We start from the raw sequence: 51,371 nt of genomic DNA on the forward strand, positions 1-51,371 counted from the left end.
CAGTGGATCTGGCTCAGCAGCATAGGGTGGTGGGAAGTCCCAGAGAGCAAGAAGGCTGGCATCAGTGGCATGATCAGCACACCAGAGGACAACTCTAAGGAGACTTCTATAATTCAGCCTATCACAGTAACCCATCACAATGCCTAAAACAAAGTCCCAAATATCAGAGGTACCTGTATAAAATTGGGACATCTGGTCACTCTAACTGTAAAACATCAGCCGAAAAAAAGTATTAGGGAAGGTCAGGCAGTAGAGTAGACAAAGACTTATGTTTATTCGAATGTGGACTGTAGTGGACATTTTTTAGGATTGCTAGGTAATTTATTGTTGTTTTGCTTTGTGTGTGTATTGGCCTTCATGGATGATGTAAATCATGAAAGTTCTTTTCTTCTGCATCTGGTGTTTGTGATCCTTATACATGATAAAGTTTAAAGCTCAATGTTTGGATGGTTACCTTCAACTCCGGATGGTTTTGAAATCTTTTGGCCTTTGCTTAGATGAGAAGCAGGCTGGATGAACCGCTGTGAGGGTGGTATGAAGGGATGAGAGTTAGGAAGTTCCACATTTACTAACATTCAATACATTTTAGAACTAAGAAGACTTTCTCAGTTGTCAATTGAAGGAAATAAGCCAGATTTACCACTGACATGAGGAGCAACTCTTCTAAAATAGGCTGCTGGGCACTACAGAAATGCAAATTTCAGTTATGGATTAATTTGGGTCAGTGCTTTTCCTCTATCATCAAAAGCAGAATAATTTGCAGCACAGTAGAATTACTTTCTGCCCTTTCTTTGTAATTCAGATGTTATGCATCTGTAGTGTGACATGACATATATTGTAAATTTGTACAAATCAATACAATATGAGAAATCCCCAATCAATCCAAAACTAATAAATTTTGGTAGATAGGGTACACTGGACATAAACTTATTAATCTAATGACATGTTCTGTTTCAAACAGTCCCCGGCTTGTTAACTGAGCACAAGTATTCATAAAACACTTTCCATAGTAATTCATTAGTCTAATAAAACAATACATGAACACCTCAGGAAAGAGTATTGAATATTTATGCATTTTTAGAAAGTTCATAACTGCAGTTTGCTTGTTATCTGAGTAAGAAAGAGCAGGTTACTCAGAAAGAATTGAATTTGGCACTGCTTGCTTCTCTGTAAACTTACAAACAAACAGTACTAGAATCCACAAGGGAACCCATCACAAATGGCTACTAAGATTGTTTAACTCAGATGAGTTCCCTTGTGAATCCTGCACTCATACCCCCTCTCAGATCCTGCCTCAGGTAAGAGCCTTTTCCTTCATGCAAACACTCTGGCTACATCTAGACTGGCATGATTTTCCGGAAATGCTTTTAACGGAAAAGTTTTCCGTTAAAAGCATTTTCGGAAAAGAGCATCTAGATTGGCACGGACGCTTTTCCGCAAGAGCACTTTTTGCGGAAAAGTGTCCGTGTCAATCTAGATGCGCTTTTCCGCAAAAAAGCCCCGATCGCCATTTTCGCGATCAGGGCTTTTTTGCAGAAAACAAATCTCAGCTGTCTACACTGGCCCTTTTGCGCAAAACTTTTGCGCAAAAGGACTTTTGCCCAAACGGGAGCAGCATAGTATTTCCGCAAAAACACTGACAATCTTACATGAGATCGTCAGTGCTTTTGCGAAAATTCAAGCGGCCAGTGTAGACAGCTGGCAAGTTTTTCCGGAAAAGCGGCTGATTTTCCAAAAAAACTGGCCAGTCTAGACACAGCCTCTCAGACCCCACACCCTCTCCCACACCGCAGTCCCCTATCCCGAGCTCCCTTCTGCACCTAACCTCCATCCCATACCTCACACCCTTCCATAGAAAATGGCAGCTCTTCACTACATACTAAAATCTTGGAATGGTCCCCCATCAGAAATTATTGCCCACGCCTGCTCTAAGACACCCTTGCTCTAAGATACTAGCTAGCCAGTCCCACTATAGTACCCTCCATTGGTAGTACCTTTGCTTGCTTGCTTCTGTTTAGTCTTGTCAAGATGTCAGTCTTCAAACATAAATCATCTCCCGCCCAAAGAGGACTATAGTCAGACTGTAGCACTTGAGAACAGCTTTTCAGAAGGATGTGACTGCAATGCATTCGTGAATTAGACAGGCTGAAAGTGATAAAGGCAAGGCTCTGGGTAGTATTAGCGGAGTTGTAAATATAATTTGAATTACATTTTTATTACAGACAGGAACACTTGAGGTAGTTACTAGTGAGTGGCTGTAAATTGTACCAGATGCTAAGTATATTTTAACAGCTTTTTAGCTGCATTTCTTATACTCACAAAGGGGCTCCCATTTTAATTTTCAGGTAACTCCAGATTTTCTGCAGAGTACCTGGGAAGAGAGAAATTGTTTTGAATTGAAGCCCAGGGTATCAGTTGTTTGAAATTTCTTACCATATGCTTAACTTTATAAGGCACAAACTACACTTCCCTAGGATACACGCTGCTGAATGGTTATCTTCACTGAAGGAGTAGGAAACCTTCAGGACACCACCAGTGACGCTCATCACGAATGTCCAGATGGTCAAGAAGAAGTGAGAAACTTGGAAATAATCATTGTGCCCAAGGCTAAACAAATTAGCAGAATTAACAAACTTTGGAGACAAGCAGGCACTCCCAAATGTGAGAAAACAAACAAGAGATAACTATGGGAAGCCTGATAATAATCATCAAAGGATAACTGGAAAACTCTGAGATTAACACCATTTAAGGATTAACAATTGCAGCATGACATTGCAAAACCACACCACACCCCCTACGTCAACAGTAATTACCCCTAACACTAGGGCAGAGGTGGAAATACTCAGTCCAGCAGTATGTCCCCAGCAGCAAAGGTCCTTTTCCTTCCTAAGGCAACAGTAAGCGCCAAGCACAGGCAGCAGCACCAGTAGGCAATCTGGTAACCAGGTGATAGCAGCAACAGCAGGGGAAGGAGCCCTCCACTCCCCCTCTGGGGAGCAGACCAGCAAGACCTCCAAGGAGCAGCAGCAAACAGGGAGTCCACAAGCAGGCAAGGTAGCAGGAGAAGTGGGGGGCAGGAGAATGAGGCTCAGACAAGAAGCTGAAGCAAGAGCTTTGGGCCCAGCAGCGGCAGCTTCATACTGACAAGGGGTTCTGTAAAGCCACTGTATTGGCTTTAGAATGTTAAAGACCCTTTTTCCTACAAGCTGAGAAAGGGTTACCTCAGGTCAGCTATAGGGACACCTAAATCTAATTAAGGGTCGTGTGAGGCTTTTAGCCCCCCCCCCCCAGGAAAGACGGAGAGGAAGCTGCCACCATTGCCTCCAGACTAGTGGCAACAGGGAAATAAGCTGCTCCAGGTGTGAGAGGCTGTGCCCTTTCCCACAGGCAAATAGGCAAACCTGAGTGCCTGCTAGGAGAAGGTTTTTGATCTGAGGAAGTGGGTCTGGCCCACAAAAGCTCATCATCTAATAAACCATCTTGTTAGTCTTTAAAGTGCTACATTGTCCTGTATTTTGTTTTAGCTACACCAGACTAACACGGCTACATTTCTATCACTATGCTAGGAGAAGGACTGACATGCCAGAGCAACCCACAAGATGACACCTGCCCCAGTGATGGGACAGTGAAAGGTTCCCCCTAGATTTTTGTTTGAGACTTTCCTTTTTTTGTTTGATGAAAGATCCCTCAGGCTTACCGGAGCAATACAAGCAAGGGAGCAAAGAAGGGGGAAGGCCAACCCTGTCCGATTGGAGTTGATTATCACCGTCCCAGAGGGGATGGTATTAAGGCTGGTGAGAGAAAAGAGGTGCCTTGCCTCATGTAGTGTGGGGGTGGGATCTGACTTCATGGCGAACCATTCCAGGGAAAAGTAAATCACCCTCATCCCCAAAAAGGACAATGTAGTGAAAATGTTGATTCAGGCCATGGCAGCTTAACAATAGGCCACCAGGGGTCTAGATGGGTGCCCAACAGGAGTCAGTACAGCTACAGCAGGAAATAATCAACTGCTGAAGAGACAGCTACCTTGCAGTAGGTCACGAGGCAACTGTAGGCCCTGACCCATCTGGCACCCCTGGAGAAGCAGCACTATCCAGCCATAGAGGACATGCGCAGAACAGGAAGTCTGCCAGTCTTTGCTTCTTAGGGGCCCTTAGGGGCCCTTCTAAGTCCCTAAGCTGAGGCATCTATGGACCGAGGCTGCAGCTCATGTGGGGAGCTGTGAGGCATGGGGGAGCGGTGGTGGTGACAGTGCCTGCACCAGTGGGGGAGGAATGAGGGATGGGTGAGAACACCAGCCCCATCAGTGATCCTGGTGAGCTCAGGCAGCCGTGGCAACAAGCTGCTCTTCTGCTTCCCCTTCCAGTGGGGCTCGGAGCACCCGGCCGCCCAGGCTGGTAAGTGACAGTGTGGGGCCAGGTGCCATAGTTCCCTCTAAGCTGCGTGCTTGTGCATGCAAAGGAAATGTCTACCCTGCCCACCTCCTAAGCAGAGCTGTGTGGCAGGGGGCACACTCGGGCTGCCAGAGCTGGAGGAACCACATGGCTGGCAGGCGGGTGGAAGGGCTGGCAGCTGCTCCAGCTGGCCGGAGCCAGAGGAACCGCATGGCTGGTTGGCTGGTCAGCTGCTCCAGCTGGCCAGGGCTGGAGGTACCATGTGGCTTGTGGGCAGGAGGGGGGAGGGGGCAGTTACTCCCACTGCCTGGGACTGGAGGAACCGCATGGTTGGTGGGTGGGTGGCTGCTCTGGGCTGGAGGAACCACGGGGCAGGAAGCAGTGGCAGCTGCTCTGGCTGGCCAGGGCCAGAGGAACTGTGTGGCTGGCAGGTGGGAGGGAAAGCAGCTATTCTGGCTGGCCAGGTCTGGAGGAACTGCATGGCTGGCAGCTGGTTGGCAAAATTACACATGACAGCTTAAAATTAATTGCCATGGTGACTATGCAAATTAATTGTCATAATGAATATGCAAATGTGTTTGTTGGTCCACTAAAAGTTTAATGAGTTCGCCAGTCCGTGGTATAAGCAAGGTTGGGAACCGCTACCCTAGAAGACTAGGGTCTGCCTAGGTAGAGAAGGAATGCCTTGCAGCAAAGTGGGCCATGGAAGCCCTCCATTACTACAGGCTTGAGGGAGGTTTACCCTGTCACTGACCATGCCCCCATAAAATGGAAGCACTGGGACAAGGAAAGAAAGGCAAGATAACGAGATGGTTTCTCTCATTTCAACCCTTCCACTTCAGAGTGCAGTGCAGGTCAGGGACTAGGCATGGCAACACTGATGGCCTGTCTGGGGTGGCTGTTTCTCAACCCAAACAGCCCAACCCTATGGTGATGAGCAAGAGATGGGGATATATGACAGTCAGATGGTGGCCAGAGGGTCCTGGAGGCTGATACCTTAGCCCTACGATGTTAAAGGTCCTTTTCCCTACAAACTGAGAAGGGGTTAGCTCAGGTCATTTAGGAGCAACTGAATCCAACTGAGGCTTTAGACTAGTGGCAACAGGAAAATAAGCTGCTCCAGGTGTGCTCCTTCCCATAGCGGAGACCGCCAAACCTGAGTGCTTGCTAGAAAAAGGACTGACACCCCACAGCAACCAATAGGATAACACCTTGCCCCAGCAAGGGGGGAAGCAAAAGGTACCCCCGTTTTTTGGTTGTTTTTTTTAATGAGGCTGTTTTCTTTTTTTTGTTTGGGGGAGGATCACCCAGTAAGTCGACCCTCAGACTTACCCTGAAGATATGATCAAGGGAGCACAGAAGGAGGAAGACAAAACCTTGCCTGTATGGGGCTGATGACCCCACATCCACTGTGACCAGAAGAAGTGGTAAGGCTGGCAAGAAAAAAGAGCCCCACAGGATACACACTGCTTGTTCGTTCGTGTTTTATTTTTGGTTACAAAATCTTGCCTTCAAATCTTTTCCAGAAGACAGGCAGTGTCCATGAACAAAGCTATCCAATGCTAAGCTTTTTCAGTCAGTTCCAAGTATATATATCAATAGTTTCCTAATCCATGTCCAGCTGATGAGTCCTGGTCTTGTCATCATAAAATGAAGGGAGCAGCTGGTCTACCCATATTTAATTTTCTATTTAATTTCTCCCTGTGCTGCCACTTTATTATACAGATATTGACCATTTATCTAATACTTATCTAACACTATTAGACAAGACCATATTTAGAGCTATGTTATGATATAATTTGATACATAACCATCAATTCTGGGATTCAAAATTAACCATTTCAAGAAGATTCCAAGTCCCCACTTTTCTCTGACCTAATCTCTGATGGATATGGCAAAGATTATCATCAGATATTATAAAATTCTACATAGCTTTGCAGTTCAGCAGTAAAGCTGTGTTCGTGACTGTTTTTTTTAAAAAAAATGGCCTCCAACTGCATGAAAAGGCACAAAGTATTTCTTAAAAGTGAATTCAAACACTGAAATCTGACAGTCTGCTATTTCTGAGATGCTTCCTAAAGCTCAACGGGGAATGATGACAGCTGCGATTTGTTTGATTACTTCTTGTGATCATTTATTCATTGCTAGTTCTGGGTTTGATCATTCTGTATTATTGTCTTAGCAATGTTCATAGGACCATACAACTTTATCAAATATTGTAGATATCTTAAAATTAAAACTTTTGAAGTCTTTGAATCATTGTTTTGGAAGTCTGTCAGAATAACTCCTGCTGTCATCCTGCAATAATCTGAGTAAGATTATTGTTTCGTGGCAATGTGGAGTGTTACAAAATTAGGTCATTTAGTTGTAAATTACGTTCAGTCCTTATTATTTTCGCAAATATAATTCTCAGGTACATAATTGCAATGGTAATCTTTTAAAACCAAATTCATCAAGGATCAGATTCTTAGGCACAAATGACAGTATATGTTGGCTGTTCCATTCTTAAAGTTTTTCCAGGCCTCCCAAAAGTATCATACGATACTAAGGTGTGGAATCAGTTATCCAAATTCGTTCTTAAAAGAGGTTTCCACAGTTTGGCCCAAATTCAAACAGTCCTTTTTGGATCGAAGTCTGTGCCGCACACGCACACACATTTGTGTCACAAGGTGTCTGTCTGTCACACACGCACAGAGTCTCTCACTCACTCACTCACTCACTCACTCACTCACTCACATGCACTCTATCTCTAACCCCCAGCCAAGCTCCTTCTGTCTAAGGCCCCAGAGTGGCCCCGCTGAGAAAATTATTTTCCACCCCTGATATACAGTAAAAATTCTGTGGTCCTTATTTGAGCAAAAGGCTCACTATATTGGTTACGTTTGAATTCAGTGTTAATTTTGATTGTGTATGGGCCTCCAAATTTGACCGACAGTTTTTATCCTCATACCTGACACGGCAACCCTACATATTTGCTCACCTCTGTTGAAATCCTCATGGAACTATTTAGAATTCTTCAGTGCTGTTGATTCACTGAGAAATATATTAGTTATTTCAAATCTCCTGCATTCCCAAATTGACTCTCCAGTTTCTAAACTGGAAATGTAAATATGTTGATATTTTATAGTTACATAGTTAAAATCAGAACACAATACAGCAGCCAGAGAGTTCAATTCTGCCCTACGTGACGTCTCCAGCTGAAGCCCTAAAATGAATAGGACCGCTCCAACATAACTGAGGACAGAATGTAGCCCTTACATTCCATGTTTTGAACATTTGGGCTTAGCCCATCAAAAGCAATTGAAAGTCTCAGATACAAAGTTTAAATTACTACCGGTGAACACAATCAAATGAACCTATTGCGTGGTGAATTTAGTATGACATCTATCATCAGAATTGTGTGTGTTATGGGGCAAGTACTAATTTTCCTTTGCAAACACCTGTATGAAAACAGAGGGCACAGTTGGCCCTTTATTCATACAACTTTTGCCATTTGATTTTCTTTGTCCATATGCAGTATCCCAAGTGAAGTACTATATGAGCATTCAGACTATATCAAGGGTTTGGGCAAATTATTCATTGGCTGTGTCTACATTGGCAAGATTTTGTGCAAAAGCAGCTGCTTTTGCCCAAAAACTTGCTGCCTGTCTAAAGTGGCTGCGAGTTCTTGCGCAAGAACACTGATGTTCTAATGTAAGAAATCAGTGCTTCTTGCGCAAGAACTATGACGCTCCCACTCAGGCATAAGCCCTCTTGCGCAAGTGGCCAGTGTAGACAGGCAACATGAATTTCTTGCACAAGAAAGCCCGATGGTTAAAAAGGCCATCAGAGCTTTCTTGCACAAGAGAGCATCTACACTGGCACGGATGCTTTTGTGTAAAAGCACATGCCAGTGTAGACGCTCTCTTGTGCAAATACTCTAACACAAAAACTCTTGCGTTAAAGAGTATTTGTGCTAAATCATGCCAGTGTAGACGTAGCCCTAGACATTTAAAGATTCAGTGAACCATCCCAGTGTTCGCAGTAGGCTGAGTGCTTAAGTGGCCACGCAGGAGACATTCAGGTGCTACCAAGCTGATTAGCAGAGTACCCACTGCCAGCAGCATGTGTTTCTACTGGTGGTGCATATCTATGCATGCCTTGGTGCACATAACAAAATTTATTCCACCCATGGATTGAAGAAATTAGAGGGAGCACTAACCATTACATATATAATGATAAGCAATGATCTCCACCTTTCTGACTGAGGTATAGCATGCGTGTAGTGCCCCTGTGGTCTAGAGAGATACTATAGGCCCAATTATCATACAGCTTATGTAGCTAATTTATTCTCATATACATCCACTGATAGAAATGTAGCCGTGTTAGTCTGGTGTAGCTGAAACAAAATACAGGATATATCCACTGAATTGTTTTGAATAAAAAATCATGTAAACTGTTCACCAGTAATTCACAAATGGGAAAAAAAGAGAGCAAGATTCATCACATACATTCTCCACTATGAATAGCTCATCTAGTTTTAGTGGTGCTTGCCCTGAACCAGCTGTGAGATTCTCAAGCTCTGTTTCCACAGGTGTGCAACAAAATACACAGATTATAAACAGTGTATAGATAAAACAAGGACAGAAAAATAATTAATCAGCTAATGAAGGGCTGCTTAGCTGTGGAATTAGTAAAGAGCATGATAAACTGGATTATAAAAGCAACTGAGAATAACCACATGCCCTTTACTTCTAAGAAAATGTGGGCGGTATTGGTTCTTGTAGGTGCCGCAGCTGCTTCAGCTCCATTTCAGAGTCACCAATTTGAGGGGTAAGAATTTAAATTATGGTTAACCTGGCACTTTTTTGCTAAACAAAACTCTCTTAGCTGGTCTGCCTGTTTTAAATATGCCTTTGTCTCTCACTTCTTCCCCCACCAAGAGAGAAGGTGTTTCGTGTAACACCACGAAATGAAGACCAGGTAGAATTCATCAACAACTTGGCCAGCAACATGCAGGTAAACAAGATGGAGTTTGACAGAAGAATAAATTTCAAATTGAAGGCCTTGTGTTTTACCAGTACTGATCTCAGAAATATGTTGTCATATTGTTGAATTAGAGGCCTGATCCTGAGTCCATTCAAGTCAATGGGAATTTTCTTGTTGGAGCACGACTGGATCACAAGGCAGGAACTAAGCAAATACATTACTAAAAACATAGCTCATTAATCCAAGGAGAATATTAACAAAACTATTCCCCTACATAGGAAAGATTAAAAAGTATGGCAGGAAACCACCTTGGATCAACTGGGAGATCTTATATGATCTAAAAATCAAAATGGAGTTGTATAAAAAGTGGAAACTAGGTCAGATTACAAAGGATGAATATAAGCAAACAACACGGGTATGCAAGAGCAAGATTAGAAAGGCAAAGGCACAAAATGAGCTAAATCTAGCTAGAGGTATAAAGGGTAACAAGAAGACATTCCATAAGTATATTAGGAGCAAGAGAAAGACCAAGGACAGGATAGGCCCATTGCTCACTGAAGAATGAGAAACATAACAGGAAATTTGGAAATGGTAGAGCTGCTTAATGACTTCCTAGTTTCAGTATTTGTCAAGAAGATGGATGGTGACGGGATGCCTAACATAGAGAATGCTACTGAAAATGAGCTAGATTTAGAAGTTAAAATAAAAAATAACAAGTTAAAAATTACTTAGAAAAGTTAGATGTCTTCAAGTCACCAAGGTCTGATGAAATGCATCCTAGAATACTCAAGGAGCTGATAGAGGAGGCATCTGAGCCTTTGGCTATCATCTTTGAAAAGTCAGGGGAGATTCCAGAAGACTGGAAAAGGGCAAATCTAGTGCCCATCTATAAAAAGGGAAATAACAACCCAGGAAACTACAGATCAGTCAGTTTAACTTCTGTGCCAGGGAAGATAATGGAGCAAGTAATTAAGGATTCCATCTGCAAACATCTGGAAGATAATAAAGTGATAGGTAACAGCCAGCATGGATTTGTAAAGAAAAACTCACGTCAAACCAATCTGATAGCTTTCTTTGATAGGATTACGAATCTTGTGGATAAGGAAGAAGCAGTGGATGTGGTATATCTAGACTTTAGTAAGGCATTTGACACGGTCTTGCATGAGCTTCTTATCAATAAATGGGGGAAATACAACCTACATGGGGCTACTATAAGGTGGGTGCATAACTGACTGGATAACCATTATCAGAGAGTAGTTATTAACGGTTCACAGTCATGCTGAAAGGGCATAACACGTGGAATTCTGCAGGGGTTTGTTTTGGAACTGGTTCTGTTCAATATCTTCATCAACGATTTAGATATTGGCATAGAGAGTATGATTAGTAAGTTTACAGATGATACCAAGCTAGGAGGGGTTGAAAATGCTTTGGAGGATAGGGTCAAAATTCAAAATGATCTGGACTAACTAGAGATATGTTCTGAGGTAAATAGGTTGAAGTTTAATAAGGACAAATGTAAAGTACTCCATTTAGGAAGGAACAATCAATTACACACATACAGAATGGGAAGTGATTGTCTAGGAAGGAATACTTCTGAAAGAGATTTAGCGGTCATAGTAGACGTCAAGTTAAACATGAGTCGTCAGTGTGACACTTGCAAAAAAACCAGACATGTTTCTGGGATGCATTAACAGGAGTGTTGTGAGCAAGACACAAGGGTTACATCTACACTGGCATGATTTTCTGGAAATGCTTTTAACAGAAAAGTTTTCCGTTAAAAGCATTTTCGGAAAAGCGCGTCTAGATTGGCAGGATGCTTTTCCGGAAAAGCACTTTTTCTGGAAAAGTGTCCGTGGCCAATCTAGACGCGCTTTTCCGCAAAAAAGCCCCGATCATCATTTTCGCGATCGGGGCTTTTTTGCAGAAAACACTACTGTGCCGTCTACACTGGCCCTTTTCCGGAACAGTTTTCCGGAAAAAGACTTTTGCCCGAACGGGAGCAGCATAGTTTTTCCGGAAAAACACTGATGATTTTACATTAGAGCGTCAGTGCTTTTCCGGAAATTCAAGCGGCCAGTATAGACAGTTGGCAAGTTTTTCCGGAAAAGCGGCTGATTTTCTGGGATAACTTTCCAGTGTAGACACAGCCAACAAGTCATTCTTCTGCTCTACTCTGCACTGATTAGGCCTCAACTGGAGTATTGTGTCCCGTTCTGGGCACCACATTTCAAGAAAAATGTGGAAAAACTGGAAGGTCCAGAGAAGAACAACAAAAATGATTAAAGGTCTAGAGAACATGAACTCTGAGGGAAGACTGAAATAATTAGGCTTGTTTAGTTTAGAAAAGAGAAGACTGAGAGGGGACACGAGAGTGGTTTTTAAGTATCTAAAAGGGTACAAGGAGGAGGGAAAAAAATTGTTCTCTTTGGCCTCTGAGTATAGGACAAGAAGCAATGGGCTTAAATTGCAGCAAGGGAGGTTAGGTTGGACATTAGGAAAAACTTCTTTTCGGGGTGGTTAAACACTGGAATAAATTGCCTAGGGGAGCTGTGGAATCTCCATCCCTAGAAATATTTAAAACAAACAAAAGGACGTTTTTCTTCACTCAGTGCACAGTCAACCTTGCCAGAGGATGCGGTAAAGGCTAGGACTTTAACAGAGTTCAAAAAAGAGTTAGATAGATTCACTGAGATTAGGTCTATCAATGGCTATTAGCCAGGATGGGTAGACATGGTATCCCTAGCCTCTGTTTCTCTGGTGGTGGGTGACAGGGGAGGAATCACTTGAGGATTACCTGTTGTGATGTCTTCCTCTTGGGCATCTGGCATTGGCCACTGTTGGCAGACAGGATACTGGGCTGGATGGACCTTTGGTTTCACCCAGTATGACCATTCTTACGTTCTTGTGTTCTTATTTAAGAGCAGGTTAGTCAGACACCTGTCAAGGATTATCTAGACACATGGTCACCAACCCGTCGATCGTGAGGCCTCAACCAGTCGATCGTGAGGTGTTCAGGCACCCCCACCCCTCATTTTCCCTCCACCCCCGAGAAACCCCACTACCTACCTCTAGTGTAGTGCCGGCTTCCCGCAGGGTGGACGGAAGTCCTGAGTGAAGCCCGAGTCACTTCTTGGGGCTCTGGAAGTGCGCAGGTTGCTCCCCTCCCACAGCTCGGTCACGTGCTGGAGGAGGGGGCGTCGGCTCCAGAAGAGGAGTCTAGCGGCTTCCCTGGAAGGGGTGAGTTGAACGCAGGGATTTCCCTGTGCTGCGGGAACAGGGGTCGGCCTGGGGAGGCTCCCGCGGGAGGTTGTCTGCGTGGCGGGAGAGGCGGCTTGGCCCCAGGGTAGGCGCCCGTGGGGTTTGGCCCTGCCCCAGGAGAGGCAGCTTGGCCCTGGGGCAGGCACCCGCGGGGGTTGGCCACACTGCGGGAGGAGATGGGAGGGGGGGTTTGGCCCCAGGGCAGGCTCCCGTGGGGGTTTGGCCCCACCGCAGAAGGGCGGGGTTGGCCCCAGGGCAGGCACGTGCGGGGTTTTCCAGCACCGCGGGGTTTCCCTGCGCTTCGGGGGAGGGGAGGAGTCGGGCCCGGAGGAGGCATGTGCTGGCTTCCCGGGGGAGGGGGCCAAGAATCTTGGGAGGAGGCAGATGCAGGGGACTCTCTGCTGCCAATGGCACCCCGCCCCCGCTCCCCAGACTCCACTCCCCTGTCCCCAGCTACAGAACTCTGTCCCCATTCCCGTCCCCACTCCCTGAACTCTGTCCTCACTGGCACCCTGTCCCCTGCTGCAGAACCCTGTCCTCTGCCCTCCCAGCACCCTGTTCCCTCTCCTCTGCCCCCAGCCGCAGAACTCTGTCCCCACAAAATGTATCATTATAAATGTTTCATTTTAGATTTAAATAGCATGAATAAAAACCAGACCATTTATTTCATAACTATAAACACATGATTTTAATTTTATATATCGCATAATTTAAAATAAACTGTTTATCAGAGTGTGTAAGTAAGGGCTGGGGATAGCAAGTGATGGACAGGAGGAGAATAGAGAGGGCAGGGCTTCAAGGAAGGGGCGGGGCGATAGATCTTCACCTCTTCTGAGATTTAAAAAGTGATCTTGGGTGTAAAAAGGTTGGAGACCACTGATCTAGACAGTGCTTGGTCCTGCCATGAGGATAGGGGACTGGACTCAATGACCTCTTGAGATCCTTTCTAGATCCATGATTCTATGATTTTATGATAACTTCATTTGTTAATGCAATAGACTCTAAAAAGAGAGAGAGAAAAAATGTATGGTACAATACTTTCAAATACATGTTATGCTAAATCCCATGTGAAGATTTCAGTTTTCAGTGGTTTTAGCTTAATAGTTACAACAGAATTTGATCCCTTAGAAATAGCCTAAAAAACTAGGCTTGTATCCAAATTCAACTTGCCTTTAGCCTTCCATGTGATATATTTTCTTCCCTGGATTTTCTTTAAGGCTTCCTTCCATATCCAATCAAGTTGAATGTTTTTTTTTTTACTGACCTTGATGCAGATATATGATGACATGGTGATGACATGAGAAAAAAATAATAAAGACAGTAAATGTGTTTTCAAAACTTCCCTTCAGCTTTGAAGTTGTAAAATAGCTGTAGAAGGAAAAAACAGCCTCCTCTGTGAGCTGAAAAGATGATATTGTTAATGAAATGCAGATGTGGAGGCACTATCATCAGCAATGGGGTGGTAAAGGCAAAGCTATTAGTGTTCCACTGCCTCCTCATCCTCATTATATATATTCATATGCTATACTTGTTTTGTTTTCAAATGTGCCTTAAAGGAATTAAATTAGAAGGCTGGTTTTTCTTTCTCCTAAGAAATGAGAATCAAAAATCTGCAAAATTATGGCCAAAACAGTTGACAATCAGAACTAATAATACATTTAGGGATAACAACTAGCTCCTACAAATATAGCGTTCAAGGATGGAAATTCCTGCCACAACCTGTCTTACACTTTGGGAGGAGATGGCTAGTGAAGAGGTATAGTCAGGAGAGATGGTGAATCAACTCCTTGCTCAGCAGCCTCTACATATAGGACCTCAATGAAGCCATCAGTGAGTCTGAAAGTTGATTTCTCCCAACAGTAAGCCCAAGGGTCCTTTGTAGTAGTACCACCAACTATCCTCTCTGGGCTGAGCTCCCTATCTGGGGAAAGGGAAGAGGTATAATTTGAACACTGTACCAAATTTAGTAAATCAGAACCCACATTATTTATACAAATTGGAAATAATGATCCCCATCTCACTGAGTTACGTACAGTGTGTACAGGGGTCCTATGGACTACAGATACTCCATGGAACCAATTTTGCATGCACTTTGAATTCTCATTGATCTGCATCAGTGTGTAAGGAATGCAGAACCTGGTCTTATCTGTTGTAAAAGATAATTATAATCCATGCACATAACTCATACATTTATAATTATCTGTACACAGTAGTAATGAGGAAAGCATGCTGGTGCCCTTATAACCGTAGGCTTAATCATTGGGAAGTGACAATGTTGACTACAAAAGAACCAAGAAAACTATAGTCATCTTTGCAGCAATAATGACTATTCCAAGTGAAACATACTTGAAAATATTTGTTGTTATTAGAATCAGAGTTCTCTATATTTTAAAACACTTATGCTTGCCAAGACTTCCTCCCCCAAAATCCTTTTTAAAAAAGAAAAAAAAATTTGGACTACGCTTAAAATTATAGGCAGTGATAAAACTATATGGTCAGATATGTCTGCTTAAGGAATGGTATGACAAAACTTTAGGGGGTGTGTCAGTCCTCAGATAATGAACTCTTAACTTCAGAACAGCATTATTGTGCTATGGAGTAGAGATGCCCCTGGGCAGGGAATCAGTATTTTGTTTACAAATGGAGGCAGGGTCATTAGGATAAAAAAGGGTTGGTGACGAAGGATCCAGCAGCTTATTCTATAAAACAGGGATCCCTCTATGAGATGGAGGGAGAAGGGGCTGTTACTGAGATAACATGGGAGAGGAGGGAACTTAGAAAAAATACAGCCAATCCTCTGAGCCAACGGGACATTCAGAAAAAGGGAGAGATTTGGGTGGCATAGGTGAAAAGAAGAGGCCAAGAAACCCAGGGAAGGGATCTACCTCCAGTCATTATGTGGCCCCATTGCTTTAGTATCTGAGGTTATATCTAGACTGCAGGCTTCTTGAGCAAGAAGCTTTTATCAGAAGAGATCTTCCACAAAAATTTCCTGCGTAAAAGCACATCCACACTGCAAAAGTGCATCGAAAAAGTGATGCACTTTTGTGAAAGAAAGCGTCCAGATTGCATGGACGCTCTCTTGAAAGTAATCTCTGATTGCTATGCACAGAATGGCCAGCAGGGCATTTGTGCTTTTTCCTCTTTCCTCTTTGTGCTCAAAAACCCTCATCCCCATCCACACACACCTTTTTGCAAAAGAACTGTTGCAAAATGAGGAATACCTACGCCAGAAAACCCCCTCTGTTCTTTTGATTTTTTTGCGCAAAAATGCACTTGAGGTGTGGCTGTTTCACGAGCTGGGGTTTTTTTTCTGGAAAAATGGCCCTTTTTCCGGAAAAAAAACCCCTCTGTAGTGTAGACATAGCCTGAGTGCTTCACAAAGTCTAACCTATTTCTCCTGACAGCCCCTTGGTGAGATAGAGCAGTGCTGTTATCCCCATACAGATGGGATACTGAAGGACACACCAAATAAAGGTGGGATTTTCAAAAGGTCCTAGAAGGCCAAACTTGGTGAACTGAAAAAAAGTGATAGAAAGTAAACTAGACAGTTCTACAATCGTTTCAAATATTATATTCACAAGTTGGTAACAAAGTAAGCATACTAAAATTTTAAACCTAAGTAGTGCCCCTTAAGAGATGTGACACAGGATGTGAGAACACATTAGTATTAGAGCTGAGTGAGGCTAATATTTATTTAATTCTTTTTTAAATATAGAAATTAGATACAATGCTCCTGTAAGCCAATTTCTAAGTTATTATCTGCAGAATATCTGCTTAAGTGGAATCATGGCTAAAGTTGCTCCTCCCCCTTAAATCTGAAATGGGTCCTTGGACACGTGTAAGGAAGCCAAAAACAAATAAATAACTTTTATTATTGTGGGGAAGATAAATGTATAAATCTTAAATAATGAACACCAATTTACCATTGTATATTTAGATGACAGCATTCTCTGTTTACATTATTGTAATCCCTAAGGTAGTAATATTTTTTTCACTGCTTTGATACCAAGAAAAAAGCTTTTGCCAAGGGAGGTGGTGGAATCTCCCTCTCTGGAGATATTTAAGAACAGGTTGGATAGACATCTGTCAGGGATGGTGTAGACGGAGCTTGGTCCTGCCTTGAGGGCGGGGGGCTGGACTCGATGACCTCTTGAGGTCCCTTCCAGTCCTATTATTCTATGATTCTATGAAATGTCTCAACTCCTATCCATAGCCTTTTCTCATGCAAGCAGGCCTACTGAGTCCCAGGCAAAATGTATGCTACTTAAGATATAAATACAAATAAAGACCCTACAGCAATGGTACCCAAAAGTCATTCCTCACCCCTTACTAGTAGTGGAATCTGTCTGTGCCCTCCCTTCCCATATCTGCGCAACCAAAGCAACCAACAGAACTGGAGACAGTACTGGGGATGGTAGAAGAGATGGGGCTAGGGACACTACTGGTCTGAAAGTGGAGACAGAATGAGGGCAGAGACAAGCTACAGGAAGAGAGGGAATCAAAGCAGAGCCTGACCAGGAGCTGTGGTTGTGAGCAGAGAGGGAACGGAGGCAAAGCCATGTTGGGGACAGAACAAGGGGTGCAGTAGAGCGTTGGCTGGGGGCAGAACTGATGAGGGGGTAGAGATAGGGTTGCCAGCTCTCCCAGAGCACATAGAAGGCATCTAGTCCCTCTGGTCTGGGAGAGTTGGCAACTCTTGGCAGAAAGAGAGTGAGATCAGAGCTGGTACTGGAGGTGGAGCAGGGCTGGGGAGGAGCAAGACTAGTGACAGAACTGGTTTGGAGGCCGAGCAGGGCTGGAAAAATGGCACCTTCTCCTTGCCCTTCATGGAGGCTAGCACCACCGCCACCATACACTCCCCTGACTGTGACTTTGTGCCCCACAGTTTGGGGACCACTGCCGTATCACCCTAAGCCTGCAAGCCCCTGGCAAGGGACTGGCTGGGGGCATGCCTCCTCCTCTGAGACTGCCCCTGCCCCAAGCCTCTCACCCCCCAGGTGCCCTTTAGAGACAGTGGAGAGGGGAGGGGCTGAAGTTCCCTCTCCTGATTCGTATGGGAACACTGCTGGCTGTTCTCCTTCAGCAGGAAAGTGCAAGGGGGAATGCAGAGATCTAAAGGTCACAGTAGATAACCAATTGAACATGAAATCCTAGCATGATGCTGTAGCTAAGAAGGCAAATATGATCCTTGCATGCAAAAGCAGAAGAATACCAAGAAGGCATAAGAAGTGGTATTACCTCTTTATATGGCATTAGTCAGGCCTGCCAATGGGGAAGAGGGGGCAAAAAAATGGGGCAGTTACGTGGGGGCCCAGTGATTCTTAGGGACCCCAGGATCCCAGCTGCTGCCATCCCCATTCTTGTAGCAGCAGCTGGAGCCCAAGTCCCTTTAAACTGTCACGGGAGTGCTGTGCAGTCCATGTGGCTCTAAGGGCTGCGAGAGGGGGCAGCGCCATGATCTAGGTGGTGCTGAGAGCTGGCTGCTCCTGGCCCCACCCCTTCTGAAGGTGCGGAGCCATACCCCCACCCACCTTGCCCATGGAAACTGTTCCCCCCTTCCCCCTCCCGGCATTAGTGAAACCATTGCTGAAATACTGTGGACAGATCAAGTGTTCACGCTTCAAAAAGAATGATGAAAATTGTAAAGGAGTCAGAAAAGAGCTAAAAGAATGATCTACAGTCTAGAAAATTTGTCTTTATTGTGAGAGACATAAGCCCAATCTATTTTGTTTATTTAAGATAAGGTTAAGAGGTAACTTGATCATGGGAAAGAGATTTCAGTTAGTAGAGTACTCTTGAATCTTGCAGAGGAAGGGTTAATACACTAGTATGCTCAGAAGCTGAAAGTAGATTTAACAGTGAAGATAGGATGTAGTATTGGAAGAGACCTTGATATGTCTCCTAGTCCAGTCCCCTGCATGCAAGGCAGGACTAAGTATCAGGGCAGGGAACCTAGGGTCTGTGGGCCAGATGCAGTCAGTAGCTTGTTTGGATCCAGCCCACGAGGCTCATTACTCTCCCTCCCCTCGTGGCTGGAGTGCTAGTGCCACCTCCCCACTGCTGCAGGTAGGAGGAGCCACAAGTCTTGCGAGCCAGATCAAGGCAAGCTGCCAGCCACATCCACCACACAGGCTCTTCCTAGTGGCGATGGGCGGAAAAATGGCTCTGCCCCGGAACAGCAACCCAGGGAAGCTCTGTCCCCTGTGCTGACTTGCAGGAACTGCTGCCTGTTGCTCCCATTGGCTGGGATTTCTGGCCAATGGGAACAACAGGTCTGGAGCCTGCTAGCCAGGGCAAATTGGTGCCGAGCCACCTGTTCCCCACAAGCTGTGCCAGGTAGGTGCCCCATCCCTTTCCTGCCAAGACCCTGCACCCTCACCCACAAAGGGGCCTGGGACTCCCTGTTGCCACTGCCACTACTCCGGCAGAAGCCACGCTGTGAACTCCGGGCACCTCTGAGGACTAGTGGAGGTAACAGCATAGGAAATGGCTGCCGACAGCCCCATTTTGCCCCAACCCCAGCCCCACGAGGCCATACCCCATCCAGAAGCACAGAGACAGGTCTCTCACCTTGCCTAGGGACCTGAGTAGGCTGTTGCTGCCCCTGCACCCAGACCCTGAAATTCCAGTCCCCTCCTGCACTTTGATAATTTTGGTTGGTTGTTTCTAGACCTTCTCCAATTTGTCTACATCTGTGTTGAAATATGGCACCCAGAACAGGGTACAATACTCCAGTTGAGACCTAATCACCACAGAATAGAGTGAAAAAATGACCGCTTGTGTCTTGTTTGCACTAGTTCTGCTATACACCAGGATGAGGTGTTTTTTGTTTGTTTGTTTGCTTGTTTTGCAATAGGGTTACACTGTTGAATCATATTTTGCTTGTGATCCAACATGGAACCCCCCTCTCTCCAGACCTCTTTCCATAGTTCTCCTTAGGCAGTCATTTTCCATTTCAATAATAATTAATATTGACGATAATTAATCATTGGAACAACTTACCTGCAGACATGGTGGAGTTTCCACACTTGACATCTTTAAATCAAGACTGGATACCTTTTTCAAAGATATGCTATAGCTCAAACAGGACTTGACACTTTGGCTCATGTGATAAAGCAAGTCTCTCTTGATTATCATATCAGTCTCTTCTAGCCTTTAAAAAATATGAGAAATGATATTTCTAACTTACTCACTCCTCAAACAGACATATACATTTGTTCAGATTTTGCCTTTGAACCTGCATGCTCAACTCTTACCTTAGGTCTCAGTCCAGTAAAAGCTCTTGATTATATGCTTAAGTACTTTGCTGAATTGGAATTTTGTAAAGCTGTCACTGCCATCTAAGCAAAATGATCTCTCACAGTGTGTAAACAGCATGCTTCAATAAAATCATGTGCATTAATTTTCCATGTTGACATCAATTTTGGAAAAGTTAGGCAGATCAATGAAATCTAGCCTTAGTGCTGTCTTGAGTTAATGGAGCTTGCCCAGGCCTATTGATAGGGCGGAAGGGAGAAGGAGGCAATTGCACCAGGGCCTGGTGTTTCAAAGGAGCCTGGAGCTCCTGGCTGCTGCCCCTGCAGTGTTGGTGGTGCTGGGAGCTCTATGTGGCTTTGAGCACTGGAGGGGGGACCCAGCACTGCACTCTGGGGACTCCTGAGGGCTGGCTGCCCTCTGGCCTGCCCCTTCCGCCCAAGGCCCCATCCCTTCCAGAGGCATGAAGCTGGGCCTCCCACACACCTGGCCCCTGAGACTGCAGTGGCTGTTGGCCCTGCTGAGCTTGCTATATTATCAAGCTATGCTACCACAATGTACATACGAATCTAACAACCACAATCACATATGGATGCATTTTAATCTGTTCTGCTTTTCAGATTGATTTCTGGAATCCAGAGACTGTCACACAAGTAAGAACAGAAATGAAGGTTGATTTCCGGGTTGAAGCAGACAAGACCTCAGCCGTTGAGAGTTTCCTGGAGCAGAGTGGAGTGGAATATGAGTATGTTTTTTTTTTAATTTGGTACTTTGAATAAAAGAAGGTCATATGCAGAGAAAATGCACCAAGCTAACTCTCCCATAACAGAAAGGTTCTGCCTTAACAGCGAGGTTCTGCCATAACTACAACTAACAACATTGTCCAAAGCCCAAGATTTGGTGGTGATGGGGGACTTCAACTATCCAGATATATGTTGGGAAAATAACACAGCGGGGCACAGACTATCCAATAAGTTCTTGGACTGCATTGGAGACAACTTTTTATTTCAGAAGATTGAAAAAGCTACCAGGGGGGAAGCTGTTCTAGATTTGATCCTAACAAATAGGGAGGAACTGGTTGAGAATTTGAAAGTGGAAGGCAGCTTGGGTGAAAGTGATCATGAAATCACAGAGTTCACAATTCTAAGGAAGGGTAGAAGGGAAAACAGCAAAATAGAGACAATAGGAGGAGAGTTGGCAGTTTTTTAAAGGGACATTGTTAAGGGCCTAAAAGCAAGCTATTCTGCTGCATCAGAAAGATAGAAAATACAGCAAAAGACTGCCTTGGCTTAACCACGAGATCTTGCGTGATCTAAAAATAAAAAAGGAGTCATGTAAAAAATGGAAAGTAGAACAAGTTACAAAGGATGAATATAGGCAAACAACACAGGAATGCAGGAGCAAGATAAGAAGTGCAAAGGCACAAAATGTGCTCAAACTAGCTACGGGAATAAAGGGAAACTAGAAGACTTTTTATAAATACATTAGAAGCAAGAGGAAGACCAAGGACAGGGTAGGCCCACTGGTCAGTGAGGAGGGAGAAACAGTAACAGGAAACTGGGAAATGGCAGAGATGCTTAATGACTTCTTTGTTTTGGTCTTCACCGAGAAGTCTGTAGGAATGCCTAACATAGCGAATGCTAGTGGGAAGGGGGTAGGTTTAGAAGATAAAATAAAAAAAGAACAAGTTAAAAATCACCTAGAAAAGTTAGATGCCTGCAAGTCACCAGGGCCTGATGAAATGCATCTAGAATACTCAAGGAGTTGATAGAGGAGGTATTGAGCCTTTAGCTATCATCTTTGGAAAATCATGGGAGACAGGAGAGATTCCAGAAGACTGGAAAAGGGCAAATATAGTGCCCATTTATAAAAAGGGGAATAAGAACAACCCAGGAAACTACAGACCAGTTAGTTTAACTTCTATGCCAGGGAAGATAATGGAGCAAGTAATTAAGGACATCAGCATGGATTTGTAAAGAACAATCATGTCAAACCAATCTGATAACTTTCTTTGATAGGATAACGAGTCTTGTGGCTGAGGGAGAGGCGGTGGATGTGGTATAACTAGACTTTAGTAAGGCGTTTGATATGGTCTCACATGATATTCTTATCAATAAAGTAGGCAAATACAACTTAGATAGGGCTACTATAAGGTGGGTGCATAACTGTCTGGATAACCGTACTCAGAGGCTGTGTCTACATTGGCACCCTTTTCCGGAAAAGGGATGCTAATGAGACACTTCAGAATTGCAAATGCCGTGGGGGATTTAAATATCCCCCGCGGCATTTGCATGAACATGGCTGCTGCTTTTTTCTGGCTCGGGGTTTTGCCGGAGAAAAGCGCCAGTCTAGATGGGATCCTTGAAAGTAGGAATAAGGGATCTTCTGGAAAAGGGTTTATTTTCCGCAAGATCCTGTCTAGACTGGTGCTTTTCTCTGGCAAAACCCCGAGCCGGAAAAAAGCGGCAGCCATGTTCATGCAAATGCCGCGGGGGATTTAAATAAATCCCTTATTCCTACTTTCAAGGATCCCATCTAGACTGGCGCTTTTCTCCGGCAAAACCCCGAGCCAGAAAAAAGCGGCAGCCATGTTCATGCAAATGCAGCGGGGGATATTTAAATCCCCCGCAGCATTTGCAATTCTGAAATGTCTCATTAGCATCCATTTTCCGGAAAAGGGTGCCAATGTAGACACAGTCAGAGAGTAGTTATTAATGGTTCTCAATCCCGCTGGAAAGGTATAACAAGTGGGGTTCTGCAGAGGTCTGTTTTGGGACCGGCTCTGTTCAATATCTTCATTAACGATTTAGATATTGGCATAGAAAGTACGCTTATTAAGTTTTCAGATGATACCACGCTGGGAAGGGCTGCAACTACTCAGGAGGATAGGGTCATAATTCATAATGATCTGGACAAATTGGAGAAATGGTCTGAGGTAAACAGGATGAAGTTTAATAAAGACAAATGCAAAGTGCTCCACTTAGGAAGGGACAATCAGTTTCACACATAAAGAATGGGAAGCGACTGTCTAGGAAGGAGTACGTCAGAAAGGGATCTAGGGGTTATAGTGGACCCCAAGTTGAATATGAGTCAGGGTGATGCTGTTGCAAAAAAAAGCAAACATGATTCTGAGATGCATTAACAGGTGTATTGTGAGCAAGACACGAGAAGTCATTCTTCTGCTCTACTCTGCACTGGTTAGGCCTCATCTGGAGTATTGTGTCCAGTTCTGGGAATTGCATTTCAAGAAAGAGATGGAGAAATTGGAGAGGGTCCAGAGAAGAGCAACAAGAACGATTAAAGGTTTAGAAACACGGCCTATGAAAGAAGGCTGAAAGAATTGGGTTTGTTTAGTTTAGAAAAGAGAAGATTGAGGGGGGACATGATAGCCATTTTCAGGTATCTAAAAGGGTGTCAGGGTAGTCAAACACTGGAATAAATTACCTAGGGAGGTTGTGGAATCCCCATCTCTGGAGATACTTAAGAGTAGGTTAGATAAATGTCTATCAAGCATGGTCTAGACAGTATCTGGTCCTGCCATGAGAGCAGGGGACTGGACTTGATGACCTCTTGAGGTCCCTTCCAGTCCTAGTATTCTATGATTCTATGAACTGCTAGTCAAGCTATTCATTAATTTTTCATTACCATTATTTTTACTATTGTAGCACCTAGAGGCTGCAATTACGATTCAGATCCCATTGGGATAGACACTATAAAACCAGGAAGAACAAAATGTGAAGAGTTTACAATGTAAAAAGATAAAAGGCAGGACAAGACAGAGGTCTAGTAAATTGAAGTGACTTACCAAAGGCCACATCACAGTTCAGGGAGACCAACAGAGGTTTCCTCACCAATGTTTTCATTTATTTTTAGGTCTCATCATAAAACTACTATGCAATTGTTAGTAAACTAAGATTCACAGACCTATCTGTTTGTAAAATAATCCTGTGGTGCTTTCTGATACAATCTGTCCAATACAACACCATGAGCAATGTGTTTTACTTAACAACACAGAATATTGAATCAGCCTATCAATTTGTCATTGAATGGATACAGAGCTTTGAGTGGCTTGAAAGCTTGTCTTTTTCACCCAAAGAAGTTGTCCAATAAAAGATATTACTTAACTATCTTGTCTCAGCATTAAACAATGTCTGTGATGAAGAGAAATTCAGCAAATTAGTCATTTTATTCCTATTTAATCCAGGAAAAGATTGTTGAGTCATGGGGAATCTTTCCACTCACTTGAATACAAATTGGATCAAGCTTCAGTGTTATATAAAATGTTTAAGTCCCCTATTGTTCGCAAAGAAGTTCTACACTAACACAATGTTATTAAAAAAATACAAGTAGTTCTGTGGCATCTTAGAGACTAGCAAAAATATATATAGTATCATGAGCTTTCGTGAGCAAAATTCACTTCTTCAGATGAGCTGGAAGCTAGAGTGGAAATAACAGGAACCCAGAATGTATAACAGAAAAAGAAGGGAAGAAAAATAAAAAGGTATCCGTCAATTGTAGTACAAGTGATAATGAGGCTAACTGAATGGGATGGAAGTTCTCCATACTTAGCTTTTGATGTAAATGAGGTGTTAAATGTAGGGAAGGAAGGCTTTATAATGTGATATCCAGTTAATGTCTTTGTTCAAGCCCAGGGAAATAGTGTCAAATATGCAAAAGATGGTCAGTTTTGCTCTCTTTCTATGTAATTGGCTTGTGAAATTTCTTTGTAGAAGGAAGGCTACTTTTAAATACATTCATGAGTGCCCAGGCAGGTTAAAATGTTCCCCTATAGGTTTATGTGTGTTATCATTTCTCATGTCAGACTTGTATGCATTTATCCTTTGTCATAGAGACTGTCCTAATAGACATGGCAGAGGGGCACTGCTGGCACTTGATGACTTATATCACATTAGAGGACGTGCAGTTCTATGAGCCCGATATTGTGGCTTATGTGGTTAGGTCCTGTGGTGGTGTCACTTGTATGTGTGGACAGAGTTGGCAATGAGATTTACAGTGTTGTCTTAAAGTTGGCATTGTCAAGACCAAGTCGAGTCTCAAGTCACTACAGTTCAAGTCTCAAGTCGAGTCTTGAATCCCTAAAGTCACTTTCGAGTCAAGTCCCAAGTCGAGTCTCAAGTCTTAATTTAAAAAATGTCAAGTCACTTTTGTACAAGCCATCAATATCAGCATTTTCAGACAATTTTTTCACCAAGTCAATTTAACAAAATTAGCAAGTCTCAAGTCGAGTCTCAAGTCACAAACAATGAACCCGAGTTGAGTCTCAAGTGGAGTCACCTAGCCGACTTAAGTTGGACTCGAGTTCAAGTCGTGGGACTTGAGTCAACAACGCTGGAGATTTATAGCGGGGGTAGGTTTCTGGGTGAGTGTGTTTCTGGTGTGATATGTGGGTGCTGGAAAAAATTTGTTTCCGGTTAAGGATTGTCTGTAGGCAAGGATTGGCCTGTCTCCCAAGGCCTGTGAGATGATACTGTACTACGTACAAGATACTATACATATTTTTGTTAGTCTCTAAGGTGCCACAGGACTACTAGTTGTTACAGACTAACATGGCTACTCCTCTGAGACAATGCTATAAGGTAGGGATCTCAGTGTTCCCTCCAATCTTTTTCATCCGTGTTTGGATTTTTTTTATTCATATGCGGAATACATTTTATGTGCACTGAGGCATGTGTGAATGTGCACCACCAGTAGAAACAAAACTCCTAGCTGTGGGTGCTCTCTTAATCAGCTGGGCAGCATCTGAATTCTCCTGAGTGGTGGCACAAGCGTACAACTTAGAAGGAGCATTGATCTCAAACTCCCAGCCCACAGGTCATCCCTGGAGGGAGCAACTGCACAATCCGGCCTGGGAATTTTGTTAGGCTAAAGGAGTGGGGCTGTCCATTACTGTTATCCAAGACTTGTCCCTTCCTGCCACCACCCTGCCCTCTTCCCCCCCCCCCCCCCCCCAGGGTACCCTATCCTCCGAGGACATGGCTTCAGGGATTACCGGGGAGGGAGGCCTGGCACAGTGCAGCAGCAGGGGTTGGGGCCCCTCCCCCCATATTCCCTATGGTAGTAGGAACTGCAGGGAAGCAGAGAACCTCAGGGGATGGGAGAGAGCGGGGCAGTGTCAGGAAGGGCCAGGGCAGTGTCAGGAAGGGCCAGGGCTTAGGGACTCCTAGTTTGCTTGGCCACATTGCACAACAGCTCTGGCTGCGGATGGCCTGAGTGCTGGGAGTTTGAAACTCCTGCTATAAGATGAAGAGTATGTAATCAATCAATCCAATTATGGTCATAAATTTGTAAGGGGGCCATACATATAACTTCTTCCAATACATTGGGTGCAGTACTATTCAGGCTTACCCAGCAGCTACTAGGGAATACCACAGAAGCACTCGAGCAGGCTGGAAGAAATCTGACAGTCCTTCTGCCCACATAGTGAAGGATTGGTGCTGCTACGTCACTTAGGCTATGTCTAGACTGCAAGCCTCTTTCAAAAGAGGCTTTTTCGAAAGATACTTTTGAAAAAGCTTCTTTCGAAAAAGAGCATCTAGACTGCAACCTCTTCTTTCGAAAAAGTGAGCCGCTTTTTCGAAAGAGAGCACCCAGGCAGTCTGGATGCTCTCTTTCGAAAAAGCCCTGTTTGCATTCAAGAATGCCTTTTTTCGAAAGAGCACTTTCGAAAAAAGGCGTTCTTCCTTGTGAAATGAGAAGTACCGCCGTCGAAAGAAAAGCCGCGTTCTTTCGATTTAATTTTGAAAGAACGCGGCTGTAGTCTAGACACAAGTGAAGTTTTTTCGAAAAAACCCTGCAGTCTAGACACAGCCTTAGACACCTTTATAATTTATATTTTCAAATCCCTATCCAAACAGTGAACCAAAGCAGCTGCCAATAAGATTTATAGAGTGTTGTTGTAGCCATGATAGTATATGAGGGTATGTCTACACTACCACCCTAGTTCGAACTAGGGTGGTAATGTAGGCAACTGGAGTTGCAAATGAAATCCGGGATTTGAATTTCCCGGGCTTCATTTGCATAAAGCCAGGCGCCGCCATTTTTAAATGTCCGCTAGTGCGGACTCCGTGCCGCGCGGCTACACACGGCACGGACTAGGTAGTTCGGACTAGGAAGTTCGGACTCCTCGAGTAATGGTAGTTCGGACTAGGAAGCCTAGTCCGAACTTTCTAGTCCGTGCCGCGTGTAGCCGCGGGCACGGAGTCTGCACTAGCGGACATTTAAAGATGGCGGCGCCCGACTTTATGCAAATGAAGCCCGGGAAATTCAAATCCCGGGCTTCATTTGCAACTCCGGTTGCCTACATTACCACCATAGTTCGAACTAGGGTGGTAGTGTAGACATACCCTGAGAGACTCACAATGGGTGAGGTAATATCTTTTATTGGACCAACTTCTGTTGGTGGTAAAGACAAGGTTTCTAAAGAAGAGTTCCATGTAAGCAAGAAAGCTTGTCTCCATCACCAACAAATGCTGGTTCAATAAAAGCTACTACCTCACCTATCTTTTCTCTCTACTAAGGTTTATGGATGACTTGTGTCACCACAATAGTACAAAATATCTCGACAATATTGGCTGCATCTGGACCATTAGTTGTGTAGTAGGTAAGTCAATAATATTATCTCATTTTACCAAGACACTGAAACAAACACTGAGTCAGGTGGCAGAGCTGGATTAAGATAGCCAAGCTTTTGGCTCACAGCCCCATACCTATTTCACTAGCTCAAATTCCTTCCTACTAGATCATGCAGCTCTCATTAAATTAGTCCCTTTAATCTGCTAAATCTGTGTTTTCAATCTGTTAAGAATGCATCCCTAGAGACTTTTATTGGAGCCCCTTAACATAAAATATGACAAACATGCAAAATAACTAATGTAAATGGGATATTTACTTTACAAACATTTTACCACTAATATTAAAGGAGAGACCTCGATAGTTATCAATGGTAGTAACATTACTTCATTAAAAGACTCAATGGTTTCTTTTTCAGGTCCTAAGGAAACCACAGCAGTACAATTAATACTGCATTTGCCACTATAATTGTACTTCTGACATATTCAGAGTAGCCCCATGAAGGAAAGACCCATATATTTTGGCAATAAAAATATAATTATAGTTCTTGAGGATGTTTTCAGTGTTCTTATTACCCCCTTATAGCAGAAGAATCCATTGAAGGATTTTCTCTTTGGCAAAGGAGGAATTACACTGGTGTGTACTAGAATTTCCAACAATATACATAGATTTGCACAAGATCATGCACCTCTCTTCTGATTGCAAGGCCCATGAGGGTTGCAGGATGTCCCTGACAAACCAGCAGAATGTCCTTGTGACAGCCAAAGTAAACACAATTCTTTGATCTGCAGCTGCAGGGCCCTGAAATTATGTATTTGCAGCCATTTTAAGTGTTCATTATGAAGGCTAGATTTGCACAGCAAATTGACCTCTCATCTGTGCCGATCACTTTGATCAAGAACATAATGTTTTTGCTATTTTTGACCCTCTAACCATACAGGGTAAGACAAGCACTTGAAAATAAAAGTCAGAGTGGCTGAAATACAAGCAAACTGTCCTGAGTTACTGCCTGTTAATAAGCCGTAAGTGTTAGTCTTTGCTCATGGGAAAAGTGAGTGGCAGAAGAAGACAGGACTTCAGTGCATATATCCTGTTGCTTATTGAATGACTGCATTCACCTTGCTGCAGCTGGCATAAATCAAACCAAAACGAGCTGGGAGATGGTTCAATCCATTGGCATTAGGAGGCTGCCAAACCACCTTGGGAGTTTGGTTGGGCAGAGTGGGGGCTACTCTTTTCCGGAGGTTGCTTGATGATGCCTTTTCAATGGCCTGGTATGTTGTATCATCATGTTGTGACATGACAGGGCAAATGTCATTCTGTGCTATCAGCTCAAGGAAGACCCTGTTCCCAAGAAGCCCATTCCCACAAGCAATACAATGCTGTCTGCATAAGCTTACAACAGGTGAGGGGGAGAGGGCTGTTCCATGAGCGCATCCTTACAACATGGGGAAAATAAGGTTGTCAGCTTCCCTGCTGCTGACTCTGAAGACCTTGCACTGTGGAGGGCTGGGAGCAAAGAGCTGGCCTGGTGGACAGCTGCCAGCCAGGAAGGGCTCAATCATCCCCATGCCCTGCCTTGGAGCAGAACATAAGGCTAAATTAGGTTGCTGTGAATTCCTGTAATTGTAATCAGGAATGTAGGCCAAACTCAACACTTCATTTCAGAATCACTGTGATTCCTAATGGTAGGTCAGTGATATCTGTCCAATGCTTTCTCTAGTAGGGAAAATCAAATTTGAAGAATAACTTTACCCCCGACAAGTCTTCTTGCTATATTTGTTACTACTGTGGGTTTCTTGCAGAATTCTAATCGACAACCTGAAGACAGTTCTTGATGCTCAGTTTGACAGCAAAGTTCGTACTGCTGGACACAGTTATGTAAAATACAACGACTGGGACACGGTAAAGTCTATAAATGTTACACTCTCCATTCACTAAATGCTTTGGAACTGGGGTTAGAGATGTCATTAAACTTAACAATTGTATTATATAGATCACTGCTTGGACGGCTGACATTGCTGCTCAGAACGCAAAACTTGTGTCTCGCACTCAGATTGGGACTACATTTCAAGGGCGGCCCATGTACCTCCTCAAGGTAATTGTCCTTAATTTCTTTTTACCAGTCTGGTCTCTTCTTGTAACATGAATATAATTACAATATTTATTAAGCCATCACTAACTCTGGCATGTATTATAAATCCTCTAGGAAATCAAAACACATTTTGAGAGCTACTTCTATTGTGATTTTTTTTATCCTTTTGATTTAAGGTAAAGAGTTGAGAGAGTGAAACCCATAATAAATATTTTGGAAGTTCAGAGCTATAAATTTAACCACATTCCTGTGAGCATTGTAAATGATAATCTACCTTTATGTAATTGTTCACGCCATCTGTTGTTTGTAAACCCACTTACTATAAAGGGATCTATAAATGTCAGCCTATCTCGCAATTGAAAACAATTTGTCTATCTTCTTCAGACATAATTTTCTATCCCATAACTCTTATGAATAAATAAGATATGAAGAAATAAACAGGGGAGGGGAGAAACAGATTATTTATCCAAAACAGCACTAGCATTCACCAGAATTTATATAACCAACCTGGTCTTTTCAACTAATAACACTACACTATGAAATCTACCAATAATGTGTAGTAATGAAATAATCTGGGAAAATATGGGCTTGTCTACATTTAAACAAAATAAAGGAAATACTATTTTAACTTGAACAGCTTGATTGTCCAGAGAGGCAAGGCAAGAATATACTCACCTAGTATTAGGTTTCCAATTTAATCAAGGAATATATCTCATGCTGTTGTTAAGTTTCACCTTTAGAGTCACTAGTCTGGAGATAGAATATTAGTAATTTGTACATCAAATAGATTGTATTTCATCATATTTTATTTACTATAGGTGGGGAAAAGTGGTTCAAACAAAAAGGCCATCTTTATGGATTGTGGTTTCCATGCTAGAGAGTGGATCTCCCCTGCATTCTGCCAGTGGTTTGTGAAAGAGGTTGGTATATCCAGTAACTAAGAAAGGTTTTCACAAAACAGATCAACTGTAGTAGAACATGACAAAGAGTATAACAAATGTGAAACAAATACAATAATAAGATCTCCTGTTTGTCAGTCCTTGGTAGTTTCTAGTCTAGAACTTTCTAATTTTATTCTCTGATTTTGCATTTGGGTTGGAATAATACAATTTGGGGTCCTTTTTCCTCTTGAAGTGAAGCATATACATATTGTGGGACAGATCCTTGCCCTTGCCTCAGTGCTTTACCTCAGAGACCTACTAACCATAACCTGCTTTGGAGCACTGTTTACTAGTCAACAAATTACACTGCCTGATTCTCAATTGCTTTGCATCTTCTGTGGTCATTCATATGTGTGCAAAGTGAAGGAACCTTGGGTGCAATACACTACGGCTGTGTCTACATTGGCAAGATTTAGCGCAAAAGCGGCCGCCTGTCTACACTGGCCACGAGTATTTGTGCAAGAACACTGACGTTCTACTGTATGAAATCAGTGCTTCTTGCGCATATAATCTGACGCTCCTGCTCAGGGATAAGTCCTCTTGCGCAAGTGTTCTTGTGCAAGAGGCCAGTGTAGACAGGTAACATCAATTTCTTGCGCAAGAAAGCCCAATGGCTAAAATGGATGCTTTTGCGCAAAAGCAAATCTTTTGTGCAAAAGCACATGCCAGTATAGATGCTCTCTTACTCAAATACTCTAACACAAAAACTCTTGCGTTTAGAGTATTTGCGCTAAATCTTGCCAGTCTAGATGTAGCCTACCAGATCAGAATGGTAGCTTTTCTATGCCCCTTTTACACTCACTTTATACAGGTGTAGATATGTAAATGATCACACAAAACAATAGAGAATCAAGCCCCGAGTGCTGGAGTTTTCATGATGCCTGTGTGATAAGGGAAGGAGTGGGGAAATTTGTCTCCATAGATCATTTAATGTTGTATTATCTTTTGTGATGAGAGTTTCCTAGAGTCAGAAGTGTATCTATTGTCCTGAATGTCTCAGAAGGATCCTCTCTGTGCAAATTCTGTGTTTGAAATGGGATTGAGACATATTTTCTCAAATACAAATAAAAAGTTTTAAGAAGGTAGACTACAGGGAGGCAAGAGCCCTTATAGAATATGCGGTCTGGAGCATTGAATCCCTCTAAATAAGATTTTTTTTGGAGTGCTCTAAGTCTACTCACTTGCATGCTGATTTGGTGCATTGCTCGCGATCAGTGCTTATTCATCTGTGCAATTTTAAGTTAGAAAATTAATGCTTTTTTACAACAGTAGTGTGGTTCTAAATGATATAACCTGGGATTTATTCCTTGTTCTTTCCAGTACTTAAAAATATCTCAAAGCTTTAGCCTGTCTCAGATGTCAAACTGTTATTAATTCTAGGGTGCTTGGGCCAGGACCCAAGCCTACTGAAGTCAGTGGAAAGACTCCCATTGACTTCAGTGGCTTTTAGATATGACCCTTAATGAAGAATGCTACCTCAGAACAACATATTTGCAGTTTTGGATTTAAATTGGTGGATTGCTTTTACACACAGAGCCTTTTGAATAACTTCCTGAATATCAGATTAAAAGATTATGCATCAGTTGCAAAAGACAACACACGCTTTACTTTTTAAAATACATTTCAGAGCACCCAGCAATTACTGATTCAATGAAAACAGCAGCTCTCTTTTCACCTATATCTAGGCTGTTAGCACTTATGGAAGTGATACTGTTATGACACACCTTCTTGACAACGTGGATTTCTACATCCTGCCTGTCCTTAATATTGATGGCTATGTCTACACCTGGACCAATGTATGTATACTCCTCTTTCTGAAAAAGAATGTAATTAAACTGGTAAGTACTGTAACGATCCTACAGTATTTACATGCACTTTCTATTTCAGTATCGCATGTGGAGGAAGACACGTTCCACAAATGCTGGCAGCAGCTGCATTGGTACTGACCCCAACAGGAATTTTAATGCTGGGTGGTGCAGTAAGTATTGCCTAATATTTGATGAAAGTGAACATTGAAAGGTGCAGCATATAACATATCAAAAGGCTACTTACACAGAGATGGAATATCCTCGCTCCTTGAGTTGGTCCTTCCAGCTATGGAGCAATCATCAGCAACAACACTCCTTAGGGAAGCTTATGTTGTTGTTGTTGTGCATGCCACATCTGTCCCTTTGGGTGAACAGAAGTCTTCTATCAGTAGGGCCATCAGTCTGGAAATTTCTATAGGCACTGAAATGATACAGGGGGAAGCATTGCACTATATATAATGCAAAAAAATGAAAGCTACAGACTTCCACTCGAATGCCCTGTGATATGTAGCAGACATTCAAGGAAAGGTCTCTAAAAAAGCACTGCAGGTCAACAGAATTGTTCACCCCTCATATGAATTCATTTACCCAATAGGATGACTTACTTCGGTAATGTATAAAATGTTCTTATTCCTCCAAATATAGTACCTGTGAAAAAAATATTTTGGCAAAATGCTTTGCTATATTGTCTAAAAGGGTGTGAGCACATAATAAATATTCTGTCTCTGTATATCATATATGCTCAAGGGCAGTGTTTCTCCAGTGGTACAAGTACCCTTAGAGGTACTCGAGAGAAGTCTGGAGGGTACGTCAACACAACTGAAATTTGGAGAAAACTGAATTTTTTATTTAAGTTTTACAGCACTTTATTATTTTTGTACTTTTAACACCCAAAAATTTCATCACCCACCCAACTACGATTAAGTTGTTTAAACAAATGTGTTTCAATGGAAGAAAAATGTTGTGTGTCTGAAAACTGTAGGTACTGGGGGGGACTTATAATTTTTTTTTAATAAAGGGGAACTTCATTTAAAAAAAGGTTGAGAAACACTGCTCCAGGGGACTAACTTAAGGTTGCCTAAAAAGTCTTAACTTTTATGGTCCATTGACATAATTCTGTTTCATTACATATAAGCATTCGCCCCTCCCCACAGGTGTTGGTGCCTCAAGAAAACCATGTGATGACACTTACTGTGGAAGTGCCCCTGAGTCTGAAAAGGAGACCAAGGCACTGGCTGATTTTATCCGTAGAAATCTCTCCACTATCAAGGCATACTTGACCATTCACTCCTATTCCCAGATGCTGCTGTTTCCTTACTCTTATACTTACTCCCTTGTAAAGAACCATGCAGAGTTGGTAAGTAGAACACAAATACTGTAACACTTTGTAATTTTGGTGAAATAGGGAGAATATGCACATTTCTTCACTTGCTATTTAGATCAGGTTAATTTCAGAAATTTTCTTACATATTCTAGGAAAAAAACTGGACAATCAGCTTTCAAAAGTAAATTAGTTTTTTATAGCAAAAGAATTTGAAGAGCATTGAGGTATAAGTTTAACTCAAGAATCCCTGATTCATCTCCATCATACACAAGTTGGATTTGTCTGCAAGAATGTGTTTGTCTGCAAATAATGTCATATAGAGATGTAAATTATATCACATTGCTTCCACTTTATTCAATGGGTTACAGTGTATCTGGCTGCAATACATTTCAAACAAACTTCATGCTCAGTTGGCCAGATCCACAGCTTGTGTAAGTTGGCATAGCTCCATAGCTTTAATGGAGCTAGAATGATTCAAACCAGCTGTGGATCTGCCTTAAAATATCATTATTTAATGAAGTTTAGAGCCGCACCCAACTTCTAGAGATTTTTAAGTCTGATAAAGGCAATTTAGTAAGTGAATTATTTATCTTTTTTTAAAAAGGCTGAACATGTAAAAGTTGTAAGATTTCAAAAATATATAATAAAAATAATAAAATGACTTCAATTCTCTAGAATATTAGCAATTAAAAGTTGCCATGAAAAACATCACAACAAACAAAACGAAAAAAATCCATTTTGACCCTTTCTCTTCCCGTTAAGCTGCCAGAAATCTAAGGCAATGGCATTACGCTGGCTTTACTGTTGCAGAGCTTTGACACATTTGTAAGGGCTCCCACAATGTTCTATCTTAATTCTGAAGCAGAAAGGAAGAGTATGCCTAACTTAATAGTTTTGCTTTGCACTTCTGGAGGCTTACTTGAAAAGGGGAGCATTAAGAGATGATTTGAGGTTTGTTTGTTATAATATTTTACATGTCAGAATTTTAACTGTAAATATTCCAGTAATTTCTTCCATCTTTTTTATTTGTCTTTGATTTTTACTGAATGTTTTGAATTTTAAATTTCACACATGAGAGCTCAGTCTAATTAAATAATATAAACTCCTGAACTGCTTCTTTGTCTTGCTCACAGTTTTCTCCATATGCCAGAAGTTTGCATGATCTTCTGCCCAGTTTGCTGAGTCAAGCCCAAGTGTGATGAAGCATATTGCTTCAAGTGCAGCATGTTTCTCACATCATTACATTCAGATGGGAAAAAGTTATATTGACACTCAGACACAAAAAGTACAGTAAAACCCAACTTTAAAAATACACAAAATTAACACTAAGGCAGTGTCAATGTATCTTTTTTCGTTTTTCTTTTCTTTTTAAAAAATCCTGGGTGAACAATTTTCATATTCACTGTTCTGTCTTATGCTTTATTGACTAGAAGAATATCAAATATTGAAGAGCAGCTAAAATCATCCATGCTAAGGTCTTGCAATTTTATAAATAAATAAAAAAGCCCATTCCCCTTCCTTTCCTCCCCCGCCCCTCTACTCCCTGTCCATCCACCCTCCTTTTGGTTTAGAGATTGAATCTTCCATTCTTCAGTATTAAAAAATGTAATTCAGGAAGGCAAGAGATATGTGTCAATAAACATCCATTTGATTTCACTTCATATAAGTTAATCTTTCCATTGTAATTTTATCCCATATTTTAAATCAGCCTCAATGTTCTCAGGGGGAAGTTTTATTATTTTTTCTACAAAGGAGCACAGCCTATCACTACTAGAAGGCTGTGATCCGATCAACTGTTCTAATTCCAAAATGTATTTCCTTAGTTAGAACTCCCAACAAAAAACAGCAGGGTCCCAGAGATGCTAACTTGTACTAATATTTGGTTTTACAAAAGAAGGATACTTTCAGCCAAAATCCTTGGCTTTTGCTAATGAGATCACCGTGTAAACCAATCAGCACTGTCTGTAACTGGTAACCGTGTTAGTCTGAATCTGCATAAACAACGAGAAGTCCTGGAGTACCATAGGGTATGTCTACACTACCCTCCTAGTTCGAACTAGGAGGGTAATGTAGGCATACCGCACTTGCAAATGAAGCCCGGGATTTGAATTTCCCGGGCTTCATTTGCATAAGCGGGGAGCCGCCATTTTTAAAACCCCGCTGGTTCGAACCCCGTGCAGCGGGGCTACACGGGGCTTGAACTAGGTAGTTCGGAATAGGAAGCCTAGTCCGAACTACCTAGTTCGAGCGCCGTGTAGCCGCGCTGCACGGGGTTCGAACCAGCGGGGTTTTAAAAATGGCGGCTCCCCGCTTATGCAAATGAAGCCCGGGAAATTCAAATCCTGGGCTTCATTTGCAAGTGCGGTATGCCTACATTACCCTACTAGTTCGAACTAGCGGGGTAGTGTAGACATACCCATATAGACTAACAGATTTATTGAAGCATAAGATTTCATAGGCAAAGACCCACTTCATCAGATGAAGTGGGTCTTTGCCCACAAAAGCTTATGCTTCAATAAATCTGTTAGTCTATAAAGTGACATAGGACTTCTTGTGTCTAACTGGAATATTTAAATGTAAAGGGCCTGATCCAAAGCCCATTAAAATAAATTAAAAGACTACCATGAACTTGAATGGGATTTGGGTAGGTTCTAATGGTGTAGCTTTCTGATGACTAAGTATGTCCACGTGAACAGTCACAAAGAAATTAGGTTTTTCACTTAGCAATTCCTCCTTGGTTAAAAAAAATCAGACAGAGAAAAAAAAGGAGGAGAAATAAAGGGCATTATACTAAATACCATGTAATGTGTCTCATATCAGCAAACTTTTGCCTAGATACAGAATTCAGAGAGAGGCTGAAGAATTGTCATCAGAAGCTTTATATAAATTGTTCTGGCAAATAAAGTGACTATAAATCATGCTCTAAATGAAGAAGTAAAATTTAGAACTATTATCTTATCTTAGATGTTTATTCTTACTCTGGCAGATCTAATAAATTAAAGGAAGTATAGTTGCTATTTCTTATCTTTTTCTGAGTGGGATGAAATATGTAGTTAAACAACAAAACCTCGCATGGCTGCTTATCATTATTAACATATTGCTCCACACTGTTTAATTCAACAGTGTGGGGCTAATGCTCCATTATAAAGTGAAACATGAAGGAAGGGAGCAAAATCAAGTAAAATGTTATTGAAATCACCCTAATCCTGCAGAAGAGGGGAACAGAGGCACCAAAATAGCCTCTTCCTCCTTTCTTCCAAGCCCACTGACCTTTCCTTTAGGCACAGTCTGCCATGGGGCTCTGCAGGTATTCAGAAAGAACAGTGGGTTAGGAGGTGATGCTGGAAAGCAGTCACTCTATGCAGCATTCTTCTATTAGAACCAGATGCAGAGCAAATATCCACATGGTTGCTAATTACACTAATGTCACTCCATGTCTTCATTGCCTCTGGAAGAGGAGTGTAGAGAACAGGCTGATGGACAGTAGAAACTGACAGCATCACTCTTCATTGAGTTTTGCTTCCAAATGGGATTGAGGCAACAGGGAGCAGATCCCAAGATCAACAGTGGTGGAGATGGTTTTGCCCCAATATCTTCTGGATGGTTTTCAGGCCATGCTCCCTGTCCCTTCATAAAGCCTTTAAAAGGAGAATGAGCTGCAACTTCATGGGCCAGATCCGTAGACCTATTCTTGTGCTGCCAGGATAGTTGCAGAGAAAGAAGGACAATCTGCTAATCTAAAGAGCCAGGTGGAATTTCCTCTTGTTAGGTAATCCCTAATGGCACGTCTACACTGCACAGCTATTTCAGGATGCTGGAGGTATCCCGAAACAGCTACCCTATGTCTTAACAAGCCGCCCATTATTTTGAAATATTTTTTGAAATAATGGGCACACTATTTCAGCATCCCTATAACCATCATTCCATTAGGGTTAAGGGATGTCTCAAAATAGCATGTTATTTCAAAATTTGGCACTATGTAGACCCGCCAAATTTAAAAATAAGCTATTTTGCAATAGAATCAAAATAAGATATGCAATTTACATAAAGCAAATTGCGCATCTTATTTCAAGTTTAGGGTGCTGTGTAGATGCACCCTAAATGTGTGAAATGGTGCCTGCTTTCTTGGCTTCCAAGGCACGACAGGGCACTGTGGAGGCATTCTGGGAAGTCCAGTGGTCTCAGGCTTAGAGGGCCATTACAAGTTACAGAGGCCTTGATGCTATTCTAATTTAAATTCGGGACAAAAGTAGCCCTTCATTGTTCCCAGTATCAGGGTGGAGGAATGTGGTTGAAACCATTTATGATACTTCTCCCCGCTAACCCCAGAGCATGTGAGGTACAAACACAGAATTTTCCCATCTATGTAGGTGTCCCCAGGTTGCACGCAGCATTTCAAAGTGGCAGCGCCACAGGGAGCCCAGGGTCAGCAATGGAGACCCCAGCTGACCCAAGGCTCCATGCGGCACTGCCACTTTGAAACGCCGCAGGAGCCCAACATCAGGATCCTTGCAGCGCTGCCACTTTGAAGTACCCCTGCTTCTCCCCTTCCCTCCCCACCGCTGCCTCTTTCTGATAGAGGGAGCAAGGGGGGAAGTAACTAATCGACAAGCCTCTCGAGAATTCAATAAGCATTTGCTTATCAGATAGTCGACTAATCCTTCACATTCCTATTCGGGGTGCATAAAGAGGATAATTTCAAGCAGAAGTTAGAGGTTAGAGTTTTACTTCTAGATTTGACCCTGATGCAATCACAGCTAGAATATTGTTTCTAGTTCTGGTGCACTTAATTCAAAGAAGATGTTCTGGCCTTGAAATCTATGAAGGTATGAATCCCACACTCATTTTATTTCCAGCAAAAATAAATACAACAGCCTCAATCCTGTTTTATACTTGAAATAGGTTAAGACTGAGATACAGTAGTTGTAGAAACCACCAGATTCATTCTGATAGATTTCTGAGCATGGGATGGGGGTTAAGGAGCTAATAGAGGAGTTAGACTACTTTTTGGATTTGTACCTGCATAAGGAACAAATATATTAATAATAGGCTCTTCAATCTAGTTGAAAAGACATAACATGCTCCGGCAGCTAGAAGTTGAAGCTAGACGAATCTGAACATGCACAAGCAACAAATCTTATGTTAGCAAATGGACTATAATGGGGTGACACTCAGCTCTCACGAGTGCCCCCCTCTGGCCAAGTGGATGTGCCTGCATTCTCTCTGTTTGACAGCCAAAAGCGTCTTTGGCAACTCAGCTCTCCAGCCAAGTCGAACCTTGTGTGAATCGAACCCGCTTCTGGGGGTATTCATCTACCAGAGGTCCATCTCAGTGCTCTCCACTAGTGCCCCTCGGTCTGTTTCCTCACTCTACAGTGAGTGGTGCCCCCAGGACTTCTCTTTCTGCAGGCAGCATCCTCGTCCTTGCCTTCGGGTACATCTAGACTACATTATTTTTTCAAAAGGAGATATGTAAATTCGGAACTAATTAGCATATCTTCTTCCGATCACTTTTTTGGAAACTGTTTTTTTTTAAAGAAAGCAGTTTAGATGCGGTTCTTTTGAGAGAAAAAAACCTTTTTCGAAAGAACCCTGGCACACCTCATTTTTTGAGGAAGACGGGTTCTTTCAAAAAAGGGGATTTTTTTCAAAAGAACCGCATCTAAACTGCTTTCTTTTTCGAAAAAAATGCTTTCAAAAAAGGAATTGGAAGAAGATATGCAAATTAGTGTCAAATTTGCATATCTCCTTTCGAAAAAAGAACATAGTCTAGTACCCTCAGGGCTCTATTTCAGAGTCTCATCATAGTTCATTAGTCTCCAACCAGCTCTCCCCATGGAGTTGTCCGTGGTGCTGCTGCTCTCTCATCCAGCCAGCCTGGCAGTGTACACACCTTGAAGGCTCCAGAGACACTGACTGCTGCTCTTTTCCCCAACTCCTTTTATAGGCCTTCCTGGCCCCTGATTGGCCTCTTCCTCTGCAGCTGCTCTTGCCTTCGTGATGGATCTCTCAATAGCTTCTCTACTGAGGCAGGATGTGGCAAGGCCACAAGCCTTTAGCAGGGGACTTCGGCAACTAGTCCACCCTGCCACATGGACATAAAGTAATTATCCAAAGATTAGACTTTTGTGGCATGTGTGGGGCAGAAGGCTGCTTAGCTGAACTTTTATTGGCTACCTTACTATTCATGTTGATTACTGCATGTATGGGGGGAATGCACCCTCCTGAACTAGACTTATATACCATTTAAAACCTATTTGAGCCCTTAAAATAGGGCTTAGAGAGAAAAAAGAGATTCAGCCTTATGCAAGTTCTGTGCAAAGGAGTGAATTTCTGCCATATCACATCACACGTTGAATATTTTTGTGATAACTATTTACCTCTTGATTGAAAACCAGAATCAGTAAACTAGTTCTGGATTTTACTAGTGTTCATTTTGGGGTTCTTTGTGAACAAAATCAGCATAAAGAATGGTTGGACACGTATGCCTCAATGGGGCATAATTAGCTTTTGGTCACAGGAGCCTGAACCCGCACTTTTTCTGTCTTTCTGATAACTTCCTTTACTTGTTTCGAGTAGATGTTGGTGCTCTTAACTGTGAAGCAAAGTAAACAAAAGGAAATAATGCAAAAGGAAGATAGATAGAGGTAAATTATTTTTAGAAGTGGCTCCTGGAGCAAAGAGGAGGAAAGTGAGTATCATGTATACGCCTGCTTCTCTCATTACCTAATACAATAGTGTGTTCTGTTATCAAACTGAGCTTGTAACTGTTTTGTAATGCCTGTGTAGAAATCACAGCATTGAGTACATCCAGTCATATTCAAGTTCTCACATTGGATGGACTCACTTTGGACTTGCAGTGCTACCATGGCAAAGGGAAATCAAGGAATCCCTAGGTAATGTCTGTGAAAGTTACAATGAGAAGAGTGCAGCTTAGAGCCCCTTGAAGATAGCTGGCTTCAGAAAGGCAGTGCTTAGAGCATATAAAAGAACAAGATAGGGGTAGAATGATACGCAGTGGCCACGAAGCACATTACTGTCCATAACGTATTTTCAAGATCCTATAGTCATTATACATCAAGAATGTCATCAAATATCCCACTGATGTCAATGGGAGTTGCTTGGGTGTAGCAACTGCATAATCAAGGCCCCTGGAGTGTTTTTAACCAGCAGCAATTTGCAGAGGTAAATCTGAATTGATGATACAAGAGCTGCTTCCAAAAGAAAATCTATTATCAGGTACAAGGTGCTTAGCCTGCTGTATTATGCCTTAGATGCAATAAGGAGAGAGGCTAGAATCACATGCCTTTCCTTAAAAGCTAGTAACTGAACTGCCAGTAACTGAACTGTAGTTCGATGGGATAATGAGATCAGGGAACATGATCCTTTTGTGACACTAATTAGCTGACATGCTGAAATGGAAACAAAGCTGAGAGATCAGCACAGAGAATATTGGATTCTGGAACAGGCAGGCTACGTCTACACTGGCCCCTTTTCCGGAAGGGGCATGTAAATTTCACTAGTCGTCGTAGGGAAATCCGCGGGGGATTTAAATATCCCCCGCGGCATTTACATAAAAATGTCCGCCGCTTTTTTCCGGCTTTTAAAAAAGCTGGAAAAGAGCGTCTAGACTGGCCCCGTTCCTCCGGAAAAAGTGCCCTTTTCCGGAGGGTCTTATTCCTACTTTGAAGTTGCGGAACTTCCAGACACTGCGGCTACGTCTACACTGGCCCCTTTTCCGGAAGGGGCATGTAAATTTCACTAGTCGTCATAGGGAAATCCGCGGGGGGCCTTATTCCTTTTCCGGAGAGTCTTATTCCTACTTTGAAGTTGCGGAACTTCCAGACACTGCGGCTACGTCTACACTGGCCCCTTTTCCGGAAGGGGCATGTAAACTTCCAGACACTGCGGCTACGTCTACACTGGCCCCTACTTTGAAGTAGGAATAAGACCCTCCGGAAAAGGGTACTTTTTCCGGAGGATCGGGGCCAGTCTAGACGCTCTTTTCCGGCTTTTTTAAAAGCCGGAAAAAAGCGGCGGACATTTTTATTTAAATGCCGCGGGGGATATTTAAATCCCCCGCGGATTTCCCTACGACGACTAGTGAAATTTACATGCCCCTTCCGGAAAAGGGGCCAGTGTAGACGTAGCCGCAGTGTCTGGAAGTTCCGCAACAAGTCAGAGAATGGAAGGCCATTCTGCAATGGAAGGCATAAATCTGGAGTAAGTCCTTTCACTGCGGTGATGCTACTTGCTTTTCACTTGTGTAACTGACACCAGAATTTGTCCCTGAGAGTGAAGGATTCTTGACAGCGGAGCCAGTGATGTGTCATACAAACCCCATACTGGAGAGCAATTGGTTAAGGAGTCACTCTGGGCCCAGGCAGCTCTGCCCAGCTGTACCCGCAAAGCCTGCACAAGCTGCAGGCGGAGCAGCTCAGCTTGGGATGAAAGCTACTGTCCAGGAACTCTTATTGCCTGAGAACTGGAAAAGCAGACCTAATAAAACCTACAGAGGAGAGACAAGTGACTGACTGTGCCACAGGATTCCTTATTGCTTTTGCTGACATAGACAACACGGCTACGCCTCTGAGACTTTGCTTGTGATTCCATAGTTTACTCTGAGCAGAAAAGGAGGGTTTGATTAGGAAGTGATGCGGGACATTTGTGTAGCACTGTAAGATGCAAAACATACCCACTCATCATCAGGCTCTTGTTTGGAGCTTTTGGGTCCAGGCTCCCCTACCCATTCTCAAAAGATGAAATCAGTAAAACCCTTATATCAGTGGAGAGGCCCACTGAAGAATACCCTGACCCCCAAATCCCCAAATTAAGGTGAAAAACCTAAAGGCCTTGGGGATGCTTATGGCCAGGACTAAAAGGGTATGTCTACTCTATGGGATAAGATTAAGATACACAACTTCAGCTACATTAACTGCGTAGCTGAAGTTGAAATACCTTAACTTAACTTTAGGCGCTGTCCACACTGCAGGAAGTTGAAGGGAGAACACTCTCCCTTCGACTTCCCTTACTTCTTGTGGAAGCAGGACTATTGGCATCGACTAGAATGTGTCTCTCAGTTTGACTTATCGTGTCTTCACTGGACCCATTAATTCGAACCCTGGCAACTTTGATCTTCACTGTAGTGTAGACATACCCTAACTGAAAAGGGCTGACAATCTGCTACACCCCTGACTGACCACTGGGCAGTACTAGTTGTAATGTTCCTCTTTTATAGAGCCCCCGCCAAGAAAGCAAAAAAGAGAGCCCTGTGACAAACCAGATGTTCAAATGAATGTTGAGAACCAGTAGAGTCTGTAGAAAGCGAAATGTTTTTTAAAATTAACCACAGCACTGCTTCTTCTTTTATCAGCAACACAAAGAACGTAAATCTCTAGGCTTGGTTTTCATCTCACAAAAGTTAGGCATTGTTTCCCCTTTTGAACATAATAGGCAGGCAGACAAGATGAGTCAGAGTGACCTAATTTCTGTTTTCCCACTGTTTGAAGAAGGAAAATTGTTTGCCAGCATTCTTCCTTTTTTTTTTTTTTTTTCCTTTTTTGACTTTTAAATATTCTTCCTTTGGTTACTATAAAACCATTCCATTTTGGTGCTGAGGTTTAGTTTTTTCAAGCTTTTCATACATTAAGGGTACATCTACACAGCAGCGTTATTTTGGAATAACATCAGTTATTCTGAAATAACACAGTGAGGGTGTGTCTAAACTACATGGCTCCGTCAATGGAGCCATGTAGATTAGGCTGATCAGCAGAGGGAAATGAAGCCGCAATTTAAATAATCTCGGCTTCATTTAAATTTAAATGGTTGCCGTGCTCTGCCGACCAGCTGATGATCAGCTGTTTGTCCGCAGATCGGGGCAGTCTGGATGTGCCATGGTCGACAAGGAAGCCTTTGTCGACCGGCGCAGGTAAACCAGGTTTCATGAGGCATACCTGCGCCGGTTGACAGAGGCTTCCTTGTCGACCGTGGCGCATCCAGACTGCCCCCATCTGCTGACAAACAGCTGATCATCAGCTGGTCGGCAGAGAGTGGCAGCCATTTAAATTTAAACGAAGCCGAGAGTATTTAAATCACGGCTTCATTTCCCTCTGCCAATTAGCCTAATCTATGTGGCTCCATCAACAGAGCCATGTCATTTAGACACACCCTGTGTGTCTACACTACAATCCTTTATTTTGAAATAATGTCGAGCTGGAGGACTTCTTACTCCAATTCATGGTAACCCTCATTTCATGAGAAGTAAGGAAAGTTGAAGGAAGACTATTCTTTCTTTGACTTCTTGCTTTGTAGACAGTGCCAAAAGCCACATTAAGCTATTTTGATTTAAGCTATAGCTTCATTTAACTTTAGTCCTGCTGTGTAGACATATCCTAAGAGAGCAGTTGGGAAAGCATGTTGCCTGATGATTACAGGAAGGGATCTGGTATCAGGACCTCCAGGTTCTGTTCTTAGCTTTGCTACCGACTTTGTGGTGTCACATAGGCATATTCAATTTACTGAATTACAAAATAAGCCACCATGCTCTAACCTGGAAAACATGAGAGTGTCTTTCAACAACCAGGAATTTCAACTCCCAGTCTACAAGCACCTTTCTTTACAGCTGCTACCTGCTCATTATGGTAATTCTGATCCAGAATAGGGTCATACTTTTCACAGGAATTTTTCATAACATATTTTTCTCATAGCTGATCTCTTAAATTTGGCAGAGACATGTAGCTGATGTTTTAAATTTGCCATTTGGCAGCTGGCTGACACTTAACGCCTTCTCTCCTTCTAGGAAATATTCCTATTCTATTTTTCTTAGTTTTTTACCATTGAGAAGATGACTACACTATATTAGCAGCATGCCCTATCCACAATAGGAGGCACAGCCATTTTATAAGTTTCCTATATTCACTAATTTCAGTTGTACATGTCTATACAAGGAGGCAAATTACAAATTTTCAACACAGATCTCTTTTGTGAGGTGAACAAGAAATCCTTTTTCTACAGCTCCCAGCTGCATGCACATGTATTTAATTCAATATAAATAAAAGGTGATGGAGCAAAATTTGTTACATCACCATTAGCCAAACTCTAATGTCCAAACTCTGCAGTTCTTATGGACATCTGTAACAAAACTGCCATGGATTTTAATAGGCGGAAGCATGAACTATTAAGCCAATTTTTCAGCAGTGGAAGGTTTAATTATTCTAACTGTTAAGATTCTGAGGTTGTTGCTTTATATGTCACAATATCACTTTTCTTACAACTGCACATGTGGTGGTGTATTTAGAGTAGTCGGGCACTGTGTGCAGCTTCATTTTTAAGGTCCTCCTCCCCACCCCCAGGACCCAGTAAAGAAAAAGACCGTTTTCTCTTTCTCTCTCCCCACCCATCCCATTTTTCATACTTTTTTCTTCATCCTCCTCATCCTATATTACAACTCTGAGGTTGGGTTATGGGATGGAGTGAGAGGGATGGCGTTACCTCAGGCGGCACAGCTCCCAAAGCGACTGGTGCATCCCTCTGGCAGCAGCTCCTCAGTAAGGGTGGGCCACTGGAGTACTCTGCTCTCTGCTGCCCTCAGGCACCACTCCCACAGTTCCCATTGGCCATAGGTCCTGGTAAAGGGGACAGCACAGTTGGTGCGTTGTGCTGGGCAACTTGTGGAGAGGGAGGCAAAGTCTGCAGGGCGCTGCCTTAGCTCAGTTGCTCTACTGCTGGCATGTCTCTGTATGCTGCCCAGGGTGGGGGCCAGCATGCATGGAGCCCCTTACCCCGCCAGGCATTCTCAGAGATATGCCAGCAACCAGCCAGTTCCCTGAGCAATGTGGGGCCACTGGCCACTGGTCACAGGATGCCTGTCTGCCTGCCTGAATCTTGCTACGTTTTGGGGGGGTCATTGGGAGCCCCATGCCACCGCCTAGCATATCTGCTCCTGTGCATATGTATAGTGAAGAGAGAGAACTAAACCCTATATTTCCAGTTTTTGGAGTGTGTTTGAAACCTGCTCACAGATCTGAATCTGGGTTTTGTAAAAGGCCTCCACCTCCATGTAACACGATGAACCAAAACCCTGCATACAAACTACCAGAATACCGGGGTGTACAAAACCCAGTTCTCAATGCGAATTTTGCACACTGAGCTTGTTTCTCCCAGTGGCAGCCATTACAATCCCATGGTATAAAAATGTCATTTTAACCATTATTTTGGCTTGTTACTACTTTCACAGAAGCAAGGAATCACTTAACCAATTTATTTTTCATAGTATTTTCAAATGCAGCTCTTGGAAAATTCATTAAAATGTGCAAGAACTAAATGAAAGTCAGAATGTTTTAAAATACTCCTTCTACTGGGGAAAATAATGTATGGTGTAATCTAGAGTGAAACAGGAGAATAGAAGAAATTCTTTGGAATACCATGCTGTTCAACTCTGAACTACAGAGGCAGATATGGTAATCCATTGTTTGTTCGCATGCTGAACATCTGTTCTCAACTAACGATATACAAATATTTATCATCCCTTAGGAATACTTTCCATAGTTTTATTATCAACATGTCATATTATGAAGAAATGGGAAAGCCACACATTCCAAAAGAAAGCCTGCAATTTTTCATAATGCAAACATTCAGAACTGTGTTGTAGTGTTGGCAGACTTTGTGCAACCCCCACTGAAGTTGGATGGATCCACGGGAAATGCAAACTGAAATAATGGAAGTGTTGTTTATGGCTCCAGGGTACTTCATGCACCTCTGGCATGAAGTAATATTGTTGACATTTGCAGTCTGGATTTTACAGGATCTAGTTCTGATTTTACTTACACCACTTTTACTGTGTTGCTCTGGATTTATACTTCTGTAAGTAGGAAGAAAATGCTGTCTTAATAACTTCCATATGTATATCTACTGTACCTAAACCTCACCATCATTTTCTTTCATGTTTCTAGTTTATTCACACAGATCCAAGCGCACATTTCTTTTAAATAGAGTAATCCCTGGATCCTGTTATCCCCTTGGTTTCCCAACTCCAAATAAATATCCATAATTAGAGCTTCGAGTATAAACTATTTAATGATATGCTACAAGAACGAAGTGTAGACATTCGCAGATTGTTAGACGATGACAGAATGAACTCTGTTACTGATTCTCAAAGAGGAACGAGAGTTACAGATAATTTTAAATTTCTAAAATGAGGTCCTTAGGCTACAGGATAATGTGTTAACTCAGATTTCTGAGTAAAGCTTTAAATGTCTGGAATAACTTCATATATTCTAATCATCCTTTCTTGTAGAATACAATTTCTAAAGCTGCAGTTCAAGAGCTGGCTGCATTGTACGGCACAAAATATACCTATGGAGCAGGAGCTTCAACAATCTGTAAGTATTAGCATTAATATCATAAGCAACTGTAGTAAGAATTATTTTTCTAGATTATGAGAGAAAATTATGCATCATCCCTTCCAGTAAAAAACATAAGACGAGCCCCCTCAACATGCACACCCTGCTTATCTCCCTCATAATGGTGTAGGCTATGATACCTTGACTTTTTCTGAGTGGTACTTGTCTTTGCAAGTAGTCCCATTTACTGGACTCTCTACAATGTATGTATGCAACATTTCTGGATTTGCAAATGTACGAACATGCACCTGTGGATTCCCAATGAAATTCACACAATAATTATATAGTACCCAAACACTAACAGGATGGGCCTATTAGGAATTCCTAAAACAAACACATAAAATGTGATTAAAACATGAGACAATCGCACTTGTGAGTTTCCTGATTTCCAGGGCATGCAAACCTCGGTGACAACAGTAATGTGAAACCTTTTTGACCAGAAACTGCCTTCACAACTCTAACCAGCAAATTTATATTCTGTTACTGTGAGATTATTTTAAAAATATAGAAATTCCAACCTCATTCTAACAATCACTTGAAACCAAGCTGTTGTGTTAGATATTTTGTGGTGTTATGTCCAAACCCTTTGTGATAACACTAATGTGGTATTTCCAAACCCAATTTTCCAAAGTTTTATAACTCTGATGTTTTGGCTCCTACTTTCTTAGGCTTGTTTACAATTCAGAGTTGTAGGATTTAACAACTTGAAAGACAATTTTTTTATCTTAAATAAAATGGCTACAGTTGTTTGCCCGTGTTTAAAAGATCAACTGAGATTTTGGGGGGATTTGTAGCAATTTTGAGAACCTCCTGTGGGATAAAAATTATTAGAACCCCATTCTCTCCTTACAAGGACAACCAAGAGAGTATATGTTAAATTCGCTCATCAAGAGGGAACAAAAAAAAAGCAGGTTCCCCAGTTTTGCAGATCCCTCAAGAATTGTGTAGACCCTGTGGAGGGGGATTCAAAGTAATAAACCTTGCTTCTGAGGAAAACATGCTTTCAGTTCTCTCCTCAGGCAAAAAATAACCCTCGCATTCATTCTCAGGAGGGATCTCTACAATGAGGCAGGAGCAGCGATGCAAAATAACTCAGACTATATTCTGACCAGGATTGTTTCTTCTATACATTTAGATGGAGAACATGGTTATATTCCTCCTCTTATCACTACGGATTTCCTTTTTCAAGGCTAATAAAGTAGTTGGCAAGCTCTGTTCCATATTCTGGATGCACACAAATGGTTTATTGACTCTGATTGCTTTGTACTCTGCCTTTCCTATATTTCTAATTATGTGGTATGATAGTTATAATAAATCACCCAGATTACCAGTGACTTGTCCTTTTCGAGTAAAGTTTTCATTTCTCCTCCAATGCAGATCCTGCTGCTGGTGGCTCTGATGACTGGGCTTATGATCAAGGCATCAAATACTCCTTCACCTTTGAGCTCCGTGATACGGGCAGATATGGATTTGCACTCCCTGAATCTCAGATCAAGCCAACCTGTGAAGAGACCATGAAAGCTGTTAAATATATTGCCAATTATGTCCTTAACCATTTATATTAGAATGGTATTGCAAAATTATTCAAGAAATATTGTTTCAAATATACTGTCCCTTTTGTTCTCTTTCTATGAGGGTGGATGATTTCTGCTTTACTGGATGCTGTTAGTTCTCGTTTACATTTGAGCTCTTGAGATAATGAAAATAGCTAAGGATTTTTCTGTAAATCACAAATAAAAATGGCAAAAACGACCTACTGTTTCTAAAATGGAAAAAAGTCTCTGACTGCACCATTGGAAAAGAATGAAGAACAAGGTCTATTTTGACTAGTTGACCAATTAACATGTTTTTTAAAATGTCCTTTAATGATCACTAAACCAAATTTAATCACGGGGCATTGACTACAATGGAGCTGGATAGGTATTTCTAGGAGCAGAATCTGGACCTCTCTTAATAGGCTAATAGTAATCAGAAGCTTTAGTAACAGCTAGCTCCTCGATGAAACAAAGGTAAGGCCCAATGGGAGCCCAAGAAAAAATAAATTTGGGAAAAACCTAATAATGATTATATCAAATGCATCCCTAAATCAGAAGAAGGCAGAGATAAAAAATCAGATATTGAGAATTGAGGTGAGGGTCCTGTCCTGATTACTAAATTTAAAAGGTTACTATTTGAACTGAAAATTAAATATAATAAAAATATGAAAAATAATAACAGGAATTAACTTATATACTTCATCAGTCATTACAGATTCTGCACATACTTATGTAGAAAATAGTTACTTTGATTACTCAGGCTTTGTTCCAACAGGTTTAAATTAAAGCAATACAGGAAGTAGTTAAGATCTCAGTTTGATCAGTAATTAATTTTGTATGTTGTGCATGATCCACCCAGTGTAAGCTGATGTCCTTATATCTCTGCAAGTGTAGAATGTAATCCTTGAATCAAATATACAGAACAGCTAACATAAATCCTTAGCTGCTAGCTTCATTTTGTGACTGAGAACCAAATGTACAGAAAAGCAGGAACACCTGCACTCCCAGCAAAACTTCAATAGCTAAACAATACAAATGAACAAAACCAAACAGAAAGACAGTGGAGCAAATTCTGTATGAACTCTCTGCATGCAAGGAAGATGTCGGGCAATACTCAAGGAACTATTTAAAAATGTGGATGGACTGTTACACTGAGAAAGGCAATTAAACCTCTTTCTGAGGACCTTTAACTCCCAGAAGCTATCCATCTGAATAGATGTAATATTTTCCCAACTAGTATAGGCTAGAATCATTAGTCTTATTAACATCTCAGTTATTTGAAGAGTAAGAAGGTTCAGATAGTAATAAAATTAAACAATTTCCAGTGAAACTCTATGAGGAAATTAGTTGCTTGTTGAACAATAAGAAGGGGGAATATAAAATCTGCCAAAGAGAGAAAAAGCAGAAACATGAAGTTTATGTTGCTTTTAGGTTTGATTGCAGCAACTCATTGCTGTTCCTCACATTCATAGCTTTGACAAGAAGAAAGCTCTCTGAGGATCATTGGCAGACATTGAATCAATGATCACATTAATTCAATATTATGTACACACTATAGCACAGAAGAGATGTACCAGACAAATGAGAGGACCCCTAATGCAAAGGAACTAATAGGCAAAGAGAGGAGCTGGAACAATGTAAAGTTATGATTATGGTTGGTTACTGATCGATTCTGAAGTGAGAAAATGTTTCATGTGAATCCTCAGAATGACAACCAAGTGAAATTCATGAATGACTTGGCCAGCATCACAGCTGAAACATTTTTACACAGCATGCCATATAATTAACTCTTCACTTTGTTTTAATTCTTTTCTGCTTCTTGCAATGGTCTTCCATCTCAGATATGCAGGTTTAAATCATCATATTCTGTGCATACATTGTCATAACATGGAGATAAATTTAGAAGTAGCATCTAAAGTGGCATTGCTAGACTCTCTCTTACATTTACACTGATGTACGAGAGAACATAAGCAGCAGGTGAAAAAAGTAATAAGAAAGCGTATGTTAAAGAATCCTCATCTCTACCTTAATTTACATCTTCTACCACCTCATTGACATTTAAGTTACTTTAATTTAGACTCCTTTATGCATTAGGCCAAGTCTACACTGGTGGAGAAAATCAATGTAAGATTACGCAATTCCAGCCATGACAATTGCGTAGCTGGAGTTAACGTATCTTACATCGATTTTCTAGGGTGGCCCCACAGCAGTAGGTTGATGGGAAAAACTCTCATTAACTTCCATAGCATCTCATGACTGCGAGGTCACCCTTAGTGGCACCCTCAGTGGTCAACCCTCAGTAGCTGAAAGGGACACCCTTAGTGGTTAATTTAGCAGCTCTTTACTAGACGCAGTAAATCGAACCCAGAAGACTGATCGTCACAGCGTTGATCCTCTGATAAGTACAGACAAGCCCTTAGTAAAGAGGATAATTTTACCCACTAACTCTGCTAATGCTCATGTATATACACTGAATAGCTGATTATTTGTAAAACATATAGTGTAACACACAGCTGTTATCTTGGGATGACAGTTGCACCTTATGTACCGTGAGGCAGTCTCTGTATAACAAAACATTTATAACAGCCTCTACCAATAAAGAATATCACTGGGAGAGCAAGTACAGGCTATGTTGGAGAGGAAGAGATTTGTCTTTTGTAATAGTACATAGCATGGTTGGAAATGCACTGTATTTTTTGTGGACTGACTATATTGGTGTTGTCAGTATTATTTTGAGCTGTTGTGATACTTGACATCTTATTGGTATTTTGAGATGAACACAAAACATTTCCTGCCATTCA

The 51,371-nt window shown here is 42.1% G+C and overlaps 1 protein-coding gene and 1 long non-coding RNA gene across 3 annotated transcripts; one reads left to right on the top strand and one right to left on the bottom strand.

Annotated features, from left to right (window-relative positions):
• Positions 1–250: 250 nt before the first annotated feature.
• On the bottom strand, positions 251–48,502 carry LOC112544625 (uncharacterized). Of its 2 annotated transcripts, none has more exons than XR_012906235.1 (5): positions 48,364–48,502; positions 32,556–32,732; positions 2,320–2,371; positions 1,995–2,118; positions 251–521 (listed from the first exon to the last, which is right to left on the bottom strand). It is a non-coding gene; the product is annotated as an uncharacterized LOC112544625 (long non-coding RNA). The 2 variants fall into 2 exon arrangements; XR_012906234.1 differs by having other exon boundaries at positions 1,995–2,145.
• On the top strand, positions 9,056–48,600 carry LOC102455777 (carboxypeptidase B). Its single transcript, XM_006115917.4, has 11 exons — positions 9,056–9,206; positions 9,317–9,392; positions 20,498–20,622; positions 29,273–29,372; positions 29,464–29,565; positions 30,381–30,482; positions 32,189–32,299; positions 32,391–32,481; positions 33,466–33,668; positions 46,930–47,014; positions 48,413–48,600. The coding sequence occupies exons 1-11, from the start codon at positions 9,076–9,078 to the stop codon at positions 48,598–48,600; spliced, it is 1,314 nt and encodes a 437-aa protein (XP_006115979.2). The 5' UTR covers positions 9,056–9,075.
• Positions 48,601–51,371: the final 2,771 nt, after the last annotated feature.

Source organism: Pelodiscus sinensis, chromosome 10 (genome assembly GCF_049634645.1).
Source record: "Pelodiscus sinensis isolate JC-2024 chromosome 10, ASM4963464v1, whole genome shotgun sequence".
Taxonomy (NCBI): Eukaryota; Metazoa; Chordata; order Testudines; family Trionychidae; genus Pelodiscus; species Pelodiscus sinensis.

What these genes read in the sequence shown, in the direction of transcription:
- LOC102455777 (XM_006115917.4), top strand. Translation starts at nt 9,076, where the DNA reads ATGATAAACTGGATTATAAAAGCAACTGAGAATAACCACATGCCCTTT. An exon ending in CAGAGTCACCAATTTGAGGG is followed by an intron (nt 9,207 to 9,316) that starts GTAAGAATTTAA and finishes TCCCCCACCAAG; the next exon opens with AGAGAAGGTGTTTCGTGTAA. An exon ending in ATGTCTACACCTGGACCAAT is followed by an intron (nt 32,300 to 32,390) that starts GTATGTATACTC and finishes TTTCTATTTCAG; the next exon opens with TATCGCATGTGGAGGAAGAC.